The sequence below is a fragment of the Blennius ocellaris genome (assembly GCF_963422515.1).
Source record: "Blennius ocellaris genome assembly, chromosome: 7".
NCBI classification, from domain to species: Eukaryota; Metazoa; Chordata; class Actinopteri; order Blenniiformes; family Blenniidae; genus Blennius; species Blennius ocellaris.
Genome location: NC_137656.1, coordinates 25219886 through 25291974, shown reverse-complemented (window position 1 = coordinate 25291974; position 72089 = coordinate 25219886). Strand labels below are relative to the sequence as shown.

Below are 72089 nucleotides of genomic sequence, written 5' to 3'. Positions count from 1 at the left end.
GTTACAGAGCAGAAGGCCGAGTGTTTGAAGCTGGGGGCCCCGGCCCCCCCCGGCCCCCCCCGGCCCCCCCTGCCTCATGTTGTAACACACGAGCTCCCATGCTGCTCATTGACTCACCCAGATATTATTAGAGACAGTAAACTGGGGAAAAAAACAACACTTTTCTATTTTCGTTGGGGCTTCCACCACAACGCCCCTTCACCTTCTGGGCAAATGTCATTTTTGTGGAAAGACATCTGCATTTAGCATGAAAAATGTTTATTGACAATTCAAAGAAAATAATAAAACTCAATAGCAGTCATTGTGTATTTGATTTTTCTCATGTTTTTAATCGGCAATAAAAATCAGACGATAAAGAGACTAAGAGCTCATCAGTACCTCGACTAAACCCACGCCCCTCTGCCCGCTGTGCTTAACCTTGTTTGACAAATACATCCCAGGTCAGGCTGCAGGGCCTGTGTGTCGAGCTAAAACCCGCTAGAATAACAACGAGGGATTAAATAGCTGCTCAGGTGCGCCGTATACCACAGATTCACGACCGCTGAAGCAAATCTCCCATCAGATAAGTCAACACATTCACAGAGCCGCACCGCGCATTGAATTTGGTTTCAGCAAACATTGGGGCTGAAAAGAGTAAGCCGGGGCCTAATGAGCTATTTGAAAGCGTTCAGGTGGTCTGAGAGCAGAAACACTGTGTCTGCACAGCTGATATTTTATATTTAGGAAAAGAGCACACATCTTGATCACGTTATCTTATCTTTACATTTATTGTCTTTACATCAGTCAGTCAGGAAAACCTCCAAGACCCAGGATGAGTCAGTTCCTGTCCGAGCTTCTCCTCCTCCCACACTGCACATACTGGATTTAATGGCTTTCACATTATAAGATAATATTGTTAATAGCTGTTGGAATCCAAAGGCAAGGAAAAGCACAACTCTTATAGTTTCTGGTAAATCCATTATTTCAATTTGTATCTGTTACGCTTGCAATGAAATCGTGTGTTATTAAACAGTTAATGGTTTCACCCTTCAGCTATCTGTTGTCATTCCTCCTCCCTGACCCACCAGATTTATTCCCGTAGACTCACCCCACACTTCTGCTCCAGGAGAAAGAAATGCTGACAGGATAAAGTGTCGCGCACCAAAGTGGTGGAGTGGTTTGTACCGTCGTCACAACACAACAGTTTAAAACTACCACGCGTGCTTGTAAAGTAATCCTTTTGTGGACTAGTTACTTATCCAGGGTGAAACCTGCTCCAACGTGACCTTCAGTTCAATAAACTAGTTCCGAAGATGAATGGATGGAAAATAAAACTAATCATACTATATGAATCCCGTTGGGGAAATTCCTTTTCCAGCATTTGTGACATGTGGGCGCTCCGGGGGTCAGGGGTCACGCTCAGGGTGGTGACCTGACCACACCTGCAAACTTCTCATCCCTGCTTCTGTAGCCTCAAAGCAACACGCACTTCAAATGAGTAAATCCCACAGTGGTGAATCATGTTTTATTTTATTTTACAAAAGATGTTTATTGCAGAAGTCCTTGGACCAACGGCGATGTCCTCCGTCCTCCGGGTGGCTCAGACGCCGTCGGCCCCGTCGCTGTATATCGACCACAGGCTGATCCGCTGGTCCTTGGATCCCGCCGCCAGCAGCCGTCGTCGGGGATCCTGGTGGTCGGAGAAGGCCGCGCTGAGCACCATGTCGGTGTGGTACTGAAGCACGGCCAGCGGACGGAGCCTCTTCCAGCCGAACACTCGCACCCGGTGGTCCCAGCCCGCCGACGCCAGGAGCTTTCCGTCCTCCCTGACGCACAGCTGAGACACCCCGGGGTTGACCAGCGTCACGCAGTCCCGCAACTGTGCAGATTCACAGAGAAGACAATCATGGCAGGTGTTGGCGTGCGTCAAATGACAGATTTACATGTATTACCACGGCGACGCTAATTATCACCGCAGATGTAAATGTATGAAAACACGTGGTGAGTAAAATGATTGCACTTGTAGGGAAAAATAAAAGTCAGACATATTAATTAGGTCAGTAAGACAATTAATCACTGCCGTCTAGGAAAATGTGGCCAATGTTGACGGAGTGAGGCTATCAGCTGACGATTGAGGTCCAAGTGTGAGGCTGAAGGTCTGTTGAACACGGCCGCAGACTCCTGGGACTCAATCATCGACCATAAAACATTACGGCACGAGGGCCACAAGTAAATCTCTCCGCGTCCCACTCTTTGGTCTGGCGTTAGGGAGGCGCTGCTCCGCGAACACGACAAGGCTTTGAGTTACCTGTGTCTCGGTTTGTTAAAGCCGGAGTGAGACGGTGTCGCTGAAATGCAGTTTTTGCCGAGACCTTGTTGCTTTAGGCGCATCTGGTGAATTCTACTCACACTGAAAGGTCCGATCAGTGAGCGAAGAGCTCCGGTAGATACGCCGCTGCTGCAACGTCTGCCTGCTAAAGATTAGCCACAGCCCCCCCTCCCCCCCCCCCCCCCCGTGATCTACAGCGTCCCAAGGACTGTATCAATCTTTTTAAAGGGGCAACATTCTGACATATTATAACGAATGGCGGCTAAGATCACTATCTAAAAGCTCTGCCGTGGTGGGCATTCCTGGGGAGCGAACGTGCTCTTCCTGCAACCCGGGGATCTCCGCAGAACCGCGGGACGGGACGCAAACATCTGGAGAGTGGAGCCCAAATCAAACCGGACAGCGTAAAATTGACTTCATAAGTTGTGTCTGGGGAGACTAATGATCCTGGATGGGAGGAGATGCGGGGAGAATTTATCTGTGCGCTCCTGTTCCGGGCAGGAGCCGTCCACAAGCTGCATGTGGAAGATATAAGCCAGGTACTCGTGGCCCAAGTGGATAAAGTGGAATGTAAGAGGGAGGAATGTCATTGATCTTAATGATTTCACAAAAAAAAAATAGTTCAGAGTGATGTCATTTCAACCTTTTCTTTCATTTATTTATTTATTTATTGGTAAATCAAACCATCATCAGTGGCAACAGGGGTGTGAAACAGTGTGTGGCTGCTTAAGCCAAACAAGGCTGATACGCAAGGCAAACCAGGGGGGTGAAAGATTGTTTGGAGGTTTGTTATTACCTCAAGTATGTGGTATGCCCCTACCGCTCCCCATCTGGTTTGCATTAGAGCCCTGATAATGATGGGTTTAAGTGTCTGTTTTTGTTTGTTTTGCTTCCCATAGTTTGTGTCAGGAAAAGGCATTTGTTTCATTAAAGGGTCAGTAGTAAGCAGTAAATTGGTGGAGAGGCAGTAATGGTCACTCAGCAAGGCCGCCTATCGTTTTTATGTTGTCTGAGAAAGTAGGGAGAGAGGGGCTATAAATTAAAATGACCAATGCTCGCGTGGACGCGTAGGACTCAGCGGCCTTGTTTATTCTGCGTTTCCACGTGACAGACTGAAACAATTAGCTGATTAAATGGTCGGGTGATGAACAGCAATGTTACAGTGCACCACTGGAAGTTAACTCGACAGTTTCAGGTGATATATCTGAAGAAAAAAAACCAAAACAACAACTTTCGTTTCAGTGTAATATCACATGGACACTCTGTAGAAAAGAAAATATATAACATTCTTTTCGCTTTTTTGAGATAATAGACCAATAAAGAAAGAAAATAGGAGCCAACGGCAATATCATTTTTGGTCACACACAATGTTTGTGCTACTTTATAAAATACACACACACACACACACACACACACACACACACACACACACACACACACACACACACACACACACACACACACACACACACACACACACACACACACACACACACACACACACACACACACACACACACACACACACACACTTTTCTTTTGGACATGGATTTAGTTATCGTTTCATTTGACGCATGTTAAAATGTCCATTATATTCTTACAAATAAAATTATCTTGTTGAATCATATTTTTAAGTGACGTGCAATTTTTTAATTTTGTTCTATCAAGTTTATCCAAGGATTATATTGGATATTGGAGAATAAAAACTATTTGGATACGTAATTTCAGTCTATGTGAATTTGGGATAAAAACTGCTTAATATTTACTGGATATTTACTGCTGATGCAATGGAACAAATCTTTACACAAAAGACTGAAAAATAAGTTTTTTGAAAAGCTAATTATTGCTGGTCATCACAATAACAATAACAGTAATTTGATTATTGATCTGGGATTACTGATTGAAAATGATACCCTAGATTGTCTAAAAACGGCATTGAAAAAAGAAAAAGATAAATGACTTGTAGTCTCTGCTTCCATAAAGCAGGATCCAATCCATAATGAATCCATTAGCTCAAAATGGGGAGTCTTGGCTCGTATATTTTACGCCCCATTTTTCCTTCATTACCATCTCATCACAGACAGAATCCATCTTTGAGCTCCGTCATGTTTTATTGTTCTAGCACTCCTTCCTGGCCTGTGTTACAGCACGCACGCAGACACACACACACCAGGTTTGCTGTCCAAACGTCAGTTTTCCCAGCTGTCAGGACTCCACCAGCTCTGCTCTGCAGCTGCGACCACAAGACTTTCTGCAGGTCTGTGACACATCCAACACAAACTCACACTTCAGGATCCTTCTTCTGGAGCATCTCCCCGCCGCGGCCCACGTTCAAAGGCGAGCGTCGGCTTGGCGAGGTTCACTCATTGCTCGCCCCGCTTTTTTTTTTTCCTTGTCTCCAACCTCAGACTTGGCACCGATCTCGGTGTTCACGCCGATCTACTGAAACGTCCCATCATCGCTCACTCACTCGAGCCTAGCGGCCGGGAAGGCCTTTCACAGGTATTTCTGACACGCCCCGTCCCTGGATCACACGGCGCGGCGGGGAGATTACAGCCTTTTGTCACCTTGTCTGCTGGAGCTCTGCTCCGGCTGACAGGAGACGGACGCGTCAGACAGGTGAGCGATTCCATTCAGGAAACAGACGCGGGGGAATGAGGGGCGACTGCTCAATGAAAAAGTCAGAATTCCTATTGGAGCTGCTCAGACGTACATCAGTCCGAGGCTGAGCTGATGTGACACGAGTGGCGGGTCGGAGCAGGACGAGCTGCCAGAGCTGGAGCTCCAGGAAGGAGGCCGTGCAGGCCACTAATGCAGGGAGGCAGTGTGGAAGTCGCTCCACTGCAGTGAGGATGAGGAGCAGGACTTCCACCTGTAGAGAGCTGTCAGCGGCCTCAGTCAGAACTAGCCATGCTTGATTTACTCTGCTAATCTTCGTCTGTCTGTACGCGTTTTCTCTTTCTCCTGTCCGTGACCTCTGTGTCTTCAGTCCTGCCGGAGAAACCCCATCAGCGAGCGACCGCCTCACTATATGTCCGCTTGGCTTCGCAGCTGGTGGAACCCTCACGCCGACGCCCTCGCGCTCTCACCCCGACACATTCCCCAAAAATGCACGCTCAAAGGACGATGCCCCCACTGATCCATCGATCTTCCGCAAACGCGTTATCTGACTGGAGCTGATCCCAGCCGACGGTGAGGAAAGACAGGCGCCTACAGGCAGTTTAGACAATTAACCTCATATTTATGATTTTGTGGAGAAAAAAACCCAGAGGGGGAACATGAAAACTCTGCACAGTACGGCCCGGGCTCAAACCGGGACTACATTTCTTCCTGTGAGGCAAAACTACCAACCACTACACGCCTGCGCGGTCGGATGCGTCTTTACTCTGAGGCCAGTTCGGTCAAAGAGAAGATAAAAGCTTCTGGGAGCCATGTGTATTACATTAACCTCCGTTCATGAGGCTATCTGTCTTTATCTGGCCTTGATAAGCTCACTTCACGGCCGTTCAGCTCCACGGAATCATAACTGCACTGGGTTGTGTCACATTCAGTCTCCCCCATTTCCACACACACCTAAAAAAAAAAAAAAAAAAGAAGAAGAAGAAGAAGGTCTATATCTGCGATGCCAGTCGGGTCCAGCACTCTGGACTGTATCGCAGGGTTCATTTGTGGGAAGAGGGATGCTGTGGCACTTACAGCCTCCTCAGCCTTTATTGCAGCCTCCCACTGTGAACTACTGTTCCCTTTACAGCAGATGTGTTTTTTGTTTGGTTAGGGGGCCTCCAAGGTTTTGATATTTTTATTACCTCTCACGGGTCGTCCGTCAGGACCCGGGACCCGGGTCCGCCACCCGGCAGGTCCCCCCCCTCCCCCCCCCTTCCTTGCAGCCCCCTTCACTCCGGCCACACAAAAATACTTTTGTGGGAAGAACTGAGGATAGCTGTCTGGACGTCACACTGAGCTGCACTTCAGAATAATTTAAAAGCCCCTGTTGGATCCTTTCCCTCTCCTTGTGCTTTTTCCCTGTCATCCTCATCCTGGATTACATGCTGAATCAATATTTTGTTGCTTGAGCAAAATAAACCAAATAACCACTCTCCTCCTGTTTTTGGTATATTGAATCAAATCCTTTGCAGTGTTTTTCTAGACGCATATTTTGGGGTGAAAAAAAACAAAAGCGGGGCTTTGCAAATATTTCTAATTCAAGCATTCATTTGTAAAAAGCTTTGGAAAGAATAATACCCCTTCAACGTGCAGGAGTGTACTATATCGGCCTCAGGTTCCCCTCAGCCCTGATTCATGGGCGCTGGCTGAAAAATGGGAGCGTTCCCTTTAGCTCATGAAATCAAGAGAAAATATAGCTTCAAATGAGGCGTCAAGTCTCTGAAGCGTTGGCTGTTATGTTAAATGAATTACAGCGTAAAGCTGGTGTGATCTCCGCTGGCGTGGCTTTAGATGCTGGGCCGTGGGCTTCAGTGCAGAACGTGGAAAACTTCCAAACAATGTGTGAAATGTGCGTTAAGATCCGTCTGAGAAGAGGGAGGATGTTCTGTTTGTTTTTGTTTTGAATAGTTGAATCATTTCTTTTTTTCTTCTTACTGGAAAATAACAAGTTAAACACCATGCTTTTCCAGAACTATAATCATCGGTATTTTAAACATATATCCAGGCCTAATGTGCGACTATGTGTCGGTGTGTGTGTGTGTGTGTGTGTGGGTGGTTAGACTCTGGAGTGACAGCCCCGGCCCGGCCCTCGGCCCCTCACCCTGCCAACGCTGTGTAACCAGCAGCTGATTTATGGCCCCTGGAGCCCCGCTGAGCCTCTTCCTCTTTGGCCCCTTAATGTTTTCCAAGCGAGCCTGGAGAAAGGCTCCCATCTTCTCCATTACCTTTGTTTTTCGTGATATTTTACGGGATTTTCGCGGACTCTCTTGTGTGGCAATTAGTTAACAGATTAGTAGAGGGGCCACACTACCAAACAGCACCGACACAAGATACTTCCAACATTTTTAAATGAGCCCTTTTATAATTCATTTTTTTTGCAAAAAGAATTATGAATACTTGAAATCTTAAAATTTGGAAGTCTGAACTGTTTCATAATATTGTTAATAAAATACAGACTCATCAACACCACGTCCCACCGTAGTTACAGATTAGAATTACATTACATCACATTGATCAGTTATTATGAACATTTACTGTAATTAACATTATTAATGCCTTATTTATTTAGTATGATACATCATAGATTTTCTATTTGGCTTGAACCAAAGTTATAGGGCAACACTGTGCTGTTAATATAATACTTTGCTTTCTTTATAAATGAAATACAAACCAAGTTGTACAGAAAACAAGAAACAATGCGAGTTAGAATGTTTCTCCTGAACATTACAAGCAAAAACAAGTGAGTAGTGAAGTCAATATTAGTGAATAAATACTTGAAATAATCATTATTGTCCATGACTGAAAATTTAGAGAGCTGTATATTATATTGCAAATTACGGTAATCGCTATCGCAATATTATCTTTATAATGCAAAAAATTACTAAACTGGTATAAATTCAGTTTTCTTGCACTGTGCAAATTAAATACAGTAACATTTTATTAAAAATAAAAAAGTGCCATTTATCAGGATTCATTTACAAAAGTTGTGTGATTAACTAATTAAAAAGTGCAATTGCCATAATTATTTCACACCTGGTGGAAACAGTGAGGACGTCCAGAGCACAAAAATCCACAAAAAATATTAAACACAATAAAGTCAAAAAACTGGTTCGCTCTTGAAATATCAATGTATTTAAATGTTTGATTTAACTGTTTGTATTTATGTGAAATCCTGCCTACTCCATGTTTACCTCATTTTATCAATGGTTTGAATTAAATAAGATGGAAAAATGGGTGAACATGTTGTAAAATGCATTGAAAGTTTCTAAAAAGGGTATAAATGTAACGTCTGTGATGGTCTGTCCAGCGATGGACCAGTGACCAGTACCAGGTGGAGCCGGCGGGGTTCAGCTCCAGCAGCGTGCCGCTCCCAGTTGGATGATCAGTACAGAAGACGGATGGACGGAATAAGTTGTTGAAAGTACAGATAAGTGAGAAAGTCGAAACAGGACTGCAGATAACAGGACCCTGGCGATATGATGGCTTCTGCATGACTGATAAGAACCGCCTTCTGTGAGAGATATTGATTATTAAATTAACTCAATTAGACCGTGGACAACATGATTTGTGTGTTTAACCTGGCAACGGCGACTCACATTGTAATCCTTCACCACAGCTTTCTGATTTTGACAAACGAAACACACAGTTTTACCTTTAGCTTCAGTAAATAAACATTTAGAAGTCCATGCCTTGTTAACAACTCTGCATTCTGTATTAAGCTTATTTCAATGTCAGCTGACATATTTAATAGCAAACCTCTTGAAAGCTTGTCCAAGACATTCGTGGACATATTTGAGTGAAGATGAGTAAGAGGATTAACACATAAAACAAAACAGCTGCGCTAAAGATAAAAGAAATGTCCTTGTATGTCATGCTGTGTAAAAAATATCACATTCACTTTTGACTTCTAATCGACTCAAGCAGGCCAGTTGGAGATACTACAATGTTTTTTATCCTGGTAACGACCCAGTTTCTTACAGATGTCCCTCCGTATACTCTATACTGTAAATCAAGGTCGACGTTTCAATGAAAACTTCAGCAAGTCAGTCTTAACTTTGAATGTCTGTGGAAATAAAATATGAGAACAGCCCACGGAGCCTCAGAGGGGACGCTGACGAATGAACAGAAACGACATACAAAGTGTATTTAGAACATAAAGAAAACTGGAGACGAGGCGTCTGACAGAAAACAGACGACAGCCTCGGCCCCAGAAAGCAGCGCTGCCTCTATCTGCGTGTCCTCTGCTGACCTGAAAGTTGCTCTGCTCATCCAGCATCCACGAGGACAGCTCCTTCTCAGAGGATCCCGATATGCCCCTCAGACGCCTGGGGTCAAAGGTCAGGCACATGACGGGCTCTGGGTGGGCTTTGACTCGGCTCAGGCTGGACCTCTGCGTTACGTCCCACAGCAGCAAGGACCCGTCCTCGTATCCAGCCAACAGGAGGGGCCCGGGACCGGAGTCTGGCTGCGAGAGAGGGAGGGCGATAAGAGGGGGGGGGGGAACGACAGCAGAAGTTAAGACGTGAGAGGAGAGCTGTGCAGTGGAAACCGCAGAGACCGCTGTGCAGCGCTGGAGGCTGCGAGGAGCAGAGGTTATCGTCCTGGAAGCTCCCGCTGACACTCAGAGAGATGCTGTGGGCTCCATTCGTCAGCCCGCTGCACTCCATTCCCTTCCATTCCATTCCCTTCCCTTCCCTTCCCTTCCCTTCCCAGCACTCCATTACAGCACTCCTCACTTTGCTCCTCATCCATATTGCTGCGCCGCAGAGCTCGCAGCCAGCATGGATAAATATCGTGACGGAAGCGCGCTGGGCTTCTTCAAGTGGAAATGACATTTTTCAAACATATCATTCAACATATAATGGATTTATCATTTTTTTCACATATAGGCTGCCTGTTTATGCTCAACGCAAGAAAAGGCAACTTTTATGAAATGCTGCTCCTGTGAATGCACGTCACATTTGCAGTAAATAGTTCTTCTGCACATGCACGCAGATGGACAATAAGAACAATGTTTCCTCGGTGGTGTCATGACTCCCAGTCCATATTCTGATGGACCTTGGTACTTTTATAGTTGACAGACACCGGAGCAGCAATCTGCCTTAATGATCTGGCCAATTGAAAGTCTGTGTTCTCACCATTGTTAATGTTTATCGCATATTGTTCTCTGTGCATGTGTGTGTGGTTTCACTACAAAAACTAACAACACTTACTAGTGGCCTGATATGTGAACTTCATCGTTTTCAGCATTTCTGCCATTTCGTGTAAACGGACATCGTTTTCACAATGTTGCCATGTAAACGTGAAACTTTTCTGAGTTTGCATGTGTTTCCTGTCTTTACAAAGCCTTGTTTCCACCGTGTAATACCTTCCAGTACGTTATGGTACAGGCTTTAGTGCATTTCCACTGACAAAAGTTGTGGATGATACTGAAAATACTGCAGCCAACCGTTACCATGAGGAGGAGCTGCAACGCAACCGTCTGCTGATTGGTAGTGACGATAGTTACTCTCGACAAGCAGCAATGTTTAAATACTACTCGGACGCTTGAGCTGCAACGCAACAAGTGTGTTCCATTCAAGCAGTCAACTTCTGACTTATGTGCGAGTGTCTGGAAGTGTGTTTGGACCGCTGAACTGGACAGGCACCAGCCCTCAAAACCCAACTTGCATAGAACCGAAATATATATGACAAATTGATCAAATGAAATGATGGAATTAAAATATAAAATATGAACACTGTAAATAATATTAAATCTAGTCATTGATGGTCGTCTATTCAGCTGCTTCCACCATACTAGCCCACTTTAACGGGCACCCATCCTTGGAAAATCCTTGGAAATGTAAAATATTAGCTTTAGAGTGGAATTTACAGTTTATTTTAGTTTGAATGAAAAGAATATATACATATTTCATATTTAATAGCTTAAAATATGTCTGCATGTATGCACATCATGACAGTTTAATGAGTTCATTGCATAAAAATGACCCTGAATACGATGGACGCATGAGGATATTAAAAATGGACACTCTGTAATGTCCAAGTATCCTGTCACAATTGTTTTTGTGTGTGTGTTGTGAGAGGTGTAAAGCACAAGTGCATTGTGAACATTTTGCAAATTTGAAAAATTTGCTGTGAGCTAATTCCACTTTTTTTTTTTGCACACAAACATGTATTCTGTGACCCTCATCAATTTACAACTCCTATTTCGGAAAGAAATGTAGAAGTGATGGTTCCTTGGTAAGGACACTGGGTGAACAATCAAGTGGAAGAATTAGCAAACGTACATTTTCTGTGGCAATCCTGAACGTTCCATTTCTAATAGAGGCTTCAACAGCCAACTCATGCGCAGGAAAACAAAACAAAAACCAAACTATTTAATCCTGCTTCATCCCCATTTCACCTCTGAACATATACAACTGGTGAATGCATCACAGTAAATCTTTCAAATCACATGAAATGAAATGAAACCACGTGCACAAACAGGCACGGACACAAAATGTCTGTTAAACACATACGGAGGGGAACCTGCACCGAGCACACGCTCTGGACGTGTGTGCTTTTAGAGGGAAACGTCAAGAGTGTAACATTTTAAGGGTGATAAAGTGATGCCTTTGCACTGTTGGGTAACACAGATAACCTCTCGGTGTAAGCCGGCTTCCTCTACATGAGTGTGTGTATGATGAACCGTGCACAGAGGCTGTGTGGAGCCGAGGTTGTAAATCACTTCTATGAATCAGAACATAAAGGTGAGCTGATAAAAATTAGAGGCTTCATATATCACGGCACTGCTGGAGGGGGAAGAGGGGAAGGCCAGAGGAAGGAGGGGAAAGTAAAGAGGAGGTGGAGAGAAGACCGAAGGAACAGCCGACACAAAATTGACCTTTGACAGTCTTCTTGTTAAATAATGTGCATGAAATATCTCAACTCTTCATCGGGCGCGGATAAAAATACTTGAACATTTTCTCGCTTAAAAAATATTTGTTTATTGTTATAATTTAGTTTTTTTTTTACAAATGGTAGTAAGCTATATAGATAGTAGATGCAAATAATCCGTTAGACATCTCGGCTTTGCGCACCAGCATTATTCATCATTAAGTACACAAGTTGGTTTTCTTGTAAATATATTCTCAAATTAATGGCCAAAACACAAACATGTTGGTTTTTATGAGGAATATAATCCTAAAAATGTCATAATTGTACAAGTTATAGAAGTCATATATTCTGTGACTCTCATCAATTAAACATGAAAGTTTATGAACACAGTCACTCGGCCAATAAAACACATTTTAATCTACAAATCCTCAGAGTGATATTCAAACAAGATTTAGATTCTTTTTAAACTTAGCAGGAGCTCACAGATGCCTGTGGAAGGACACAATGCATTTCATGCCGTCTCATATCCACCACCCATATAAATGGAGTCATGCCATAGTTTTAAAATACCTGCAGAAATAACACGGTGCCATGCAGAAGCTCCAAGGAGGAGAAATGTATTCCATATGTGCACGTCGGAGGCCACGTTGGCCATTTTTCACCAATGTTGGAGTCCTCTTCTCACTTATCGCTCGATATTTCTCCTTTTCCAGCTTGAAACAAATTATAGACAAAGTGGTGTATCCCTTCCAAACACATCAGCGGGGACGAACACCGAGGGATTATGAAAACAAATAAAAACAAGTGAAAATCAGTGGCCCCTGCTTGCCGGCAGGGACCAGGCTAAGCGTTCCAGGCTTGGGGCCCACCGCTTCACTTAAGTGTAGGACCTCCTTGATTGATGATGTCATGGGTCAGAGGTCGGGGAACCCTGGGTAGACACCTAATTCATTATATCCTCCACAGGCCTTTCTACAAGAGGGCTCTCTGCTGGAGTGGGGCTGGGGCTCTGGAGGAGATTCATCACTGGAGGACAGCTGGAAAGACAGAGGCATGGCGAGGCGGTTGGGAACGGGAGAGGGGCTGTGAAGGAAACTGTGGCTGCAAATTAGTTTTGACTCCAACTGTTCGGAGTCACGTGACTCTCTGCAGCGTTTTCATAGCTGTATTTACGCAGCACATCAGGGCTCAACGACCATCCTAGTACTAGTTTAGCATTTTATAGAGTTAATACCGACACCGTTGAGGAGAATTTTGAACAACATGAACCTCCTGGTTGCACTTATCTGCACGTGGTTGGTTTGATCTCAATCATCAGTTCAGATGAAGCAACACTGAGTTTTCAGCCTTTCAGTTTTGTGGTGTTCTTCACTGTTCCTTTAAAGAAAACTAATTTAGCATCAATATAAAAACAAAAAAAAAAGATTCCATGCTACTCAGGCAGTTTGAAGTGCATATTTAAAATCTGCAGACATGAAAACTGCAGAGAACATTTGTTAGAGCAATAAACTTTCAATACACTATGACTTCATAAGTTTCCAATCTTAAAATACATCCACTACACATGTTAACATACTAATGTTAAAACTAAATATATTCATCACTAGTTTCTATCCATTAATAAACTTTTTTTCTGCATGAAGGTAAGAAAAATCAAATAAATGTCACTTGATTCCAAAAATGTGGAACAAAAATCGGACTATGAGTTTCAACGACAATCAAAATCAAAAGTTATGCAACAATCAACAAGTGAATTATTGTACCGAGCATCGTGCTCGTTACAATAATAGGTACTTTCATGACCATGAAAATTACATTTAGATTAAAATTATAGTGAGTTTTTAAATTTTTTAAGACTTTTCTCTCCCACCATGCTTACCCAAGCATCTTTATTATGGAATTATTTAATATTTATTCATATAGCAAATGTCATACACAAAGTGCAGCTTTTTTTTTTGTTAAATTTTCTTTTTTTTATTATAGTGTCTAAGAAAGATGTTTCCCTTATATGAGCTGACAATGATGAAAAATAAAGATACATTATTCTAAAAGAGAACAACTACTGTGCAGTATTATTGTACTGTAAAACATGTTGTCCAGTGAGTGGAGAGGCTGCTATAGCAACGGAAAGAAGCAAACAATCATAAAAAAGAGATTATCCAAACTCAACCAAGCCAAGTGCTTTTCACATGCTATGTAGCGCATCAAGAACTTCTTTCACAGTTATTTCTATGTTCTGTAAGGCTTTAATTAAATCAGGGTAGATCATTATAACATGATAGATACGTTATTGTCCCAAAACAGGACAAATAAACATCAAACTAAGGTACATACTGTCATAATTAGTACATAAATGTACATCCTGGGTCATTTTAGCCTCCCGAAATACCAAACATCTTGATGTTGTATTTCAGATTATAAGAATTTACTCAGAACACAATGAAACATGGACAACAGAATAAAATGGTAAATGCAGTTTCATTAAACAAATACATTTTTGGAATTATTTAATGCATTACATTTAATGTGTGTTGCAAACACCTCATATTTTCAGAGCAGGTTCATTTGATAAAAAAACATGTTGGATAATTCAGGGTGTATTTAATCTACTGAATAGGCAGTAAGTCATGCTTGAGTTTAGTGTTTTGTTTCCACAGAGATGCTCGACACCAACTGAGAGGAATGGGCTATATTTTTACATTTCTTTAAATTTGACTTACTTACTCGCACGGAATCACCTTATTTTGTACCCTGATGTTCAATACTCATTGATAAATTAGTAATCAGGGCACCATCTGCTAAAGCAGGCTTGATTCTTAGTTCAGTCGATAGTCTTGACATGTACATTTTATTCTGATGATTTGCACATTAACTCTGAAATAAAATCTTTATTTTCCTATTGAGTTTGTGCATTAAGCTACATTCAAACACTTGTTCATCATCTTCTGCAGGACTGGAACATAACTGAACTTACTGATGTAAGTCTTCCTAATAATATCACAAACTTACTATATATTAATGTAGAACAAAATGTCTTGCAATGGGAGGGGATGATTGCACACCTCCTCTCTGGGTAGTTTCATTTTCACCCTCAAAAATAATTGTTAAATATGTTTTGCACGAATGATATATTCATATATGACTTGCCCTGGATATATAAATAATTGTCCTATATTTCGGTAATAACCTCTGCAAAGGCAGATTTCGATAAATGAACCTTGAACACTACATATTAACTTTTCTATTCAATACACTGTGTGATTCTCGATCGTGTGTGTATCGACAGAGTAATATGACTCTTCAGTCAAATTTCGAGTTCTGAGGATAGAAAACGTGTGAATGTCATCATGAATATATTAAATATTCTGTCATTTTCTCGCAGAGTCATTCTGGCTAAAATCCTGAACCACCCCGAGCCGCAGTCTGATCTGCTGATGTTGAGGCGGCTGCAGGCCTTCGGGCTGCCGCCGCCTCAACATCAGGAACCAATCGCTTGCTTGGGTTTCGGTCCCCCTCCCTCCATGATGTCATGGCCACGAGGCAGCAAGGTGATGAGCTGAGAGTGATGGATATCTGTATCGGAACATTTCCTTTCCTCTGCCAGCCCCTGTTCACATTAAAAAGAACTGCACATCATGCATCACCACCGTCCCCCTGGTCAAAGCCCAACATCCAAAGCACGAGTCAAAAGCCCCACATGAGGACCTGCTTTCCTCCTCTATTGTTTACCGCCTCACAACCAGTCGGATAAATCAGATAACAAAGCTACGTCACCTGTTAGGCAAGGCCTGGCGTCGGAACCGAGAGCTGGCTGGGATGTGGAGGGCGGAATTGAGAAGAAAGTTTGGTTTAACGCTGCGTTTAATGGTTTCTATAAACTCCAGCGGAGAGGTCTTAAAGGCCGACCATAAATCCGTTGGTGAGTCTGTCTCAGAAATAAAGAAGGATAATCACTTCTCGTCTCAACGGTGGGAAGGAAAAGAAACGGGGAGCGGTGGAGAGTGGAAAGACAGAGAGGAGAGACAATCATCAGTGGCTTCGTCAGGGTGAAGCTGTGACCCCCCCAGTTTGTCCGCACTGGGACAAACACAATGTGTGGTTTCTGACTTGTCTGTGTGTGACAGTGAGTGAAGGAAGGAAGGGTTTATACGCCAATGTACACACAGGCTGGGTTTTCAGACTGGTTCCTCGTGCTTGGACCACTCCACTCCGTCAGTCCCCGGAACAGATGAACATCGCCGCAGCGTTGAAAGGAATCGGCCCGAAATGATTTATAATCACCTGCGTCTCTCGGCTTTGAAGTCAGACGGCTGCCTGTGCTGCATTACAATGACATTATATAACATATAATGACATAATTGATCATTATGTTTCCTGGCACTCAACGCTGAGCCAGCATTGCTTCATAAATCACATGATGAAAGGTGGGTGCAAAACGGAGGAATCAAAGGGAAACAAAGAAAAACACAAACGCTGTGTCAAGCGCGCACCGGGACTCAAACGTTTGTCTGTAATATCGCAAACATAAAGTCACTTTTATGGCTTCTCCTCACTTATAAAAATAACCCTGATGCGTATGGCAGGAATGCAGGATGGAATACGCACAGGAGAGCCTCCTCGCGGCAAGCGGCGCTCTCATTTCTGTTTCCTGTAACTGCACATCCCATAAAATGTATCCAAACCCATCCGAAGGCTCGCATGAGTCTAAAACCTCCATTCACCGACTCCCCGAAGCCAAAACCAAACGAGTTAACAATTAACTATAAAAATAATTACAGGGTCTCATTAATGGGAGGAAAATAAAACTTTCAACAGGATTTAGAAAGCAGAAAGCTAACTTTTTACCCGGATCAGACTGCATGTACAGCTGCAGGCTGATATATGGCTGTGAACCCCCGGCCCTTCCAAACACTCTAATTACAGTCTTGGGATTCGCTGCCAGCTGAGAAGAAATGCTTGGAAAAATGGTCCAGAATGAGTTGTTGGGCTGTAAATCATGTGTTGCTTCTCGCATGCAGATTTTGTTCGGGCCAACTTTTCTACTATTGTGTCTTGTTGTTGGCTTACTCCGAACAAAGCAGGTGAGCAAAACGAAACATTTTAAAGCAGCAGGAAAGAAAGAAGTATTTATAGCCCGCTGGCTGTCAAAGTCAACTTTTTGAACTTGAAGTGCACATTGGCAGACACGCTGGTTTAAAAACACATCCACAGTGACTGTTAGAATGACACTGGAGGCTTACCTGCCAGAGTTTTATGCACATGACCATTCCCAGCTTCTCCTCTGGCAACAGGGAGCAGACCGGAGCCTTACTGGGCAGCTCCATAACCCGGATCTGTGGAGAACAGGACAATTGGGGGAAAATTGGATCTGAAAGCTTGTAATGTCAAGTTAACTTTCCTCTATTGACCGTTTCCTTTTGCCATGTCAGACTTCAATCCTCACCGCAAAAGCCCAGGAGGGATCCTGAATACCTCCTACGCTGCTGAACGTGCATATGCCAACATGCATCGTCTTTCGTTTTTTGGGTTTTTTTTTTAAAGTGGCAACCTAAATGTGTGCAGAACGACTGCAGATGAGGGAGAATCCGATTACCAGTACAGTACCATCTATCAGTGCAGAGCCGCCGCCTTTGTGTCTATAATAAATCCTCCTCAGCCCGACCCTGCGACGTGAGCGGTGTTTTCCTGCACACATTGCAACTGATTTGGATAAAAACACACTCTGGCTAATGAAGCCAGTGATAAAGTGGGTATGTATGTGTACCCACAGCTCATTCCTTTCACTTCCTCTGTACTGATGATTCGCATATTCATCCTCATTAGGGCTCAGATTAAACAGCCCTTTAAGGGAGCCATCCGTATTTTAGCGCGAGGCCACATCTGTCCTGCATGTTTCCCTCGGCGTGTCTGAGAGAGGAAGAGGGCCTTTCTCTGCGCCTCAGGTGATCACTGTTCTTGTGTGGTGTCACACTGCCCATAAATAAAACACCCGCACGGTTAATTAATGCTTCTGTTGGCACAAGTCTCCCTGTGAGCTCCCTGCCAAAACGTACAGAAGGGAGAAGTTGACTCTTTTCTTAGTTACATATCAAAATAGTGACCTGTGCTCTGCCTGCAGTTTTAACTCATACTGCTGTGCGTGCTCGGTGCTATGCGTCCATGTATTGTTTCTCGCAGGATTTAATTGACGTGGGTGTTTCACTCCTATGATAAGCATCCGTCTGTGGAATGGGGCGGAGAGGCCACATGACAGAATCGTCTGCAGCCTGTTTTGGTTCTGGCTTTTAATGGGCGTGTAGGTGTGTTTCTATCTGTGTCTGTAGGGACAATGGCATTATTGAGGTGCTGGGAGTCACAGGCGCCCTGATGCCTGGCCCGCCGGGCCGGGGTTAGCTGAGGCACGTTTGACTGGATCAGGTGACTGCGCTGTCCCTTTCAAGTGTGCCTCCTCCGGAGTGGAGCACGTAACATGAATCTGGAGGCAATAAAAGATGGCTGAATAGTTGGCTGCCCTCTCCCCATCCCACCTCAAACACTGGCTCCACACAAAACCGTGCAGGCTTGCATCAACTACGACACAGACAGGCCGACCATTTCATTTCTATGCACAATTAAAAGTGAGATTTCTCATTTTGCCCCAACAGACAACGACGAGAAGTATAAACACTCACTTCCATTTACTACCTGTAACTGTATAGAGAAGCAGGTGCATGCTTGTCGGTTGCCTACCAAAAAGTAATCAAACTTGTTTACATTGTCAACAAACACATTCACATTCCCACATGTTTTTAACTGGATCTAAAATTAACTGACATTTCACCAGTCATTGCTATTAATTCCTGTTATTGCATGCTGACTCTTGATGCGAAGGCTGACCTATGAAGAATAGCATTCATATTGTTGTTTGACAGTTTATGACTGCAGAATACTTTCTTAAAGATCATGTTTATACTCAACTGATTTCCTGATGCTACTTGACTGGATTTGTTTTCTGATGTCATGGTGGGAAAAGTTGCCAGGACTTTGATAGGAGAAAACCAAGCCTCAAACACACAGACAGCAATGAAAGCCACAAATATGTGTGATTGCCCAAAGTCACTGTTTGCTAAATAACAACAGTATGTGTTGTCAGGCTCTTACAGGTTGTCTATTCTAAATAAAGCCATTTAACCAATTAGCGAGCCCAGCTACTGTAGATGCAACAGCATGTGTCAGTGGATATTTTGATCAGGAGAGGACGAGGTTCATTTTCTGCAATTAAAATGGAATTATATTTTGCAACTGCAATGGCTCAACAGTCATATTTTTATTTAAAATAGCCAAGAAACACAGCTGCTGCTATACTCGTCCTCTAAGTTACCGGTACTTAAATAAATAAATACATAAATGTTCTCTGAATTAAACTTTTTCACATTTTTGCAACTTCCTGACAAACTCTGACGAGTGAAGATATTATTATTAAAAACCTGTCGAGCATGTACCCTGGCATTTGCCAACAGTTGGCTGGGCTTCCTGTAGCCATAACTTGGATCAAGACAGGTAGAGAAGATGGATGGGAAGATTATTAATAAGACATCAATCTCCACATTGAGTCAAATTCCTGAGGAATGACTCAAATCTTACAATTTAGACAACCTTAGAAAATACTGTTCGACATTCATTTCTTTTCCGTACGAGGATATCCTGGTGGAGATGGAGGACTCTCAGAGTCACTGACCTCTTCTGTCTGTTGCCCTGGAAATGCCAGCAGGTAGTTTTTCGGGCTCGTCTCCAGCACGGAGCACTGACAGAATCCAACGCTGCCCGTCCACACGGTGTCCACCAGCTCACTGCGCCCTTCGCTCAGATCCCACAGACACACCTGCATGTCTCGTCCCTGACTGCCCAACAAGAAGAAAAAAAACAAAACATACCATATTGGACCATACTGAAGTCACTCTGAAAGCTGTGGCAGGCCTTGCCATTGAAATGTCAATAATACTAGAAAAAAAGCTTGATGCAGCCCAGTCAGTCTTGTAATACCACATTGTACCAAAAGTTGGTGTTGTGAGTCGTCACACCATCTCCCCGTCTTCAATACACAAATTACCAAAATAGCCGATTCGGCACTAAAATAGACGGGAAATATGTCCAAGGGTGGAGATTTTTGTCACAGCTAACAGCATAAACTCTGTGAAGACGGACTCGTTGCTGCCACCCAGAATGCAAAAGTAGTATTACCTAAATCAGGGATGTCAAACACATTTCAGTGCAGAGGCCACTTAAACCTTGTTTCCATCGCACAGAATCCCACCACCGAGAGCCTGCTTAACATGTAGGCAGGGTTGTAAACAACACAGGTATGTGACGTCATTATGCAACAGGAATCTTCTGACCAGAAAAACGCGGTAAAAAAAAAAGTTAACAAAACAACCAGTGTGCACAAAGTGGAGCTTGTAAACAACAACAGAGGATTCATAGAGCTGATGAGATACTTAAATATTGCAGGCTTGTCGAGAGTGATATAAATCACTGACCAATCAGCAGACGGCTGCGTTTTGCTTCTCCTTATCGGATCTGTTCTGTAATGCTGGGGAACCCAATGGAAGGGTGAGGAAAAATCCTAACCCTTGGGTGCCATTCTTTCGGTACCATCCACAACTTTTGCAGAGGGGAGGCAGGAAAGCCTGAACTGTACCATAGTGTCACAGTCTGTTCAGTGGAAACGAGGCCATACAGCCTAATCCCACCTTGAGTGTCCCAGACTGATGGAATAGTGCCAAAATAACCTTTAAATTTAAACTTTTATTTGTTGTGGCACAGAGTATACATGGTGAAAATGTCTATGTTTGAGCAAAAACCACAGATTTGCACCACAAAATGACTAAAATCTCAACATAAAGCCATTTTAATAATAACTTCCGGTGCAAAATACAGTGAAATGCCCCCCCCCCCCCCCCCCCCCCCCCTCCAGAATTTAATGGTTTTCCGGCCATATTGGAGCTACTTGTGGGCCAGTTTTGGTCCACGGGCCTTATGTTTGACACCCCTGACATTTTAAACATCCAAATACAAACATGTGGCATATACCTGATGAGGTTATCTTTGGACTGCAGTGCGCTGACCCACATCACCGAGCTTCCAGAATGACCTTCAATGACCTTCTCAGCCCTCCTGCTGTTCAGGTTCCATATATGGATGGCACCTTTGCCCGACCTGCAAAACCAAAAATGCTGTTTAAAAACAGTGTTTCATGGCTCCTACAGAATAACGTAGCAGTTAAAATAGTCAAATGTATTCAAGGCTCTTAAGGTGTGTGATTTATATAAGGAAATTAATGGAAAAAAACTTCAGAAGTGATAACACTACTGTCTGAGAAATATTAAAGGTGACTCACCCAGAAAATAAAAGAGGGGTGCCTTCACTGTGACAGCTAAAGTGGAGGCTGTTAAGAGGGCCACCAGCACCCCTCAGGGTGTAAATGGGGGATGGAGCGGGGCGAGACATCCCTCGGCGATGCAGTCAGTGCGGGGACCCAAGGGGGCTGGAAGCTGGCATCATTACAGTCACTGAAGAAGACGATCCTGTGGAATAGAACAGGTGAGTGGGAATTGTTAGAATTCAGTGGTGTAATTCAGGTTGAGAGTCTCAGTGTGAAAGAATACAGGTTGGGAAAAGCTCACAGTGAGGAGTCGGCTGCAGAAAGAATGTTCCCATCACAGAGTGTCAGTGAGACTGCACACTTTCTGCAGAAGTGAAGGGAAAAAAAAAGTCCAATCAAAACAGGTCATTTCAGTCTTACAGAAGAATATAATAGAAGGCAAATGTTTAGACGGGCCAAATCACCGAAACCCTTGTAATTTCTTTTTTTCCCCTACTCAAAACACTAAACAGAGGCAATCATAGAATAGCTTCATTATGCCTTCAAGCCTTTCTCTTCCACAGTACAGATGGTTGTGTGCATTTTCTCTATTGCCAGTAGTGACAAACCCTATGGCAGGCTCTCTCTCTCTCTCCCTCTCTCTCTCCAGTCTACCTTATAACACCTCACTTAGCCAACACGTCATAAATCAAAGCCACTGACAGCTTAATTACAGTAAACACTCAGAGATTCAGGCTTCTCCCGTCTCTTGTAATCAACAGCCACTGTCCCAGAGGCAGAGGGAAGAGCTCGGGCTTTTAAGTCGTTTGTAGGCTGGGCAGGTGAGGAAACCCAAGCGACCACAGGTATGCTGCGAGGAAATGATGCTTTCACATCAAATTGCAGTAACAATGACATGCGAATGCTGCTCAATGATTCACCGCATATATCACTTGATCTATTAGCTACACGCCACAGAGGTATAACTCCAAATACTGCTGACATCTAGAAAACTCAAAAAGCTTCTCGAGAGAGTTCTGCAGCACAACCTTGCATCACAATGAAGATTCCTCAGTGCGTCACTCGTTTGTCACATGAGATTCTCAAACACATACATATTGAAGAAGTGAAAGGTATTGAAAGTTGGAGGGATTTTGGAAAAAGCAGTCGGAACTCAACATGCATAAAATCCAAATAAGACTTTAAAATTGCAGGTGGCATGAATTATTTATAAAAGTATCAGTGTGTTGCACTGAAAATGCTCCCCGTCAGGCTGAAAATACATTCAGTAGTTGTTGATGCTGAAACATGAGAACATTTCACCAAGATTTTGTATTAATAGGGACACCAATAGACCACAACCATTATAAGGGGCAAAGGCTCTCGTCCATGGTGTCACACATAAGGCCTGTGGTCCAAATCCAAGCTTCAATTCGACCAAACCACCAAACAAATTGTGAACATTTCATAGAAAACGGATTTATTTTTCAACACATTTCCTAAGAATAGAGGACACAAGACAACACTGTGACACGAGCTGAGATATCAGAGCCATGCTGTCCGGGTGAGATTGGGAAAACATGCATCAGCTAGAAACATTTTGTGATATTTCTGCATCAGAAGGTTCCACTAAAATTGGACACGTTGAGATAATAGTCATTTTCCGGTGGAAATCATGGAATATACCGTATACATTTTCATTGCATATACTCTGCGCTGCAACAAATAAAAACATTAATGTTTAAATCTAAAGGTTGTCATGGGACTATTATACCGATCCGGCCCACTCAAGCTGCATGTGATATTACCAAGAAGCCTTAGACTCAGACTCAAAATGTTTTTGCTTCAAGACATAAAACACATGCAAAAAAAAATATCTTTGCCCAAAGGAAGTTCTAATTTGATCTCCTTGATATTGATTTAGGAATCAATAAAGAAAGAGGAGATTGAGAAAGGCAGAATTCAGCCAAAGACAGCAGAAACACTGGTGGGATTGATGCTTATGTCCATATGTCTGATGTGCACAGTGGAGGAATCCCTGCACATGTTTTCACACTATTAGATGTTTTATAAACCAACTATGAGCTCTATGGTGATAATAGTGCAACCGCAGTAATCCAGGACGCGTTGTGTTACATTTCGCCGTTCAGTATGGATTTTGTTTGCACTATTTAATCCAAAGGAAGAATTGGCACAGTGAGTGCAAACAAACTGAGCTACAATGCAAATGCTTTTTTTTTTTTTTTGGGGGGGGGGGGGAACCGCACTTGGAAAACAGAATGCCTGAACATGGAAAATCATGTACACAACATATTGACCCGATTTCAGTTTGATGTTGATTCACGGATACAAACTGTCTGGCAAAATGCTTTGTAAAGCAATACTTACATCTACTGTTTGGAAGCGGCCAATTAGTCTCATGAGTCACCGCCGGAAATCAAAGTTGGTTAAATTAGAGGTTCCATCGAGTGGGAAGCTTCTAACACGTTGTGCAGCCGCCCACCACTAGTTGGGGGAACAGAGCATGGTGAGAGAGATGCACATACATTCGCATAACGGTCATCGAGAAAATTAAATCAAGGTTTCAGAAAAAAAAAAGAACATCTTCGCTCAAATGGAGTAATGCAGAACCAAATCAACTGTAGAAACCAGCACTGGACTGATGGCAGCAGCTGCGAGCACCGCTAACTAAATTTGTTATTCTTTACCCCGAGACACAGTAATTCTGTTTTATGAAATGTTTTCTCTTTTTTCCACGAGTTGAGCAGGTTTCATAACAATGGTCAATTAGTCACCAGAGATGAGAGTCACAAGGCACGCCTCTACTGACCTCCATTTACCCAAAACATTTGCATAGATCTGCCTCAAGAGCAACACATTTCTTATAGGAAAATGAATCGTGTTGTTTGTAACCAAAAATATTTTAAAATCTCACCCATCAATACACAAAACAGATAAAAGTAGCCTGTTAATGAATACAGATCACCCAGAGACCCAGTCGGAATGTGTTTATGCATCGGTTAATAAAGCAACCTTCCCCAGTCTGCCCCTCCTCCCGATACTTTTACTTATCATAACCCCTTGCTCTTTGCAATCAGCAGACACTGAAACTGGAGCCCAAGGCATTCAGGAGCTGCTCATTTCAGGAGGTTAGTGGTTAAATTGTCCATGTGATCCTGTGAAGCGGAGAGACAGATACCCCTGACCAGCCTGCCTAATTAAGCACACAGTGCTGCAGTCTGACAGTCTCACACGGACACGGCCAACCCCCGAGCTTTACAGTCAATCCACCGTTGACCAAGGATGCACAAGACCTGTTGCACAATGGCACTGCGAGAGAAGACAGGATCCCTTAAAATATGCAAAATGACAATCTGACAAATGACTGTTAGGGATTTTGACCATGAAGAATGGTGCCTATCTCTGAGCTGAAGCAACAGAAAAGCCTCCAGCCATCGACTGTACTAACTTGTTTTTGTGTGGTATGAGGAAAATGGCGAAAAAAAACGTCAACAGTGTTTTTGTGAGGGTCTATCAGTTAAGCTGCACCTCCTGTGAATGGGTGGGTAAGGCTGCATTCCTGAACCACAGTCCTGAGCCTGTATGAGTGTGACAGGGGGAGGCTCACCCTGATAACAGGTGGATTAAGCGTCCCTCATTGTCCTCGCGCTACAGGCCCGTATGGGGCTGTGAGTCACAGAACCAGACAGCCTGAAACTGGCGAAGTTCATTGTCTAAAGATGAGCTCGCTGTCAATCAAAACTAACAACCAAGGACAGCTTTGCAGACTTTACTATGCAGCACTAATAGTTCACTTGTGGAAATTACAAAGATGGGTGGAATAGCAACTTTCCCCCACTGCTGCTTCCTTCGAGAGTTCCTTCTGTTTTCCAGACGTCAGCGCTCCCAGTGACTGGACTGGCCCCAACAATGGGACTGTTGTCGTGGCTGAAAGTGAGTCACCCACAAAACCCAAACACAAACATGTAGGCAGCTCAGGAAGCGAGGGACAGACACTGTAAACAAACAACACCACAGCAGGATGTCACTCAAATCTATTTCCAAGTACCTTTAAATGTGTTCCATTCGAACCGAGAGTGGTGGCCAAACAACCAATCAAGCCCGTCGTTTGTCACCAAAGCATTTTCCCTTCAAAACGCACCACAAGCTAACGCCACTGGTCAGTGTCCAGCTGAAGATGCTGGGAGATGATGTCTTCTTGTCAAAGTTACTCAAGGACAAGATACTTGTTCACTCCATGATTTATTGCGTGAGTTTTAATAAATGTCAGAAGGCTTCATGACATGATTGGACAACAGATAACAAAGGGCCCGGCAGGTCAGTAAATTGCTTCAGGTGCCCAGTCTCCTTATTAAACATGTCAATGTTAAGAACCAAAAAATCTCTGAATTGTCCAGCAACCAACTAACGGGCTGAGCATAATTAAACCTGCGCGTTGTGGACGTGCCATAATAAATCAGGCTGACTGACTAATATAACTGGATGTCGGGGGGCAGTGGGAAGAGGCAGGAGATGATGACCGAGGCTCCCGCTGGCCCTGTAACAGATAAGACAGCTCGGGGTAATCCGACTCTAAGTCCATGGATAAAGGCAGTTTGTCTCTTCTTGGGCTGTCTGTCCACACCTACGGGGTAATTAGGCCTAATTATGAGAGAAAGGTCCGCTTCCCCTTCATGTTATTAAATAAGAGCCAGCCTCGTCCGCCAGGGATCTCTCAACACCGGCAAGGGGCTGGCGACCTTCAGATCAAACACAGCCACTATCTGTGCCCCCCACTCCCCGCCCCCCTCCACTGCAACAGCCGTTCCCCTCCTCAGCATTGCTGCGCATATGAGGCTGGAAGAAGGAGAGTATTCGTTATGATAGGGGGCATCAAAGTTTTTGGTTCCACGAGTAGAGGTGAGGCGGGGGGAGTGCTGTCCACATTCTTCACTTCGTGCCGGTATCATGTGATCGGCAGCAACCCACCTGAGCTGCCCCCTTGTCAAATTCTGCCATTCATAAATAAGAGCAGGGAGGGGGGGGGATATAGTGATCACAGGGGTTTATTATAGAAGCTTTATAATGCCCCCAGCTTCACAGGAGCCATTATGGAGGCATGGGATCCCAAGATCCTGTGGTCTGATATCAACCTCATCAAATATGAGATCTGAGCTGCATGATGAAAACCCAAAGTAGATTACGCATAACTCAAAAGCTTCATTCTAGATATGCCTTCCAATGGAAAACAACGCATTCAGTCTACAGAGCATCTTTGCATATAAAAAGGATCTGAAATCCGTGTATAGCCACCACATTGTGCCGCCGCTATTCACCATCCTGCTGTTTATCAAAGACAATGGCCTTATCTGCTGTTCTCCTGCTATTCGATGTCTAGCAATGAAGGCATTTCCACCTTGCCGGCTGGTCAGTGGGTGGTGAACTGGCTCTGCAACCATTAGTCAGCCTTTCTGTCCTCCCCCTCCCCCAAATAATACAGGTCCTTCTGAGGAGGAAACCAACGTGCCAAACGGGGAGCGCGGTCCATTATAAAAGTCCAGTTAGAAAAACAGCTCGGGAAGTGGCAAGGAAGACACACGCCCTTTATTGTGTCTCAGTGGGGGTATCTGGGCTGGATAAACAGCTCAGCGTCAGATAGAGGCTGAAGTCAGACACAAGTGCACCAACACCCACTGTCAGTCACAGATCCACTGAGCGGGAAGAGGTAGCATTGTTCGAGTGAATGGCGTGAATGCTAAGCAGGGGCCACTGCAGATAAGGGCTTAATGCCTTGTGGGTGTCATTGAGGCAGGCACTGATGGAGCACTGTGTCAGAGGGTCCTGATATAGGAGGTTCTGACTGTGGTCAACAGGTACCAGGAGCCTTATCTGTTTGCATTATCACCCATTTCCTCCATAAGGTCATTTACCCGGGCACTACAGCACAAAAGGACACAAGAGGGTCGACAGCTCTGGTGTCATCACCACACATCACCACACATTCTGGGCGTGCTGGCCTTCGGAGAGGTGTGGGGATTTTGCTGTCACTATAGAACAGATATGAAAACGAGTAAATGTTTATTGTTCTGTAATCCCGATGAGGCATCACGCAACAGTGAAGAAAACAGCACAGGAAACAGGAGGAAGCTCCATGTTGTCAAACAGCACATCCCCTGATGCTTAAGCTGTCAGTCATCTTCAGGGGTGTGATGAGTGACTGTATCCACACTAAGTAATGAGCAGTGACAAGCCTGACAGAGTGACAACTGTTCGTACACGGGAGGTCAAACACAACACTGATAGCAAAAGTTTTAAAAAACACTTTTTACAACACTTGTCTCAGGTGTGCCTCTGCATGTTACGACGGGTAATCTGGGTATGGGATACCCGAAGATCACTTTCATGTTTCAAGTAAAACGATCTGTCAAATTGGTTATGATAGAATATGATGAATACCACACTATCAATGGCGACAAACAGAATGTTATGAACTTAAAAAAATGTGTGGAACTACAAAAAACTCATCAGATCTTCACACACTACTATTTGCTTTGATGTAATTCCTGATCTTAATCGCTCAGGATTAAGATTAGTAACATTAACAGATTATTAACATTACATTGAATACATGTTTTTCCCAGTATTAACAGCCCAGAATCCTTAAGTAACCATAAGAGTTCATTTTAAACTTATTTTATTTGTTTGTAGCTTTCAGAGCTGCCTGGTAACTCAGGTCAGCTGATCAGCTGCTCCTGGTGGAACCAAGTCAAAGCTGAATTCCTGCCTGTAAAATATGGAACAATATGCTTTTACATATAAGACATGCCTCTTAATTGTCCACTTTTTAAAACCCATCTGAAAATATAATTTAACTGACTGGCTTTTAAACCAGCATGAAATATTGATATGATTTTATTTGTTTAATCGTATTTGGGTTTTTCATTGTATTCCTGTTTGAGTTGTATTTTATATGTATTTCTCAATTAGTTTTATGTCTTATGATTTATGTTTTAACTAGCACTGCTCAAGTACAGCACTTTGTTTCAACCTTGGTTGCATGAAGTAACTTTATAAATAAAGCCGGTATAATAAGTAGGCATGAAAGAGGAGTAACTGGATGGATGCTTACTTGACTCATGTATTAAAACTAAAGATAATTGTCCCTGCAATAATGTCTAATAAGAAAAAGGATGTTACAGAGCCATTTAAGATATTTTTTGAGGTAGCTCTCCAAAGTTATACGAAACTTTACTCAAATTGTAAAATAAATTCGTAACTAACCAACTAATCAGTAAAAGAAAATTATGTATACGTTTGTGCATTTGATCGGGCATTTCTAATGATATAATGTAGGAGCACTGGTTATTTTAGTGCAATAGGCGAACATTAACAAGCAAGTTATGTGTTTAGTGTATTTCAGATGTGTAAATAAGAAAGACGGCCGCTTGTGACAGAAGATATGTCCGGATAGCCAAAACGATATTAAAAGATCCTGGAGGTGGTTTTTAAATACCCGGTAAGTGTCGGTAAACAGTGTGAATTAAAAGATTCTGAGAGGTTATTGATAAACAGCATGAAGCGGCAAGCTAGCACATGTAGAAAAACAATATATGTCTCTTTAGGACATGACAGGCGGAAGCGCAGGTTATTTTGAGCGATCGAGAGAGGAAAAAAGAATAGGACGCGTGAGCAAAGCTGAACAGAATACCATGTAGGAGAGACAGCGGTGTTTTTCACAGTTTTCAAAGAGGAAGAAAAGGTGAAGAAGAGGAAAACGAACCGTGCGCTCTACCGGGAGAAGGACCTCTGTTTACAGCGCAGGAGCTGGCCAGGGCAGTGCCTGAACAAAAAGGTCCTTAAACTCTCTCTCTCTCGCTCTCGCTCGCTCTCTCTCTCTCTTAAAATGTATTTATTAATGTATTACATTTTACACAACAACAACAACAACAACAATAATAATAATAATAATAACAATAACAATAATAATAATAAATAGTTTGAACAGCTCATCCTCATATATTCAGGAAATTTGTTCCACAGGCAAGGAGCATAGGAACTTAAAAACTACTACACCTTGTTGACTCTGAGGTCCCCCAGGGGTCTAGATGTTTCATATTGTACAAATAAATCTGAGATGTATTCAAGCCCCAGACCAGTCATATATTTATGGCCAAGAAACAATATTTTGAAGGGATCCTTTAAGACACGGGCAACCAGTGCAAAGATTGAAGCACAGGTATAATGTGTTCCACCCTCTTTGGAGAAAGACCAAACCGCAGCTGCCACGGGGGGCCACAGTATAGCTGCCAGTGCTACTTTCTGCACTTGGCCCTTCTGCCTCTTTGTGTTAGAGATGACTCTACAGAACAGAACAGAAAGAACAGAATAGACTTTCCCTACGACCCTGAACTGTCTGAGAAAGAAGATGGATGGAAAATAGACTTCTTTAATCCTAGTTGGGATTTCTTCTTACAGTGTTGCTCTATGCAGATTAGAATATAAATAAATAGATTTAGAATGTTAAAATATGGAACAAATAAGAATAACTTATTGAATAACATAATAAATATGTAAATATTATTTTGTATAAGGCTTAACTGGGACAAATATAAGCATGGAAGAATGGCTTGAAAATAAAAAGACAACAAAAACAAAACAGGAAGTGAAGAAGTGAATCATTTCTATGGCTGGACGTCAGCTTGGACCAGACCCTCCTCTGAGAGATTACATATACAGAGTCCAGCTCCATCCCCACCATGTCACCAGCCTTTCTGATGAGCTTGTCGAGCCTGTTGGTGTCGCTCACCATCAGCCATGCTGTCCCAGCATGCAACAGCATAGAGGATAGAGCTCGCCACCACAGCTCACAGAAGACCTTCAGCATAAATCAACATCTGCTCCACTTATGCTGAAGGACATCAGCGCCTCAAAAAATAGAGGTGGCTTTAGCCCTTCCTGTAAAGGGCTTTGGCATTCCCCACCCAGTCCAACTTGTTGTCTATGACCACCATTGGTTATTTGCAGTCCTTCACAATGTCCACCTGGATGGAAATGATGGACAAAGTTGTCCACAGTCCAGCTACACTCACCACTGATGCGTCCAACGACTGCAGAGTTGTATGCGTTGGTTACCAGAGAACTTCTGGAGATGATAGATCTCCGTGCAGTAGAGCTGAAGTCCATGGAGGGTGAAGAGGAAGGGAGAGAGGACGTACTGCACCCTGCCAGTCAGGCAGTCAACAATCTCTCAGGTGAATGATTTAGATACAGGTATGGTTTTCTTCACTGTTTTCTTCAAAATCGTTGTTCTTCAGAGTGCAAACAAGAAAAAGTTTAGTTTCCCTCATCCTAAACATGGTGGAATGACGAGTTGAGCTTTGATTGAGGGCTAAAGATTTCTACTGTTTAAATAAGTAGTCCAATTGATCTACTGTCAATAATAGTTTTGAAAAATCCAGGTATGAAGAAATATGTAATTGATCTTAAAATCTATAAAAACCATGAATGTATAATTTCAATATTCAAGTTGTAGATTTTCCAAAGAATATTTTTCTTTTGATGTGGAGACAAACTTTTCTCTTCACAAATGTAATATCGCAGATGTTCTATATTATTATTTTCTACAGCTTTTTTTCAGAATTCTAGATGGCAGGCCTCAAACACACACACACACACACACACACACACACACACACACACACACACACACACACACACACACACACACACACACACACACACACACACACACACACACACACACACACACACACACACACACACACACACACACACAAGTGAGCATAATAGAACTTGCACAATCTTACAATACTGCACAAACAGGGCAGTCTTTATTTTTTTTCCCTCCTCGTCCTTTCCAGTCTAATTGAGAAAGAGAGACAGAGAAAACACAGGGCTCTAATCCACAGAGCACACAGACCCCTTTCATGGGAGCACTGGGAGAGACCTTTATTTGTCCATTCCTATCATGGAGAAAGCGGGTTTCAAGCTCAGCTAGGTCTGAGCTGGAAGATTAGATGAAACCAGAGTGTTTTAAACCTCTTCTGTGAGCGTGGATTAGAGTCAGCCAATCCCCCTTGCACTCTCAAATGAAACAATGCAGAGTACAGGTGGCTCGGTGGGAGAGGGTGCAAAGCATGTGGCACAGAGCAGGTTTGAAATCTAAACAATCCACCAGTCACTGCAACAGAAAAACTCAAAATAGTCAGAAGACCATGTTTACTCAGTAATTCCCAGCTGAAATAATTCTCTGCATTGGAATTTCCTCGGGAAAGTCAGTGGATGAATATTGTAGAGGCACTTAAAGCATTTGCGGTGGTAAAACCATACATATATTATCACCTCAGAGATACATCACACTCGAATTATGCTAAAAGAGTCACACAATGTTTTAGATTCAGAGTGGAGAAAGATTACCTCTGTATCTAATCCACTAATGAGACAGATCAAATACAGGAGCACTTAACGACAAATGTGAAAAGGGGTGAGTCTCAGCTGTAGCGTGGCTGAGGGCTTGAACCAATTAGTGCAAATGGAGGTGGCAGGACAGTAACCCCTCAGCAGGAGGTGGGAGTAAAGACTCTTCTGCCTGGCCTGCACCGATACCATGGCCTACAGTGTCATCAATTATTCCTGGCATCTCAGCTTACCCAGTGCGAGCTGGGTGTGAGGGACAATGCCCACGGTGCCCTTGGGAGAAAGTGCCTTGGTCTCCCCGCTGAGGAGCAGGAGAGGGTGACAGGGTTGGGGTGTGTATACGGTGTCTTCCATCCAGCCCAAGAGGCCCGGTAAGGAAATCCCTGGAATCCCACTCCCGTTCCAGTCGGGGCAGGCAGGTCACTTTACAGCTCATCACCAAATTAGAAAGGCTGCGGTTCAGCCAGAGCAGCAGGCAGACCACAGAGATCCAAATAGATGGGAGCAGCAAGCTATGATTCACTCTGCTGGTGCTCTCTCACCAGGTTCCTCTCTCTCGTGGTGGAGAGGTGGAGGGGTGGACTGCACACTGCAGAGGGCAAAACTCTGAGCTGTCCGCTCACATCTTGCAGAAATGGAGGAACAGTTTGTGCGCAGAAAGCCACCGTATTGAGACGTGGATGAGCTGGACATTTTTACTGTGGGAGGAAATGAAAGAAATATGCACACGTACAGTCCAGTAAAAAAAAAAAAAAGGTTTCACAGACTGCCATTGTGAATGTCTTGCCACTACAGATAACCTGAGATTCTAATCTAACAGAGCTACAGCTGGTTGCAATCAAAAGGAATGCAGCAGAAAGTGTTGCAACAATCAGCATAACACTGACTATAGTTTGCACATTCCCAAAGAGGTAAAACACTGGACAACATACACATTCGACCTTTGTATCCAGATTCTCACCAGCACACAAACACTCAGCAACAATGCCTTGGCTCTTGGTTCGATTCCTTTATCCATCTTCTTACCGTACCAAGCCTCATATCCAGAAGTCGTTCAGGATGTTGCTATTCTTACATATTGACTTACTTTGCTGCAGTTGTTGCTTCAGTTCAGTGGAAGTTCAAACTCGGTTGTGATCAAGGTCATTAATCTATTTTACACAGTGAAGCTGGTAATAAACTTATGAAATGGCTGAAATATTACATCCTCCTGTGATCCCACTCTGAATAAAGTCGATCTAGATGCTAGAAAGTGGATTGATGCATATTGACTCAACTGGTGAATCTAAAATGAGAAGGGCTGACCCATTGCTTCATCACTTGCTATGCTCATTTGCATTAAACCAGGGGTGTCAAAGTGATTTCAGTTGAGGGGCCACATCAACCTGATCTGACCTCTGGAGGGCCAACAAGTCAAACAGAACATATTAAACTGCAGATATGGACAAATGCAAAGTCTTTCCTTCTTTTGATCCTTTTGTAACTGCAAAAATTGGTAAAAGTCATTTTTCCTCCAGTTGCACGCAGACCAGAGTTCTTGTCTACGTGTCAGCGGAGGAGTTCACATTAAGTTATCAGGACAGCAGAAGAAGATACAGAGAGAAGGGAGTGTGTGTTGGACGTGCAGGTATCATATAAAGCCATGGTGAGGCCTCCCTCGGTTCATGTTTTCCTTGGGCATCTTTGCAAGTGTGAGTGGAGGAATCTCAGGGAGGGCGAGGATGGAGCGGCTTGCCTGTCCAACAAAATGCAACTTTAATGCCACTATCAGCAGCACCGAGCCGTCCTCCCTTGGAACAGTGAAGAAGGGGAGGCAACTCAGTGTCTAAACTTATTATTCTTATCAATTCTTTTTGAAACTCCCCTTTAATGATGAATAGGTTTCTCATGGCCTCGATGAAGAAAAACCATCTTCTCTGACCTCTTGGGTAACTGTAAATGTGGTCGTGTGACAAGTTAGTGCGTCTCACATACACAGTTTCAACTCAATCAATAAAGTAAACACTTGGCCTTTTTCAATGTAGTGCTAATTAATAAATATGATGTACACAAATAAACAACATAAAAAAATTTACATCTTATTGTCTTTTTCATGATTTGACAAACTCAACTCAACTTTTCCTTTTAAAATGTGCCACATTTGTAAGGAATGTACATTTGTGGGATGAGCAGTTGTGTGTTATGAAGAGTTTACCAATGCCAAACAGCCATAAGTCCTGAAAGTGCTTTGAAAAAGGTGTAGCTATTAACAAGAATCCTGGTATGCTATCAAAAATGTGGTTCAAAATTATTTAAAAGCTCAAATATGGGGATTTTAAACTGATGCGATTAAAGATAGAAGTTGTTCTTACACAGCAACACTGGAGATGTTTGAAGGGCTGTAGAGGGCTGCTCTTTTTACCATTTGTGGTACTTCTAAAAAATGTTTTCCCTTTTTTACAATTTCTAAGTAAAATGTGAATTATTTGGATGTTCTACTGTCAAGTCTTGGTGGGATGTGTTGTGCCAGCTCTTATTGTAGGTATTACCAATTCATTTCTATTGTGATTACTAGCAGCCTGTCAAATGTGTCCTGCCTGTTGTTGGGTTTCTCTCTGTAAAAAGCACTTAGAACTGACTATGACGTACTTGGTGCTATATAAATAAAGTTGAATTGAACTGCCTTTCACACAGTAGCATTTAAAAACAGGGTCCAGCTGACAACAATAAAAAAGCGGGTAGAAAAAGAGTTGAAATCATTCTTATTTAGTAGAAAAGACCTGCTAAATTGCAGGTTAACATCAATTAGGGAAGAGATTTGTGGTTTTCATTTCCTCAATTTAACAACAGCTCATCACTTTTAAGTAAAGAGTTGCGTCTAGTGTTGAACTACGAGAGGCAACCAAGCGAGAAGAGCAAAAACAAAGACTGAAGTGGCTCCGGAGAGACAGAACCCAGATCAGTAAGTTGAGACTTACAGTAATGAGCAGTCTTGTCGTTGCTCCTGCTGCTTCATTAGTCATTCAGGATGACATCAAGGCCAAGGGTTGCCCTGCGAAGGCTGATTACTGAGCTTGAACTGGCTGATTATACGCTGGTCTCGGTGTTGCAGAGTTTCCCTGTGATGCTGGCACTCCCGTTTTAGAACGGTCTGAAAATGTTGAATTTGTTTTGGAAACACAAGCGCAGCGGGACGTGTCTCCACTGCTTTTTGAGGGGAATCTCCTTCGTGATGAGTGCAGGCCGGGCAGATCACACCCAAACACAGACTTTACTCATGAGCGCTCCCACGCTTCCAACATGCACGCCAACTCGGGACACGCACGATACACAGCAGTGTCTCTCATCAGATGGGAGACAAACAAATAAACAGTCGGGCATAACTCCGAGTCCCTGAAGCAAAGCTAACGCACACACTGTGCATCCAGAATGCGTCGTGTGTAAGAGAGAGAGAGAGCGAGAGAGAAAGAGAGAGAGACAGAGAGAGAGAGAGAGAGGCTTGTCCCTCCACACAGACCGTTTATTAGCTAGACAGGAAAGACAGAATCAATCAGACAGGTATCGACAGCAGCCAGAGGGCGAGCACAGCGTAGAGTCTGTCTGCAAACCCGTAACTGTAGCTCACCCTGCGTGTCTGTCTGGGTGTGTGTGTGTGTGTGTGTGTTCTTCTCACATGCATGCTTACAAACACGGATATCAGCAATACTTGCAATCTGCAGCAGTTGCACACAAGCCAAGGTCAGGCCCGGGCAGTCCCTTCAAGTCTCCCGCCAGATGTGTTGGCTGCAGACTGGGAAGTCTTCATGCCACTGGAAGGCATGAGGTTGATTTATGTGACGTGACTCAGACTGATAACACCAGAGCCTCGGAGCAGACGCATTCAGAAGGAAACTGTCGACTCAGTGTTGACACTGATGGCTTCTCTGCTTCACCAGTGTTTGCGGAAAAGCTTTAGGGAAGTGAACTGAAGCAATTTGTTATGCACAAGCTTGTTCAGTTGATTATCACCGAAGGCTGTGCCATTTCTGTCCCAGTACTAACACGTTGTAAACAATAAAGAAGAATCTGTTCAATTTAGTCAATATGAGGTATCTGTGCATTAGACTTTGAATAAAAGCTGAGTTAAAAGGTTATATAATCACAAAAACTACTCAGTAATTCATCTGCATGTCGAGTGTTTGATGAGGGGATAAAAGATGGAGCTGATCATGGTTGACAGTGATTCCTGTGAGTACAGTTTGCCAGACAAGTCTTGTTCAGATCCAATGAGGAGAGCACGAGTTATCAGTTTACCAATGTAGTGGCTCCAACTGAACACAGTCTGGCATGCATTCACATAAACACAAACATTTTCTCTTTGTTGTACACCACCACCGAGCATCAGATTCATAAATCCTTCTGTATCTTCCTGTGTGGCAAGAAACCCGACTAAATGGTTTCAGACTTGAGGTTGTTGAATGTAATTGTTGTCTTAATGGTATCAGAGGATCTGCACCACAAGCCATGACACCGAACACACCCTTTTTTTCCCCCTTCTTACTGCTGGCCGTGGGTGCAGACTGTGGTGTGTCAGACTGTTCCTGATAGGCCAAGTCTAACCACACCGCTACAGCTCGCTCCTTTTCAAACACTCACATCCCTTCTGATAAAGGCCACTGCAGCAGCCATGTGTATTGAATTTAGAGCGTTCCTCGGGGTATCCTGTTCTTATCAGGGGTCAGATAAGCTCATTTCACAGGCCCTCACCTCTTCGGGGCGACCAAATGGACCTCCGCTCCGACATGAGCCGACTAAATGTTCCACCGGTTGTCTTTTAGTTGAGTTTGGGGGGGATAGAGAAAATAAAGCCACCGACTGAAACATTTGTAGCAAAATCAAACGCGGATCCCTAAGATGTGTGAGACGGCCGAGATAACCTTGACATTCCTCGTGGGGAGGATTCAAAGCAGCCAACTCAAAGCGATGAAGATTAAAATGACTTCCTTTGATGATCTTCACGGAACAGAGTCATTCTAAACAGTGTAACTTCTTCTCAACTGATCCCACTGTTATTGTGGTTCTATCATTACGGCCACAGCTTGGCTTCCGAGGACGATTGTCTTGAACTCCGGAGGCTGCAAACTCCCTCTTCAGCTATCGAGCTCGAGTCCCACGCACCGTCACTGTTAACCACCGCGTCTCATCAAGACGACCTGTTTCCCAGCCACTGCCATGCATCCGGGCCCTGCAGGCACCTCAGGCTGACAGCTCTGCAGTCAGATACTGGCAATACAACACAGCAGTCATAATTGGCCCCTATTCATTTCTCAGAGATAATCCTCACCCAGGTTGAGACTTTTCTGTTCCAAGCGTCATTTTTTTTTTGTTGCAGATGTTTACACAAGGCATGTATCGTTTTCTCCTCCTCCTCCTGAAGTCTGGGGCTGCTCACCCACCAAGTGTGTTATAACATGCGTACCAGGGCTCTGCACTTGCAGGAGCTGCCGGAGCTCAAAACCTGAATTGACAAAGGCTCCGTGAATGTCTGACTCACAGACAACTGTCAGTGTTCAATGGGCCGGATTAAGACGAAGCGTAGAACCGAGCGCACCTTGACATGTTGACATGTTCTACTAAGTGCATTTCAAGGTGGATTTAGCTTGTTTGCTCCATTGTGGAGCAGCAGAAGAGACACAATTGCTAAATGGGGGCCGGCTACTCTCAAGACGGTGGTTGAACTTTAGTCCCAGTGTCTGGGCAAAGCGACTGACACCGACTTCATTCTCAGGGTGAGCGAGGCTGCTGCGGATCCTGAGGAGGTTCAGGGGTTTCAGAGAGCTCTGTCCTTAACCAAACAAACACGGTGGAATTTCTGCCATTGTTGGTGCTGAGGGTTGAGTGACAGGGCTGCATAGCGCAGCTGCCTGTCAGCGGAGACAACTCGGGGTCAGAGTGTGACCATCCCTTGTGACACTGCATATCAACTCATTTTCAAATCATCCTGTACGAGTTCATAAAGGGAGATTTATTATAATTTTTTTTACATTAACATGGTAAGTAGCTCCTCAGATTTGTGTGACTGAAATTCAGATGAAATAATTCTTGATTTGTTTTTGTATTTTCCTTCCTATGTATCAATTACCTTCTCATACTTCATTTTGAAGAATTAAGTATGAATTATAGCTGCACTTGGTCTGAATGAATTTACCCAGAAGAGGCAATAAAGTATATTTTATATTTATATATATATAAAAAAAAACAACAACCTTTCTGCAGTTCAAGTACAGCACACAACAATCAATCAGTTGCCATCATTACTTTAATGGTGACGCTGTGCATGTGTTATTACTTCACGTATAAATAATTGACGACAAAAGCTTTAATGGAAAATTACACTTCTCTATTTACATGTACTAAAGTTTGCAGCCAGGTGACATCAGGCCTGCACTCCCCAGTTTTGGGTTTGAGAGCAGGTCATCATTAGCTGGCTGACCTGAAAGGTGAACCCTGACCCCCCCATGAGGCACAGCTGAGGCAAAAAAACTGGTCAAATCTGAACCCAGGAGATCAATGCTGAATGGATCTTATGGATAAAAGTCAATTATTACAACCTCAGCTTGAGCGTCGTGCTGGGGTGAAAACAAAACGGAGGGAATGGCACGAAGCGGGAGGGAGGCGGAGGGTATAAAGCAAACAGACATTACAGTTACACTGATGGCCTCGATAGCTTCCCTCCCGCCGCCTCCGCTCCACCCTGGGGCCTCTGAAGTGGCTCGTTAAGCACAGAGACATGGACTCCATTACCCCGGCACCGCTCGGGGTTGCTAGCGGGTCGGTTGGTTCTGTCAGTCCGGGGGCCGGTCCGACCCACCCCGGAGAGCCCCCGCCGCGCGGCGCAGCAGCATGTGAGCCCTCTGTGCTCCAGGTGATGGAGTCAAGCTGTTCCTGCTGAGCGGAGGTCAGGGTCCTTCAGTCAGCACCTCAGCCCTGAACTGAGCACACAGGAATCCCCCCCCACCCCCACCACCACCCCGCCCACCCTTTCCCTCCCTAACCTGGGCTGGAACTCGGCTTTCTCCCCTGCAGCCCGGGTCCAAATAAACCTGGTAGCTCTTTCTCCTTTTCCTCTCTCCATCTCCTGGCACGCTGTCACTCCCCTCACCAGAATCATTAATCAGAAGGGGCAGATTAGCCTTTAAATAAAAATAAACTACACCCAGCAGCCTCCGCTTAGGGCCAACAATTTTTGTGGCGGGCCTACTTATTGACAGCCCTCCTCCTCCCTCCTCATCTCCCTAATAAAGCCAAGATGTCCGGTGCAGGCAGCAGGTTGAACAGTGGAGTGTTTCTGGCTGATGTGGGGGTCCATTACTGCTTTATTGATATAAACAACTCGCCTTATCTTCAAGGGTGATGACTCTTGAGGGCTAACCTGCCATCCATGGAAGTACACAGAAGATAACCCTTATCAGTTTGGCACCAACAAAGTCAGCCCGACTTCCAGCTTCATCCAATAGCACATATATCTTTTATAAGGATTAAAGGGATTAAAGGTGCAACCTGAATATATTCAGACTTATGTTTCATCCAGTGACTACTTTATCCTGTCTGCCACCCTGGACTCAGAAAACATTGGCAAACTAGAAGACAACAGTGCCACCTTTGGGTGAGGCTGAGTAGTGCAGCTGGGAGAACGACGCCAGTGCGATGGATTGAGTTGTCTTTACCTGGGATGTGGCACCCGTACTGCCTCTGACAGCCCATATTGAAAGCCGCTGTATTCTTTCCACGCATGTGGATGGAGAGGGAGGAAAAGGAAAGGGTCTGCTGGACTCTGCAGAGCCCAAAACAAGCTGGGGCTCCTGGGCCCGGGTCTCTGCTGGCTGAGTGACAGGCGCCCCGCTGACTATTTGTGTGTGTCCATGGGAAATGAAGCAGTGTCGCTGCAGCGACGGCCCCGGAGCCATCCATCAGTGTCATGCTGGGGGTGGTGGTGGGGGGGGTGTATGGTATGTGTCACCTCCAAGACTAATGGACAGGAAGTACAGCCAGAGAAACAACAATATTTGCAGAAAATATATTCTGAAGAGCGTTCGGGCCCGTTTCTGGTGTGGTTTCAACAAAATCCTGAACGTGGACCCTAATCCTGATGGATGAGTGTGTTTATTTAAAAGACGCTCGCTCTGCGGCGCAGCGCTCACTAACCTGATCCATAGCTCTGTGCTTTCAAAAACATGCACCGGTACATGTCAGTGTTACCAAGTCGGGCATCAAGTGACGACCTGCATCACACACAGGAAGTGAGACAGAAATATCCATGTAAAGACATTCAAACTGGGAGATTCTCAGGCCACAGAGAAGGAGAGGTGTATGGAGAAGGAGCACGTTAAGCTCTATTTGTTTCTGCTAAGACCCAGAGACCCTGTGTGCTCGTGGTGTGCTCAGAGGCCGAGGTGCTTAACCTCAGCAGCCCGTGACTGTGGCGTCCAAACCGGAGCGTTTGGTGATGCTGACCTTGACCACCTCCTCTGCACATGTGGGGTGGATTCCCACCGTCTCCAGGAGGTGAGAGTACGTCGCTCCGCACCTGAGAAGAACAGGCGAAAACAGGCCCTTTGTGCTCATTTCAGTCCTGCTGGTTATCTTTAAAGTATCTTTCACTTTCTTTAAAAAAAACTAAAAAAAACCAACATTATTGATAGTAGGGCTGAAACATTAGCAGAATTCATGAGAACCAAAAAGAACATTTTGGCTATGACTTTACATCTTATTTCACATGGGGAAGCCATGTTCTTAAAATTGTAAAGTGACGCATTACTTTTTACTCGGAATAGACTAAATAATTTATTTGCATCTAAACAAATGAATAGAGAAATCCCCGTAGAAATCCACGAATAGTATAAATCATCTTTTTAAACAGGGTAGCGTCACACACCAGAATTACCTGGAAAGTTGTTTTATGTAAAAACAAATCAGCAGATTATTCAGATTTGGTGAATCAATAAAAGTCATTTATATTTCATAATTGGACCTTCAGACTGATGAAACTTAATTGTATTGCTGTACTGGTAAATATTTTATAGGGTTACATTATAATTAAAATAAAGATTGGGACAGGTCAGTTAATAATGGATATACTTACTGCATGCCCATAGAGAATCCCTGTGTGACCTCTCCAGCATTTGGACCAGTGAAATGCAGACCCAGAATTTTCTGGTCGCCGCCTCGCTCACAAATCACCTGAGGAGGCAAAAACTATCATTTAGGAAGATGTTACCTTCACTGTGTTCACAGGGAGAAGGAACCAAAGGTTACAGCAACTTTGGTGTTTAATTTCTTCACTCAATTCCTCACAAATATATCTTTCAGGCTACAATGAGTCAAGTTTGACGTATTTCCTTTTTAAAACAAAGCACACAATAGGCTGCAACGAAACCTTACCTTTATGTAACACTGGCTGGCATCACGCTCTGCGACAGTGAATTCGAGAGGCTTGTAGAAAGCATGAAAGACCTACACAGATGTAAACAGATATCAACAAATAGATATAAAATGAAGTATAAAGTATTATTGTGTTGTTGTGCATTCAGCTCAGAACCAATCAGAAGCTCACGGGGAGTTTCACATATTCTTTGGTGGATATTTGCTTCCATCAGCAGAGCTTACTTATGTCTAAACAAAAACACTGAGGGAATTTCCAGCAGGGATCTTCTCCCGTGTCGTTTTTGTGCAGAGTTACATTTACTCGGTGCAACGGCGGAATAAATAGGCAAGTAAATACAAAAAGATTGTTTTCAACGTCAACTGTGCAGGAAAACAAAATCTGAGAGAACCGATTCATGGACTTGGTGACCGAGCAGGACAATAGATTTGTTTTTGTTTCAGGGTTCATAGAAAAACTAAAATAGGACCTCAGCTTGATACAGTTTTCGTGCTGCTCTTTATATTTCAATCGACCAAAACTGTAGCGGCAGACTCTCGTCAGCGCCGACTCTTGCAGAGTTGTAATCGTCCGATTGGGTTGCAGAGTCCTTACTGAGACGTGCGTGCTGCCGTGTTAATTCTACGGGCGAACGTGCCGACACAAGTTGCGAGGGCCACGCAGCTGTCCGGGGGCCGGCGGCGCGGCGCGGCGCGGCTCCCCGTCAGATGTCGGCGCGCCTGTCATCGCCCCGTACACGCCTCAATCAGGCCTCCTGCTCGCCTGTCACTCGCAGCCCGGGAGCCGCGGCTCGCTCGCTAAACCATTTATCGGCCGTCTCGCACAGGTGTTGGCGAGCATCTGGCATCGCATGCACGTACGCAAGCCGGAAGAACATCGAGACACTTGTGATTACATTGGAGACGTGTGTGTGTCAATGTTTGCTTAGGTGTTACAGCGTATTGTGTGTGTGCACGCCGCAAACACTGCCGGTTGTCGCTTTTTTTTGAGAGCGTGCGGCACGCAGCCATTAAAATACTGTCAGGACAGATAATGTATCAACAATACATCAAATACCACCTTCATAGCTTCCCCTACACCTAATAACAGTGACGAGAAAGTAAAAGAAAACTATTCCACAGCGCGTGTTGCATTTTGAGGTCTTCTTTATTTAATGTGTGTCATCATAAAGCTATAGGTTAGGGTTAGTTGCTGTGTTTTAGGTGAAAGCTTTCAGGACTTTTGAGCAGAATAAAAACAAACTTTGAATTTCAAATAAATTACCCCAACAAAATTATACATAATGCATCATTTTTTACTGTTTTTACAAGACAACTGACATGGAGAAAACCATAAAGTCTCAGGTGACATTCTAGCTTGAAAGTCAGCCCTCACCTCGATACCGTCTTTCCCGTGCCTCTTCTCAGCCGCCTCCTCAGACAGACCGACGCAGCCGTACTCCAGAGGGGTGAAGACTGCGGTGGCAACCTGTCACACATCAGTAATTAAGTGAAAAATGTATTTATATCAGGTTATATTACCTGAATAACAAGGAGGAAACAGGCAATATATGATAAATGCATATTATACAGTCATTTATTTTGTAGCTGCCTTTTATTATTCCCTTACAGGATAGTAACCCAAACGGCTCCACTAAAACTTTATTAAGACCCGCGAAAAGGCGATGAAGAATGATATTTTGGAAAACCTTGTAATATTGGACTATGAATCATCTGAGGACAGGGAAATGGGTGGGTGGTAGGTTTGAGGGAAATAACTCACTTTGGCTATAAAACACCAGAAACGGGTATCATTTTTCTCAATTGAGGCATAAAACAATAAGCACAAAAGACCATAAGTCGTGGAGAATGTGTGTGTGTACGTGTGGGTGTGTGTGTGTACGTGTGGGTGTGTGTGTGTGTATCCGTGTGTGTGTCTCACATTGTCATAGTTCATGAGCTCAGCGCTGTGTCCGACCAGCCTGCGGGCGAGCAGCTTCCCTGCTTTAATGGCCGTTGGAGTCAATTCAGGACGACCCTAAAACATAGAAAATATAAATTTGGAATCATTTTCCTGTCATTAAACCATGAAATCATTTAATTTTGTTTAACACAGGTCCTTTTGAAACGTTCAAATGTGAGATATTTTTCAGATGTGAACCCAAAACTCTGTAAGGAAGTTTTACTATTTTGGTAAAGCAGTGCACAAAGACCATTGAAAATTGGATCCAAACAGCAAAATATGCTAAATACTGAGAATAAATAATTCAGTTCGAACTTATGAGGTGATATAAAACAAAGCATGAGACGGGGAGGATGAGGTGTGTGATGTGGTTTACCGGTACACGTAACAGTCAATAATGTAATAATAGCCACCAATGTAATAACTGCCTGGTACATAATTGGCCATTTTGAAAGTATCAAAGCCAATAACAAAATCACTCACAACCACAATTGAGAGAGTACTGCTTAGTATGTATCCTCAAAGAACAAATATCAGTACTATCCCTTCAACTATAGTTATTTTTCATTAGAAGACTGAACAAAACCTGCAAATAATGATTCTATTTCCAAGAAATGTATTTATTACAATATAGGCTGTAACACAATATTCTATTTGGAAATAATTCATTTTAATATGCTTGTAAAAAATAACTTCTAATCCTTCTGAGTGTGCACATCAGGTGAGACGCATGAGGCATTTAAACCATTCAGCTCGCTTACAAAAGTTTGGCCTTCATTGTTGTGGACGTCTGCCAAAGCAGACAAGCGTTTAGCCATGGATACGTCCACACAGACACATACAACCGGGCCGTGCAGGAAACAGTAAGGCTGCGGGGCAATTCTGAAGGCATGACTTCAACCTGTTAAATTACCTCCACACATCCTGTTGTCCAAAAAAAAAAAAAACCCTCCTACACCTTCTGCATGTCTGTGGACAAGGGCTCTGGTATTCCAGTAGCTGTTTTCACACCAGACAGCACGTGTCACCATAATGCATTTCTTGGCACCTTTTTTCCAAGATGAAAAAAAAAAAAAAAAGACACCAAAGGGTTGGACAAATTGAGAAGGATATCAAGTCTCCTGCTTTTAAATGAAGAGTGGGAAAAAAAAAAAGAAAAAAGAAAAACCCTCTCTGCTGATGCAGTAAGCTGACAGACGGATTCGACTCATCAAAGCAAGCTGTCAATCATTGCTGCCGAGCGTGTGTGTGTGTGTGTGTGTGTGTGTGTGTGTGTGTGTGTGTGTGTGTGTGTGTGTGTGTGTGTGTGTGTGTGTGTGTGTGTGTGTCATGAGGCCTGGGAGGCAGGAAGGAAACACACAGCTGGCTGTGGTGACGTGACGTGCAGCAGGTCTAACTCGTATTAACACGGTCGGGTCGGTTTGTAACGCCGCCAGCCGCAGTGATTCTCACAGATTCAACAAATAATCAATAACCTGCAAACTGGAAATACTCACACATTGATTCACAGATATGTTTTTTTGCTTGATTTTTTTTCATTTGGGGGATTGTAAAATGTGATATTGTACATAGAGGCGGATACATTTGAACTCATACTTTATATGTGTAATATGAATGGAGTATGATGATGTGTTGAAAATATGTATTCTTTACATAATCTTATAAACAAATAATGTGCATAAATATGTATGGTGTGTATATATGGTGAAATTGGTTTATTATCATAGTATTGAAGTTTATTGGTGATTAGAAAAATAATGGATTGAATGCATTTATAGTTGTCAAAATGTGACATGTCTTGATATTAAGAAGGTCAATATACCAGAGTTATCTCCAGATTGAGAATAAAATGAGATTTAGTCCTTCAGATGATGGTTCGCTCACGTAGAAATGTTTTCCCTTCATCACACATTGTCAAGCTTTTGGAAAACCTTACTTTCCAGTATGGATCTTTGTTTATATTTAACCTGAACCGAGCCCAATGACTACTTCGAAGTCAAATTAGTAACACCTTCACTAAAAGAGAAAGACAGTGTACTTTTAATTTTCTCAACTGCGAAGCTGAAATTTTGAAGAATTACACAAAAAGCGGAAAACATTTCAGTTTATGTGAAATACGTTTAAAATTTACTGAACTTCAACTTAATACATTTTAGAAAAAGAGATATTTTCCTTTGTATTCAAACATTGTGGCTTGATTTCATGTAGATTGGCTCTATTTATTTTGACTGTTCACAGTGTGCTTATGCATAACTGTGTAAATGTATGTTTTTAACTGCTTCGGTGATGAACATATGATTGTATTAGTCCTTAAAGTGGTGAAAAATTGAAAATGTCTAAAACAGCTAAAAATGGCAACAAAAGCTAAAACTGCAAACTGAAGTCACGAAATGTCACGAATGTAAGTTTAGCAAAATGACAAATAACTTTATACACGGTGCGATCTTTCATGATTAAACATGTTCTGGGGCTCTAGGAGAATTTTGTTTGGTGGAAAGGGAAAAGTTGCAGTCCCCTGATCTCAATGTACATAAAGGAAGTACCAGGCAAATTCTAATCGACATCATCAATAATAAGAAATGTTAAAACCATCTATTTGCTCTCCGTTTCACAGCTCCGAGGAAGCATTGCAGTGCCTGGGAGCGGTGTGGACCTGGAACATTTTTCACATAGTGTTGATCTTTGAAGTCTAATATCAGACTAATAACCGTGTAGCAGACTTTTCCACTCACGACTGTTATGGAGGCAGTTATCCGCTGACGGTGTTTACCTCACTGATGTCCCCGAAAGCGTAGATGTTTGGCACCGAGGTGGCTTCGTCTGCGCCGACAACTATTTTCCCCGTCGCGTTGTTGAGTTGCACGTTGAGCTTGTCGAGGCCCAGAGCTTTGGTCTCCGGAGTTCGGCCTGAGGAGAGCAGCACAAAGCCACGCAAAGACGTTACGGTTCAAAAGTAGTGGAAATCTGTGGGTTTCCGCTGATAAGCGCAACGTAGGACAAAACAGCTTCAGAATTAGTTTTTCGATCTACAATGAACTGCTTTTTAGAGAGAAACAATACAAATTCTTTTAAAAACATGTATTTAAAGAAGATACAGCAGTCTTAGTTCATACATAGATTATTGGCATAAGTGCATCTTACTGGATTTGGTACATGTGGATTATGTGTTTTGTAAGCAGGGTGCACTTTCTGGTAAAAGAGGGGCAATTGGAAAATATGAAGCTTTACAAATGCATTTTAGGTGAAAACAAAAAAACAAATCTATGTAATGATGTAAAGCAGACAAAATCAAAGGTGAAACCATAATAAATGTTTCAGAGACTAAGTCTCAAAGTAGCATCAGACTATTAGGTTTGTTTTTGTCATTTCTTTCTTATGGATCAACCGATGAAAAGCAATACATTTTATTATAAAGGTGCTGGAGATCGATAATTCGACCAAACTCTTGGGAGTTAATGAAAACAGTTTCACTACTCCATTTTACTCCGATTTTCAAAATGTGTTTTGTTCAGTTTGCTGGTTAAGCAGTTTTAATTACTACACAGGTGAGTTACATTTTTACAATGGAAAACAAATAGTGAAAAACACAGAAGCAAATCATCCAGAGGAGAGAAGGGCACAATCTTTCTTGCATAACTGTGTGGCTCAATAAGTCCAGCTAGTCCAAGAATCCAAACGTTTGCTTACAACCACTGTGTAAAACACTGCGCCTGATACTACTACTACTACTACTACTACTACTAATAACAATAATAATAATAATGGAAAAATAGAAGAAAGGTATGAAGAACACATAACAAGCAGAGATCAGCAGATCAGATCAGATTTTTGAGCAGACTGGGTGATTTTCCAGTCACACTGTTGATTTGATCTCTTGCACATCGTCAAGACTGCGAGTACATGAACGGGTGAATGGAACCAACGGTGTACATCATGTTAAGCACTCAGAAACAGTACAGCCTGAAGTTACCGGCTTTGGGAAGCCATTTCCTCCCGTGACTTTTCGTGGAATCGCGAGTGTACACATTTCAAAGCCCAATCATAAATAGACTGTCTGGTTACTGTACGAAATGATAAAAGCAGTGAATAAACTCCAGCTAATCAGATTTATGTTCTGGATCAGAATTCAAGTTCAACAGAAATTCATCCGCCAACCGTTGTGACATTTCTGTTTGAAGGAACAGGGCAGCTGACCCACGACAGCAACTTGAACTGCCAAACATCCCCACAATGTTTACTTGTAGATCTTTCTAAAATGTCAAAACATGTTGGGGTTTTTTCTGTTTTCTCTTTCCAATCATATTTCTATTGTTGGGGAGAATCTGAGACGAGGTTTTATATATAGGAGACGATACTAGTTTGAAGAAGTAACCTAAATGGTAAATGGGTGTCACATATATAGTGCGACATACAACCAGTAGTAGTTTGCTCATTTTATACTCGTCCAGCCAGGTTTCTGCAAGAATACCAGAGTAAATAAAGAAATAGTGTCTATTATGTACAAGTTCCCTATTATCTGCAGTAAAATCTTCTCGATCAAAGAGGAGAGCGCTTGGAGACTTGTTATTGAAGAACATCAGTGAGGCTTCAGCACCGGGAAAATAATACTCTGAAAACCCAATCTGACAACAATCTGTTGTTTTGGGTTATGGCTGGATTATAATCAATGGTTTTAAGTGTTAAAACAGAAGAGTCACTCAGGACAGAACACCACTGAAGCTAAAACCCACATTTGGAGCTCTTGTGTTATTAAACAACAACGTTGGGGTTGCTGGGGGCTGGAGGAGGAGAAGCTGGGAATAGTATCCCACTGACCCTGTGGGACACCCATGGTGCAAATTCTGACACTTCCTGGGGGACGGCTGACTGATGCTGTCGACGCCGAGTCTCGTCGGCGAGGGAGCGTGAACCACGCGCTCTCCCCCGTCCACAACACGGCTCCTCACAACCTGGCTGGGCAGCATAATAAACAGCCAGCCCTGAGGTACCCGTGTAGATGCTATCGGACGGCAAGAATAACAAACCCCAGAGACCCATTTTCCTGGCTGGAGCCGGAGAACAACGTCCTTCCCCCTCTTCACAGACTGGGGGGGGGGGGGGGTCTGTCTCCTGCTCCACAGTGTGTGTGGCGGATAGAGAGGCAGGAGGAGGAGGAGGAGGAGGAGGAAGAGGAGACAGGGGAAGTTGGGCAGTACAGCCCGAGTTGTAGAAACTCGCCCGTGTTATTAAATACATATAATGGAAAGCAAGTCACTATCGTAGATCAGATTTCAAGTCAATTGTTTGAAATTCTGTATTTTACTTTGTTTAAAAGTAGTGTGTTTTCATAATGACTTCAATACTAAGTATTTAACCACACGCTTCAGAGGATTTATCTGATTGTAGTTCGCAGCCAGAAGTGTCTTTTCAGCTGCTTTTCCAGGAGTCGACACAGACAATCATTGCATCTTGAACCATAGATTTGACTTTTTTTTTTTTGACATTTCCTGATGCAACCGGGACTCAAACCACTGCCAAAATACATGACCTCATGCACTGATGTGAAGAAATGTATGCATTCATGTTTAATTCAGTTTTAATACTGAGCGATAAAGCAGAGTTTGCCTAACTAAATTATGGGGCCAATTGGGAAAACTACAAACCAAAGCAGAATGCAACTAATTGCACGTATTCACATCATGACATGAATGTTAATGAAATATGATGAAGGCTGTGACAGGGACAATAAAAGGAAAAGACTGGAAAAGTAATCCAATAATACACAGGTGGAAAAAACAATCCGTCAAAAATGCACTTGTGAAAAGCTTTGAATATACAATTGAAAAGACTCATTAAGTGGTAATTCAAAGAATTTGCAGAAATTGAGGGACGGGACTAAAGATGTGAGTTGACCCTCAACAGCTAGAATCAGACCTGGTTCTTCAATGAAAATGACTTCAAGAACAAATCCAGACACCATTAGAGAACAGAACAGCTAAAATAAAATTCACTGTTCAATCCACGACTGCACATTCAAGCTGTGTGACGCAGAAGAAGAACCCAGTTGTGAGTGTAAATAAAACGCGCTGCCGTCCTCTCGAAGCAAAGCTCACTCAAAATAGGCCAAGCAGGATTAAAGAGTTTATCAACACACAGTTCAAAAGTCTGCATCTCAGATGGCAGAAAGTCACATTACTGTCGATGATAATGGAGGTTTACACATTTGGAACGGCGCCTTTGCACTGTTTCAGGGTTTAACGTAGCAACATGTAGACAGCTTCACTTTCAGGGAAAGTCTGCATATTTCATCATTTGTCTCCAAGAACTGCAGTAGCTGGTCGCCTCACTTCCACTGACTGTTGTTACAAGAGGAGAGGATGCTACGTAATGCTTCATACAACAATACATCTAAAAAAAACAAAAACTGGGACAAAGTAATGTTTTCTGAAATAGGAAATGGTGTCGATTACAACATCTATTTTAGCACAGTCAGAAAAATACAAGTGAACTACTTAGAATACTAAATTACGGGCTAAAACATTTTGCACAGCTGTACACCCTCTATGAAATCGGCATTGTAAAAACAACGATGGGAAATGTATTTACCATTTATGAATCAAGGTATATAGATTTTTTTTACTTTAATCAGACAGAACTCCAGCAAACTGAAGACTGAACTTTAATTGCTGAAGACAGCAATTAAAGTTTGTAGGTCAGGACGTTGCAATGTATTTAAACACTCTTGAGGCTTCATAGCAAGATATTACACATTATGGCAACTTAATTACCGTACCTCTCCAATGCAGAGCTGGTTTGATGGATTTCTGTACCCTATGTCAATGGTTTATAATGTCAACACCATTTTTTTTTTACTGAAGTATCGTCTCTATGCAAGAGGGAACACTGGCAATACCTGCTACAATTAAACTGTACAATACTGAAAAGTGTGGATATTGTATGTTTTGTACACAACGTTAGGAAAACCCCTTCCTTATGTCTTTTAGGTTTGGATGAATAATGTCTCATCTGCTGCTAAAACGATGAATCTATAATTTTCACTTTCAAATGGCTAAACCACAGCACTGCTAATTCCCAAAATATCACTAATAGCCTTGAACAGCCCATATCGATGAATCAAAGTGATAAGTAAAGACTTTCTTCCTGTCTGCGGCTGCATTGACTACATTCAGCTCCATTGTACAGCGAGGACACAACAACGGCGGGCCGGCTGATAAGAGGCTTCGTTTGAGCCCGAGACACGCTCGCACATTATGCTGTAACGAGTGGGCCGACCTGAACAAAAGCCTGTTGTGACATTAAGAGGAAGCTTCCAGACTGCTTGTCTAATTAGCCACAACAAACCTCCGCAAGTTGAAATGGGAGCCGGCAGCTTATCTGATCAATCAAATGAACAAAGACAAAAGCGAGAGCATTGTGACGGGAGATTGTTGTTCTTGGGGGAAATAAATCATACCAAATGCCAGAAACTGATTATGCGTTTCATTTCTAGCCAAAAACGGTTTTAAGATGCACGCTGATAAACGGCCGGCCGGCTACAGAAAAAAGTGCAACTTCCATGTAACTTCCATGCCCCCATTGCAACTCAAACTTTGAATTTGTTTTAATACTTTTAATTCTCCCTGGTTTGAGTCCAGATTGGGCTTGTGGGGCTGCGCTGTGTGCAGTCTGCATGTTCTCCCTGTGCCTGAATGACTTCTCTCCCACAGTCCAAACACACACGTATGTTTGAGGTTAATTGGCTACTTTAAATATCCTGAAAGTGTGTATGTGTGTGTAGCGATTACACCTTTCTCTACCTACAATGCAAAGCGCGCATGACGACATCACATTCATTCTCACGATAATTAACACCGCTGTGCTGCGGTGGGGGGAGGGAGGGGGGGGGGGGGGGGGGCGTCAAAAAGCTGCAAATGGACAGATTCCAACCGGAAAATTTAGTCACAGAAGTCAACATCCGCAGCAGGCTTGGAAAGTCATCATGGCAGAAGAAATCGCATTAACAGTTTGCAGTTATAACACATGTGGGATTGTGTGTGTGTGTGTGTGTGTGTGTGTGTGTGTGTGTGTGTGTGTGTGTGTGTGTCTCTAAAGCCCGGTGACACTGAGGTAGAAAAGACGGTTTAGAACAGGGGTGTCAAATGTTTTATGCCTCTGAAGATGTCAATATTGTTAAAATTGTTGTTCTTTCATTCAAATTTCAGGTGTGTAATGTGTTGCATAATGAGAGTTTAATGTGAATTTGTTCATGATGTCTCAATACTTTTTTGCACGGAAACAAAGACAGAGATGAATATTTCTCGTTATTGAAACATCTCAGTGCCAGTATGCACCGGGAAAGCCCACTTCTGATCAGATTGCGCTGCATGTGGCCCCTGAAGTAACGTGGAGTTTGACACCCCTTGCTTGGAAGAAAGAGAAGATTTTGGAAAATGTTCAAAACAAAGAGCTCATGAAGCAAACACTGGAGTCTGAACCATTGAATGGAAAAACTAAACCCCAACCACCTCATCTTTCCTCAATATTTCTATAAAAGGTGGAAATGAAGAGGTGACCTGGAAGTGAGTCTTTAAAAAGAAATGATGATGAATAGCTGAAGACAACCAGCCTCTTCCTTTGCAGTGATCACTTTACCCCGGTGCTTTTCCTGACTTTCATCATACATGTCAGGACTTTTGAGTTCATGGTTATTATTACTAAATAGAGCTGAAATGACATAACACAGTGACATGCACCTTTGATTACAGTGAGGGCCATGGAGGGTCTATCCTCTCTACCTCAGTGCAAAATAGTAAGACACTATGTCATAATATATGAGAATTCAACTACTGAAAGCTGTAAATCAATGTTATTAAATAAACATACAAATGTGATCATTTCCACCTTAAATAATTCACTTTTAGAATATTTAGTGAGTTTTGCAAATGTCATTGGCTTCAAATGTTGTTTATTGCTGCTGCTCTTTGTGTCACCTTTAGGTTGGAGGTTATCTTGTGAGATAGGAAGATGCTGGACAAGGGAATCACGACACCAGTTGCACATATCTAATCTGCCATCATTGCAACTTCTGGAACTGCTTACTTTAGAGATTCCAGTCAAAATGACTTCTTTATTTCCCAAACTGGTATCACCAACTTGTATTGTCATGCTTGTTCAGTAATTTGAAAAACTATTCACAGAGCCTCCACAGACTAATGCAGACACACCTACCACCTATTGAAACAGAGAGACAAATCCCCTTAAAGAAATACGAGGAAGTGCTTTTAAATGACATCCTTGAGCACAGTAGAAGACAGTGAGGAGGAAGACTAATGTCACCACTATGTGTGCCGACAGGACGTGTGAAAATGTTCTGTTTCCTGATGTGTTTCTGTGCGTACACCTGGACAGGGGAGCGGCCGCGGGGCCAGGAAGGAGCAGGGGGAAAGGTGGAGGGAGGCAGGGCCACAGAGAAGGATGTGGTAGACAGTGGTGATACTGTCCCCCCCGTCCCCTCTGGCCTTTAATAACTCCACAGAGGCCTGGGACTCCGCCTGGCCCCTAGTGTAAGGCCACAGCAAAGGGAAGTGGCCTTGTACTCATAACTCCTGCATCCACACATCAAAGAGCGGAGGCCACGTCCTCTCAGGTTCTCACCGGACCGTATGGGAACCAAAGCGATTTACGGATATACGTGTTGCAGGCTTAAGTCCTCTCAAGGTTTTCGCTGGTGGCACAAACACAAAGGAAGCTGCTCTTTTCACAACTTGTGGAAACTCTGTTTTATGTTCCCTGCACACACTTGTTTTGTTTTGAGTTTTACAGCAAAACGTGCAAAATGTGATGTAAAAGGTGATAAAATCAAACCGGACTTGGTTCACAAAGATTCGGAATCTAAAACCAGTCTGAAGGAAATTTCTGCAGCCGAGTTCCACAAGAAACATTTGACAATAAATATCTACTTATGCTTGCACTAAATCTGTGTCTTCCCCTTACGCTCAGGCTGTGACGATGTGGGAATTCTGCCACCGGAGGGAAAGAACAAACGTCATGTGGGCTGCGGGGTCACGCACATCCTCGTAGCCGTCACACGCACTGGGCGAAGGGACCCCTCTTTCTGTCACGCACACACTTTCAAGCAAAGAAAGATTTTTCTACTCAGATTTTCGGATGTGAAGCAGATCCTTTGAAAGAGTCCAGCACAAATAAACCCGTGGCTGCCACCCTGACGGATCTTCCTTCCATTGTTACTCGTGCTGCGGGCGGAATGAGAAAATGATGGAATCGAGACCAGAGAGATGAGAAAGAGGAGGAGGAGGGCGGCGAGTAATGGCCGACAGAAGGCTGCGGGCAGGGATGGCAGTGACGGATGCTCGGTTGGCTTCCGCAGGGCTGGCATGGGCAGGAAGGCCCGGTGAAGGAGAACAAAGAGGAATGTGGTGACCCTGTGCCTGGGTGCATCCTGCCCTTCTTCTACCAGAGAGCCACGGAGCCAGCGATGGGTGATTAGCACTTCCTGCAGCCATTCCCATCACTCAGGCTTTATTACTTTGTTTTCACCCTTGATTCTTCTGCTATCTGCTGACACTGCACTCATTTGGGGGAGGACAATGAAAAACGTGGTGTATGCCAAGGATAAAACGATGATATCAGAAGGAAGCGATATGGGTGGTGCGTGTAATCCCTTGAAAAGCTGTAAATTTGGAGGATAAGGAGCTAATTACTGCAGTGATGTGCACTGTGACGTGCATCCATGGTCATAATTCTGGCATTTTAATATCTTGTTTACACAAGAAAACTGTTGTAGTGGTTAAGATGATTTCATAATTATAATTTACCAAACTAAATAATTTATGTTCCGCATCCCAGCCTTGTTAAGGCTTTTAGAGGAAGTGATATTATAGGCTTAAGTAAATCAAAACAAGTTAGAGGAAGGATCTAAATGTTTTCATTGCAAAGGTAATAGTTTTATCTTGAAGGTGTGAGGTTGTGCAAAAAAACAAAATTCCTGAAAAAGACCCGCCAGTTCATGTTAGGCTATTCATGACTATAAAGGATGTCCAGAAGTCAAAGAAACTTACCAACTGCCCACAAAACCGAGTCAAATGTGTCTTTGTCCTCGCTGCCTGTCTGGGTGTTGACCCACGTCACCTGAAGGACTCCGGATGACAGTTTCTCCACTTTCTTCGGAATGGATTTCCACATAAACCTGGTCCCATAAGCCTCCATGTAGTCCGTCACGAGACCTGCCAGTTGCTACATACAGTACACACAGAGAATAGAAACCTTCATATGAGATAAAAAAAAAAAAAAAAAAAAAAGATTGTCATGCCCAAAGTTGCCTGAAATGAAGAAGGAGCCGAATGTAAAGCTTCTTCTTTTGTGGAATTTGCATGTTTCTCTTGTGGTGTGTGTGAAGTTTCGGAGTATTCCCGCTGAACTGCCTTTCAGTGACTGTATGTATGAATGTGTATCAGCCCATGTGACCCTATCCTGATGTACGGGCATTTATCACTGCATGTGGGTGTCTGAGAGTGACCTAATGACCAATTCTGAGAAGGGAAGAGTGAGTGAGAGGGTGTGACAGTAGTAGTATAGTTGAGGACAAATACCTGATCAAAGCCCCGCAGGGCGATGCTGCGGACCATCACTGTGGCGTCCAAGCCGATGCCTGTGAGGAAGCCTGCACATTCTAAAGCCACATCTGAGAAATACATAGCTGAGGATTTCATGTTTTACTTGCCAGCACATCATGTGAGGACCTCATATCACTTAATGTTATGAAATTAAACTAATCTGGAAGACTCGTAGTTCAGGAAGACGGTGTAATCATTGGAACCATACTGTCCACATGAACAGTCAGTAACTGCAAATAAGGTAGAGTTGAAAATAAAAAGACGTCTCTGTTCTGACAATAACTTTACAGTACATTCACTTGTTTTCAATGACATGAGTTCAGTTGACGTGCAGCTTTAAGCTTTCTCCTACGGAGAGGATACAGCTCGCTCCAACCACAAGTCTGCAAAACACAAAGAAAGAGAAGCTCTTAGTAGAACAAACACTACAATAAGATACATTTCATTATTTGCGCAGCTCAGTTTGGCTAAATAAATCAAAGAAAAGTCAAAGCTAAAAGCTGAAAATGTTTTCTTTAAATCCCAGATTTAGAAAGGTGATGAATTGTAAAACTTTATAACCTCAGAGGTGAGGAGGTGTGAGGAAAATGTCGAAAACAACTGTAAAAATCCCGGCGGCGTACGTGTGTGGTCCAGGTGAATCACATTTGTAATCCAGCCAGAAGATGTGTGCTGTTGAAGAAGGGCTAATTGCGAGTGTTTAGGCTAATCCCTGCGGATGGGGTGTGCCATGTTCAGGGCTCAAGTCCACACATTAGCCCGCTGAGTGAAGCTCGTCACCCACCAGAGGTGAGGTGCTTTTCGCTCTTGTTTTTGCCGCCCCAAACCAAACCCGCCTCGCTTTCGGTCTGCCCGACCTGACAGCTCCGGCTGCCTGCGGCACATTCTGCCCTCGTCTACGTGCGCAGCGACCGCTAAAAGCCCCTCGTCCCCGGGTCTGGGTAATGCACAGCTGCACTTAGCAGGTATTGTGAGCTGGCTTAAAGAAGATTAGGAGAAGAGCTTCAGTTTGATTCGACACTTTCATCGCTGACAAACTGTCTCCTTACCTCCCCTCCCCCCACCCTTCTTCTTCTCCTTTGTGTCCGACTGTGTCTCATGATGCCCGACAGAGCTTTAACACAATATTTTTTATTTCGCTAAAATGTTAGAATCACTGAAACATTTACAACTGTGGATGGAAATGAGTGGCTGTTCGATGAAACACGTCTGTCATAGTTCTCTTTGCTCACTGGCCAAAACAACACGGGTTAAAGAAAAAGAATTGGAAAACTATTGGACTAAAATGGTAAATGTTTCAGGATGCACAGTGGTGTAGTGGTTTGCCACGCTGGTGATGCCCGTCTCTCCCTCTCTCCATCGTCATATTTCCTCATTACATGTGGTCTGTTTTCCCTCTGTACCGTCCTGCAGGATCTACACCGGAAGAACTCGAAGTTTGTAAACTGAGCCTTTGTGTTGGCAACAAATCTGTTAACTTCCCCTCTTGCGAGTTCTCTCTGTCCTGTTCTTTTTTATCCTTCTGTTCTCCAACGAGAACAGCAGAAAGGCTCCACCTCTGAGCCTGGTTCTGCAGAGGTTCCCTTCCTAGTTAGAGGCAGTTTGTCTTTTTCATCTCTGTGGAATAGTTGGGTCTTTCTCAGTAAAAGTACTTTGCCATGACTGTGTTGTTATTGTTATTATACAAAATCTAATTGAACTGAGGTGTTATCTCAGTGTCCAAAAACATGTGTTTCATGTTCATTATTTAACGTGTGTGTGTGCGTGTGCGTGTGTGTGTGTGCGTGTGCGTGTGTGTAAAGTCCCAATCATATAAAACACTGATAAATGGCATTTTAAATCCACCTGGGTATGACAATTAAGGTTTATTTCAAGAGAAAATTAACCTATAAATATTATTTCATGTTTTCATGAGCATGTGTGATTGTTTTTATGTAATTTCCTTGTGATGAAGTGGCCTTTGCCTAATCATCAGCTGGGTTGTGCTCCTGCACCCACTGACCCGAGATGAATTGTCAGACGGTGGATTTTCATACAAAAAAAAAAAAAAAAAAGAGTCCTCCTTTGCAAAGTAGTTTCCAATAGAGTCACCCAAAAAGCTAAACTATAGACCTCTGGTGGCTGCAAACAGTCAGCAGGTGGTGACAAGCTAAGACCTTGTTGGGTCTGCAGCTGCGACGGCCTGTTAACCTTGGCCATCTCCACATAAAGGTAAACACTGATTACTGTTCTATTTCTGTCTTTTGCAGAGGTGTAATATACTGGTGCTGAAGAAACACTATCACTTGCATGTTTTAAATGTTTGTTGGCTCCAGAAAATCTGGTTGTGATTAGTGACTTGGGATCAGTCTTACCAAGGGGCTAAATGATGTCACATTCATTTGATGGAGGTTTGTTGGAGTCAGGTGTCTGAAACATCCAGGGCTGTGACTCTGCAGGGAGAGATTGCTCTCTGGTCTGTTGCTAACTGTATCTTATTATTACTGTCATCAAACCCTTAACAGCAACCGTCATTTTTGTAGGCATGCAGTTTATGCGTTCTGAAATTGAAACAATAAATTGATCAAATCGAGACAGACATTATTAAAACAATTCATTCCCTCACAGATTTGTTGGGTCACAAAAACTGAGTCAAACACTAATGTCAAAGAGCCACCGTAAGTTTGTATATACAATGGAGTAATAAATTAAAAAGGCCGATGAAAGGAAACTTCAGGAGCTTTGCAAAATTCATATGACGACTCTGGAGCACCTTGTCATTGACGATCAAGGATGCTCAACTGCACAGTTATTTCAATACACTATGTGCAAGGAACCCGAACATCAGTCATTCATATAGACCAGGGGTCGGCGACCCGCGGCTCCGGAGCCACATGTGGCTCTTTGGTCCCTCCACTGCGACTCCTTGAGCCTCTGTCCCACTGCAGTCCATCCTGGAGGGACGTAAGGATGGACCCAGAGCGCAGTCCCGCTACAAAGAGTGGTAAAATGTAGGCGGGTCGTGAACGACGCAGCGACGTGACGTCATTACAACAATAATGACATGAAGATCGTAGAATTGCGGCTGCAGGTCATGACAGCGGCTCAACTGGTGTCTGAAGCTGGGAGCTTCCTGTACCTTTCAGAGTAAAACCACTGCACTGCGGAGCGCCGACAATTCCGGGAGGTTCATTGCGGACTTGTTGAGAGTGACGGCAAATAATAGTGAATTACACAACAACTACAGGACATTAAAGCCACAACACTCACACTCATGGTTCTAACAATCCAGATCTCCCACATTTATCTTCCATTTTAATAATGTGTAGCAATAAAGGAGCTGAGAGCTGCAATGCATTATGGGAGTTTCTGTTTGACGTGTTTTAAATGTAATTATTGGGGGTTATGGTACGTTTGTAGTGTCGGTAATAATTGTGTTGTGTTGTGTTGTTGTTGCTTAGTTCATGTAGTTTAGTTTATTAGTTGTAAGTTGTCAACCAGCAGTGAAGAAGGTTTTGTGCGTCGTGTCCTCCTGGCATGGTCTGCCGGTGGGACTGTCAAAATAAAATGTGTGCGGCTCTCTGAGTGTTGTGTTCAGTGGAAAACGGGACCAAATGGCTCTTTGAGCATTAAAGGTTGCCGACCCCTGATATAGACTGATTTAATTGGAGGTGAAGTAGCAGCATGGTCGCCATCTTGGATGAGGGCCTGTTTCACCTTCAGTGCATTCACTTTGACTGAGAATGAAGGCGTTCCCTGATTAAAATAATCATCATTCTGTCCATTTCCAACCCATTTTTATGCAACTGCATTTCTTATAAATGACTTGCATGCAGATGTACTGCAGGAAACTGTTGTACATGTTTTCAGACCATCTTTCTCAAAAGAGGGAAATACATTCAGAGTGGGGACCCATCCAAGATGGAGACCGTCACCTCCAACAGCAAGCGGATGTTTGGAAACTGTTTTCCTCTGTCAATGAAAATGTTATATTTCCCAAGAAAGGGGTCATTATTCAATGTGTAAGTATTAAATGTATTTAATAAGTTAGCAATTGAAAAAATTATGTAAAATTTCATTGGTGATTAAAATAACTGTTAGTTGTTCAAACCCTACATGGAAGGCCAAAACAAAACAAAACACTTTGTTATGTTTGGGATTGATTCCACAGACACAGAGAGCAAGTATACGGATTTTGCACGACTATTTTTATGTTTATTTACTGCTACTGCTCTAAACAAATGTGTCTTGGCTTGAGCATGCTTCACTCTCGTTTTGATTTCAGGGCTGTTTCTTCCAAAATACGTGCGCGGCTTTATTTTATCCTGAAAGCAGGGAAGTTGTGCTGATCTTACTCATGTGTGGCCCGTGGCCACGATACGACACGAGAAACTGATAAATCCCCTGGACTGAAAAGTGTAGCAGGAGTTACAGGGCTCCATAGGACTTATGAAAACTCGTCCATGCAGTTATCCTCGGCTGAGTGGACTTTGTCGTTGACATCGTCTTCACTGCAGCTGCTGGAGTCCTCAAGCACCACAAAAGCCGACCACATCAGTTAACTTCCCCGGACTCCGAGAAGTGGCATCAAAATATCGCTGCCGGTTCAAACAGAACTACGAATTGTTTATTCCTAAAAATACATTTCTGATCATCTGGGTTAAATCTGCTTTCTGTCAAAAGCATTTAGTCTTTGAGCACCACATACTTTGAACAAGCTCCCAGTGAACCTTAGCCCATATTTTTCTTTTTGCGAGGCCACTGTCTTTGAATACTTTTCACTGTTCTATTGTTCATTTGTGTGTCAAGAATCTGTTTTATGTAGATTTAGCTTTTGTGAGGCTGCTACTTTGACCATGTCAAATGTATGTCTCATCTCAATGGGACTTCCTATTTCCTACACTTCACACATTTGTTTTTGTTATTTCCAGCCTGTTTTTAACTATTGGTGTCATGATTTTACCTCCTTGTTGCTGCAATTCTGCATTAATTATGACTTTCATGTTTGTTTCGAATAAAGCTTCCCCGCCCTGCCTAGAAAAACCAACATGCGTGTCATCTCTATGCATTTGCCTCTCTAAGACCAGTATCTGAGTTATGCTGGCACGTGCGGAGTATTTTCTCCAGATAGTTAAGTGACGGAGGACCACTCTGGACTTCGGGCCCTGAAGGCGAATCTGTCATTTAGTTGTGTGCGTTTGTTCCAAGGTTCATTAGCCACCTATCACTCGCTCCTAACCCCCCCCCCCCCCCCACCACCGCCTCCGCTCCATCTTGGACATCACCTGCACAGCTGACAGGCCTGACACCACAACATTTCCAGCTCAGGCAGCAGTGTGTGGTACAGCCCCCCCCCCAATAGAGGAAGAAAATGCTTAGCCCCTGCTCTTGCCTGTCTGCCCACGGGGAGGAAAAACACTTCTCTCGCCATCACACGCTTACATCAAAGGACTTCCTGAGCTCAAGAAGACTCTCAGAGGAGATCATACAGACTTATATACAAGTGTTTGTTCTTGACTGGGTAAATACTACAGGTAATACTTCAAGAATTACTTTCATACGAGCATTGATTAAGTGATTAATGATTTTGCATTGCCACCAAGTGGTCGTGCAGCTCAATAGCACACCTTGAATTTTATGTTGCATTAACTGTATAAACATTACTGTAACGGAATCACACCAATAAATCTTTTTTTAATCTTCTTTATCCGACTTTGGTTGTATTAATACGGGTAATTCAGAAGAAGATAAAGTAACAAACTGGAGATCTATTAGAAAAAAATATTTACATCATTGACACAGTTGAGAACTCAATGTCTCAGTGCAAATAACCCATATGTACGTTAAATATTGAAATAATTACTTTCCCGTTTCTATCACCGTGAAGCAAACAACCGCCGCAGCTCAGGTACACCACAACCACTAGTCACCATCTGCACAGTGTGCCAAGAGGAAACATCAGGGAAAGACCAATTAACCAGGTGATGACAGGAGCTAAATGGCTGGATTAAAGGGCTTGTTCCATAAAGGTCAGGATGCACGCCGCTAATCTGAATCACGAGGCGAGGACAGGCTGACAGGAAGGGAGAAAAACAAACTGCATGTCACCGATGAATGATTACAGTGCGTGACAGTGGGATGTGCCGTGTCAGCACTGGAGGTAGAGCGGCGGTTTGAGCTTGGTATTAATACTGCGGAGGTCGGAGGTTCTATTTCCATTGTAGCAACGCCGACAGTCCTACAGGATAGGGTGAAGGTAAACTATATTATTGGTGCACAGACTGCATTAATTAAGCCCCAGAGTTTTCCAAATATCCCAAGACAAACGGTGTTTGGAGGCAGGTGGGATGATGGTTTGGGGGAGAAAAAAATAACAAGATCCTTACGTTTTTCCAGGCGACTTTTTCAGCCAGAATATGTCATCACTGGTGATGCCATGCTCCATCGCTCCAGGGATCTGTAATAACAGTTGAGGCTGTGACCAAGACTTTGAATGCATCAGTCAACGGACCTATCTATAATGTTCAACACAAAGACGGAGCGGTCTCCACTCTAAAATCTGATGTTTTCAGTGTGTTAAGGCGTGGACCGTGGAACAGTTTCATGCTCACAAGCTGCCTTCAGCTTGATTTTAGTGTTGGCTAATTGACCGATCACACCGCACACACTGACAGACAAAGAGAGGAACACGTTGACACGGAAGATATTTACGTTTGTCGGGTACTTCGGTCGTCCACCTGTGGCGATCACTATATTCTTGGCAGTCAAGACTGTCTGTGGAGGAGGGAGAGAAAAGCGGCTTAATCACTTCATCAAAAACGAGAAAACTTCAACCGATTGCATGCAGCTTTCCTTAAATCTTTAACTTTTTGTTCAAACTTTTAGAAGAGGAACTTCTAAAAGGTGCTTTTTACTGAAAACTTTGAGAGTCACTCATTTAAAAATGGTTTCAGGTTCATTTTGAAGAGCATGAATTAAGTTGAAGGAGTCAATATAAACCACAACACTCCGTGTTTAGTTCAAATGGATCTGGGTCTGGGAAAAACTCTGTGTGTAGTTTAAATGGATCACGTGAAATACAATGAACTGCTGTACACTGCGTTTATCTGGGTGAGTTACACAGTCCCAAGTGTAGTTTTAAGAGTCCGGGTTTTCTTTAAATAACACGTGTCCAGTTTTCAAATCAGCCAGGTCGCTTTTGTCCATGTCAAGTCGAAAACATCCAGGTTTAGTTCCAACACTCGTCCAGGAGGAGAATCTAGGTCCCCTATAGAGTCAAGGTGTATTTTAAACACTAAAAGGTCTATCCTCAGGAGTCCAGGCCTGGATTAAAGAAACAAAGGGTTATTTAAAGAATCGACGATAAAACATGTTGTGCAAAATACACGTCTGTTTAGCCAGCACTAATAAAAGTACAATCAGTTGAGACACAAAATGTGTTGGTGTGAATCAGAAGCCAACCTCTTTCCCTGCTTTACTTAGTCCTCTAACAGTGTGTTCATCCACCAGACTCCCTTTGAGGTTCAGATATTTGACCTTCCTGCAGAATGAGAAACAAACCGGTTGTTAAAGCCGTAATCAAGTAGTAAAAAATAATTAAGTCATTTCTGTCACTAACTACCTACAAACTCACTCCCCACACTATATGTATCTATCATTTTGATTTCTACAGGTAAAAATAATGTGTTGAGATTAAAACACCATTTCCAAACATCAACTGCCGAAGACAGCAGGACTAAAAACAGTTACAATACGGCACAAAGACAAAAAACAGCGAATGTCACTGTAGAAGGACAAAAGTAACATCACAAGAGTCACGAGGAATAAATGTCTTCCTTTTAGAATTGTGCTGAATTTCTCAAAGGTTATGAGTTATCATAGTTTAAGATCTTTCGGAACCTGATTTCACTCAAACATATTTATTGGATTTTTGCTTTCAAAAACACAAGACAGAACAGAACAAAACAAACGGAACAAAGCCTTCCGGCTCAGTTTCGACAGGTGGGATAGTCAAACACAGAAAAGTTTTCATTTGCAGTTAAGCAGTTATGCAGTTAAGCACACCATAGGAGCCGACTTAGAGGTTCATACTGCACCTCTATAATAAAAGATGGAAATGTCCATACCAATGTACGACATAAAAGGGTCCCACATTTTGTGAAACACACCATCTTTACCAATTTGCAAGTTAAGTAGTCCAGGGACACATATTCTAGTATTGTCCGATGACACACATTTTTGCACGGTGCTTTATCCCAAATCCAGTTCAGAAGGACACATTTCCTCACACAAAATGTAAGCATTCTATAAAGTCTCCTTTCATATTTTCCAGCGATAGTGACAGCAGTTATTCCAAGTAACATGGTGAATGGATGATACTCTGTCGTAGCAGAAAGTGAAAATATTTTCCCCGAGTTCACATTTTACGACACACCAAAAATATTTTATTTGTGTACAGGCCCAATAACAATGTGTAAGAGTGTCCACTTCAATCTTACACTTGAGGCATGATGGAGAAAGGCCAGAATTAAATTTATGATGTAGGGAGGGAGCAATATGAACACGATGTAAAATTTTAAGTTGTAGAGCTTTTACCCAATTACAGACCCTTGGGGAGTTAGCATTACTCCATGCATTGTCCCAATCCTCATTACTGATTTCCACTGAACCGAATTTCAAGCAGAGCAGAAAATGCAAAAAGCCTTTTTAGTCTCTGGACCTGCATACATAATGATAATTAGGGGAGAAGTTAAGGCCAATTTCACGATACATTGTATAATGACAATCAAATGATTCCGACTCTGATCGGGAGAGCACAGTCTGAGTTTTCAACATCTGAATACACACAAATGTGCAAGAAGCTTCGTGGGCGGAGATCCAATGTTGAGCTGTTTCTCTTTGGATCATATTTGTTATCTGACTTTAGAGAGGAGAGGTGGATTAACCTGCCGTAATGACTTCAGCAGTTTTTGTCGACAATACAGTCCTTTATATACCTTTATATTCATTGACTTCAATTAGAACTCTTTCACATTCAAAGTATAGTTAGTGTTGATTCAACCACTGCAATAAAAAAAACCACTATAGTGTACAAATACTCTTTTGAATTGGAGTGCAAGCAGGACCAATGGATATTATGACTTGAAGAAAAATGAAACTTACAGAGCAGAACATTTTAATAGTTTTCAAACTTTTTTTTTTGCAGCAGAAATACTTCTGTGCCTTTCCATTCCACTCCACAGCACAGCCTTGGTTACTTATTCTTAAAAAATGCATCAACTAATAGAACCAGTGCAAACTTTTTGGGCTGATGCAAATGATCACGTTGAATGGAATGAACATTGTAGAGTAATCTTGAGCTCATTCACACTGAGGTTAACACCTGTTTGCCCTCTAGCCACCTGCTCTATCAACATGTGGCTGCTGACGATCAATCCTTCTTTGTAAGGGGTGTTGCAGAAATAAACAGCCTACAGCAAAAGCATAGCGTGGGGAAAGAAAAGAGTCGAGGAGAAAACAGGCTGATGCATAAATATTTATGAGTATTTTTCTGCTTTTCCAAATGTCTCCCAATAACAAAACATGGATGAAATGCACAAAACACAGGGATTAGAAATGACACACAAAAGTGGATGAGATATGATTAACATCGAGTACACAATCTGAATATATACAGATTCCTAAAGCATGTTATCAAAGCCTTCTCAAAATAAACTGTTACTAAGGGGAACAGCTTGGATTCAGCTAAACAAAATCACATATTCAATGGCGGGGGTTCTTCACTTAGTCATTCCTCTGTCACAATATGTGATTTAACTATTAAAAGAAAGAAATAACTGGGGAAATGAGTAAGAATGCAGATCTGCAGTCACTCACTTGTCCTGAAGCTGAACTCTGTGGCCCCAGTTCAGGGATCTGACGTGGTTTTGAACGGCCTCTGCCATGGTGGCCCTGAGAAACAAACCAAAAGAAGGTCAAACTAGGACCAGGCACCATGTACCGTGAAGAGACGCAATATGTCTTAATCCTCTTTCTAGTTAAATGACCCAGGAATGAGTGTATAAGAAATTCATCTTTTCCTTTTCACGTCAAAGCTCCTTCCAGCTGAAATCAGATTTTATCGCTACGAATGAGTGCAAATTGTAAATCATAGGCTGACAAAGCATTCTTGACAAAAAGTGAAAAGTGTACTGAGGTGGTTAAATGCCTTAGACCCACAGTGGTGACGCAGCAGCAGTGGAATTCCACGCTGCGAGGTTCTGGTTACAAGTTTGCTGCCTTCAGGCCGCATCATACAAAACAGTGAACTTTCCAAGCTCCAGTCACGACATTGCTATACAGCTATTACACCACTAGATGGTGCTGTCCAGACGCTACTCCTGACCCTCAGTGTGCACTTACCAGTCATGGCAGACTGGACCTGGAATCTGCCAGCCATACTTCTTCGCATCTTTGACTGCAGTTCCAAGTAAAGCCGCCTGATGCATGAGCTTCTTGGGAATGCAGCCGACATTGACACACGTGCCACCGAGACCCCACTTAGTCCCTGTTTGAAAAGCAGTTTTCAATAGGTTTCCATATTTTTGCCATACATTTGTGTTTCATGCAGAGAAACTATGTTAAAAAAGAGAGACTCTTTCATCAAATTAATTTTACCTTTAGCAGAAGGTTCCACAAAATCTAAGACGGCAACTCTCTGTCCCAACTGGGCCGCTGTGAAGAGCCAATATATGGTTATCATACTAGGTCGGAATTAAAGTGGGAAGCAGAAAACCAGAGGACATTTGAAAGTGTCTTACCTTCTTTGGAACAAGCAAGGCCTCCAGAACCACCACCAATAACAACCAAGTCATAGTCGTACTTCCCTATGTGGAAAAATTGGATAATGACACATGGTAAATGTGATGTTGGGATCTGGATAGATGAGAATCTCTCAAAGTAACATGTAACAAATCAAGTGCATCAAATCCTAAAGCAGCTGCTTGGAGAGAGAGAAATGTCAATGTAACGTTTAAATCGACACACATGTCTGGAAAAAATAGATTTAACAAAGAGTGAATGAAGATATATTATATATGATGTATAATAAGTTAAACTAGACATCGAATCAGATAAAAATTATCATCAGGTTCATTCGTTACTCGAGAGCTGCTGATGTAAGCTAACTTTGAGCTATCGGAGACCTTTCAAGCGGCTCACTTCAGCAGGTTTAGATACCTGAGCCTCTATACATAGATATAAATAAGTTGTCATTACCCGTGAGGTTTCTTGTAAACACACGAAAGCAATTATTTCTTTTCCATCTGTGTCTGCCTCTACAGAAGGCTGCCATGTTGTTGTTATGAAAGGACCCCAGACGACACGCGAGTGGCCAGAAAACTGCCTGAAGACAAACACGAGCTCACGCTAAAATTAAACTGAAACCGGTTGTTTCAAAAATATGTTGTCAAACTGATGTAATCAATACAATTAATGAAGTGACAGAATAAACTCTAAAATTCAAATTTTTTGAAGGATTCAATAAGTTATTTTTAAGGCATTAATTGGCGCCCCCTGGGAGTTGTGCGTTTTGTAAACAACCTCAAGGGGAAAGGGGAGAGCGAGGGAATTGCGTTTACGGAGGCCAACCCACAGTAAGTTACGTTAAGACCGAACATGCAGGACGTACGTAGACGTACGTAGAACACTTGGGAAGTGACGGAGCGGGACCCAACCGCCGGAAATGACGAAAGACAGAAGTCTTACGCGGAAAAGAGGCACATTTATCGTTTCTTTTTACCGTCTTTCGTTTCTCAGCAGTGGAGGATTGTCTTCTCATTAGATAAAGATTTGCCTTGTTGACTATATAGAAACGATCATCCTGCTCTAATAAGAAGCAGTAGTTTATCAGTGTTAATGAGAGTAGGAGTAGTTTTGTGGTTAAGTTAGGAGCAATGAAAGTTTAAGTTGCTCTTTCTATCCTCGTTCCTTGTTTTGCTGTATTAAGTGTCATTTCTTGCCTTGTGAAAACTTTCTCCAGTAACTTTTGGTGTGTTAAGAGACGAATGTGCCAACATTGAACTGCACTCAGAAATCATATTATACTGTATTAATGGATGTATACAACGTGCTTGCTGCTGTGTTTTTTGTGTTTGTGTTTTATTATTTGTTTTAATTATTAAAGGTTATGAGAGAAATTTTTTTAAATCAAATGTATAACATAATGCAAAGAATCACTTAGATGTTTGTCAATAAAGTTAAATGTCTATGTCTGTGTGTGCCACACAGAGAACTGAAATCACATTTCTCTTCACACCTGCATTTAAAAAAGAATTTCACACACTAAAAATAGAAATAATTGAGGTAACATAAATGCGCTATGAATATAATAAGTTAAGAGAAGTATATAAAGTTAAATAATGTAAACACTGCAGTGAAACCAACAGAGTAAAGTGATCCTTCTTCTAACCTATAAAGCTCTTAACAACCAGGCCCCATCATGTCTTAAGGATCTATTAGTCCCATATCTCCCCAGAAGAACACTTGGTTCTCAGAGTGCTGCTTACTGGAGGTTCCTAGGTTTACTAAAAGTAGAATGGAGGCGGAGCCTTCAGGTTCCTCTTATGTGGAACCAGATCCCAGTTTCAGTTATGGGGGCTGAAACAGTCTCTATTTTTAAGGTTAGGATGAAGACTTTTCTATTTAATAAAGTTTACAGTGAGAGCTGCTTCAGGACAGCCTGGACCATTTTGTAGTAAAGCTGCCAGAAGTTAACACTGCTGGAGGACCTGAACTGAGCTTCTTTACTACTTCTTTACCACTATTACATGTAATAACATTTACTACTTCTTTACCACTATTACATGTAATAACATTTACTACTTCTTTACCACTATTACATGTAATAACATTTACTACTTCTTTACCACTATTACATGTAATAACATTTACTACTTCTTTACCACTATTACATGTCACTAACATTTGCCTCTCTCTCTCCTGTAGTCTGTCTCTCAACCTCCCTGCTGGATGTCTGACAATGGAGCTGAAGGTGGTTTGAAGCCTCCTGTCCTGATCGATCTTCACAGAGTGGATCTCTCTTATCTATCTATCTGTCTGTCCTCTCTTCTGTCCTCTCACCCCAACCGCTCAGCAGAAAAGACGCCACCTCTGACTCTGGTTTCTGAAAAGGTTTCTTCCTGTTAGAGGGACTTTTCCTTTCCACACTTGCTCTTATGAGTTTTCTCTATCAAAATCACCTGTGCTTGTGTTTAAAATAAAGAACAATGACATGATTCATGGATGGTTTGATTCTTTTAAAGTTGTCAAGAGGTCTTTTTTGAAGATCTGTCATGGACATTTACTCCTTTTCTGCTGAAGTAACTACAGTTACTCTCCATTCTTGTAGCTTGTTTTGCTTAATGCACCACACATTGTCACTGCATGAATGAAGCAGGCAGATCAGTTTAGTAGCTGAACTCTACAGATGTGGTTCCAGCTGCAGTGTCTTGCTGAAATAGGTTCAGAGAGAGTTGGACAACTTGGTCAATCATGTCCACAGCAAGTGTATACAGAATAAACGTTTGCGCCATGGCTCAGCAACAATCTGGCCCCAGCCGCCAAGGCCTGGACCTGCACCCCCCTCATATCAGGACCTTCGACCGAAACTTTTCATTCATTTCAATGCAGTTTGTAAACAAATTCCAAGCACAAAGTAACTAACGACATGCTAAACTAATGGTATAACAGCTGTTTTTCTTCAACTTCTGTCTTAAGAAAAACAAACAAAACAAAAGAAAAGTAACCATCCAGACTCGTCACTCCGCCTTTCTCTGCGTAGCCGGGACCAGACCCACACGCCCGCGGCTCTGCCCTCCTCCACCTGGGTGCTGCCTCACATCTCTGCCACTGTGAAAAATTCATGTTATTTGTGTCGTGAGGAGAGTCGACGGTCACGAAGTCGGTGCAGGTGCGTTTTTCCGGTGAAAACCCATCGGCATGTTTAGAGTCGTCGGAGTCAGAGTGATGTCTTTTGCTGCCACTTCATCTTTCTTGTTTCAGAGGCTCCCTCTGAATTGGCTCCAGGCCTTCAAGAAGGAGGAAGACAGAAAACATGGTGGTCACTCATGAGTCACAGATTCAGATGAGATTGAAAAACCGGTCCATGAAGCTTCGAGACTTGAACATGGCTATATTTCCCCGACAGAGCAGATCTGCTCAAACAGACACCAGTTCTGACTCTTTTACTGACTGAAGGCACCTGTTTTACTCCCTTTACCATGAGCAAAAACTCTCGACTGTAATGACTCCTCCCACAATTAGGCAGCTCTGCTCTGGCACATGGCATCATGAGAGGAAGTTCTTCCTCCTCTTCCCAAGACGGGCATGTGTGGGCGGAGCCAGTCCATCTCACACAGACACAGCAGATTCTGAATGCAGCTCCTATTATCCAATATTAAAAAGGATGAAAATCAAGAAAAAAAACAGAAACCTTGAATACAAGGTTTCTGTACTAAAGTGAAAGCATTGAACAGCTTGAGAACAGCAGATCTTTAAATATTCAGTGAAATTGCACCAGACAAGACACCTTTTCCCTAATTGTTGCGCCACAAGCTTGCGTTTTGTACTTGGCTTGTTTGAATGAGACAGTTGGTCATCTTCGGGTTTCGCATTCAACTTTGAAGATCCTGAGGGATGAGAAGCTGGAATTTGTTTTTCTTCGCAAACGTCAACACACTCTGTTTGAGGTTTCAGCTTTGAGTTAGCTTTGTTGAACGGTCATCTTCATACTCACTTCTCTCAACTCTACTCAAACCTGCCCTGTAAGTTGCTTTAATTGTGGCTTTACTATTTTGAGCTCTTTCATTTTAATTTTATTTAGCAGTTTCAATTTTATGTAAAAGAAACTCATCACTACTTCTCTCACTACATTCTTATTTCTGTTCTGATGTCATCATTTGACAAGCCTGTCATAATGGATTGAGAACACTGGCTATAAACTAGTTATTTGTGCCTGCCTCTTTAAGAGGCATCTTTCGGCCATTGATATTTCAGAGCTTAACTAGTCCCGCACCATTTGGAGGAGGTACACAAAAAGCACATCAAAACGTGTGGAAAAGTCGGGAATAGTGTGCTTCTATTCAGATAAGGGACAACACTAATTATTTCCGAAGAAAAAAACTTTCAAAAGAGCTAAATATTTCCCATTCAAAGTGGATGGGAACCGAGGAAAATCCCCCCCAAAAAAATCCTTTTTCAACTCCACATTACGTCGCCATATTTTTAGCTACAATATTGATTTAACTTTTAAAATGTTGCTGCTCTTGTCATCTATTTAGATATGTAAATTTTTCTATCTATCACCAATTTTAAACTGTGAGCCTTCAAGTTTGATACAGTTTTCACACGTTTTTCCAGTTCAACATGGGTGTGTATTGGAAACTCTAGAGTGGAGAGATTTTCATTAGCATGGCAAAAGCTGCCGGATTACAAAAAAAACAAAACACATCTCTCTCATCGCCACGGCCACATTTCTTCATCTTTCTCATAATATTATACATCAAAACATTTCTACAGGCCTTGTGCGTCTTATGAGGGGACTTTTGTCTGGGAAAGACATGGTTCTCCCACAAAAACACTTAATTGGTAGCAAGCGCAAGATTTCCTCCCATCCGCTCCAATGTATTTTGAGGAGCCATTTCCTCCCTCACACCAAAAAGTTGAGACATTTGTCACACACGGACATGCACACCCACACCCACACCCACACACACACACACACACACACACACACACACACACAGTATCCCAGGTAGCATGCATTTTAATGCTGACGCTAATGCTCGGCTCGTTAGCTTAGCAGGTGAGCATGTGAGATAAGACCAGATTCTGGGTCAGGGACACCTCGGGAGTAAACTGTGTGATTTTCAGGTAGATTGCAGGCGTTAGCAAAGCACTTTTGACCCCACCCTAGGCTCAGGGTTATGGAACCAATCCCATAGTACCCTATAGCAGGGGTATTCAATTAAAAGTCACCGAGGTCCAGTTATTAGAATTTCCTCCAAGTAAAAGGTCTGAACCAAGGTCCAGCTTGTGTCTTATAGCTTTCCCCCATGTCCACATTTTCATATGGTTCGTTTAAAAAATGTTTATTGTCAGTTTTAAATGCAGGAAAAGTTTAACTGAGTGCATAGCGAGCTCTTTTACCATCAATAAATGTTGTACCAGGCAAATAAATGTAAAGCTTTTATTTCAGATGAAAGAGAATGGGAACCTTAGAATAAAATACATTAAAAAAAGTGCAAACAGAGCCAAATAAGCCATCTTTCTTTTAAATTAAACAAGTCCTCGCCTAAAAAAAATGAAGGCCAACTTTTCAAGTAAAAAAAATTACAGCTTCAGAAAACAATAAATAAAAAGAGGCTCTTTAAGGGAAAAAAAAACAAAAACAAACTCACTATTGAACAACATCTTTTCTCATTTAATTATTCTGTTTAGCTTAATGAGAGAAATGGGAATGTGGCTGCCCTGCCAGGAACTTAAATCTTGGTTGGAATGGAGTCAGTGCCATTCTCATGCAGATATGAAGATGTTCATTGGTGAGCCTAGAACGGTGTTTGTTTTTGATCATGTTCATTGTGGAAAAAGCTGCCTCACAGCTGTATGTTGATCCAAACATAGCGAAGGTGTGCATTGCTACTTTGGTCAGACCAGGAAACACTCTCAGACACAATCTGTAGCCAAAAAGTAGCAGGGTCAGTTGCCTCAAAATTCTCTCTTAATGCAGCATTTGCTTGCAGATCAATGAGCTCAAGCTGTAGAGATCCTGCATGTGCCCACTTGAATGTCTGTGTCACCTCCTTTGAAAATCCTCTGACTTCTCTGATGAGGAAAGGATTCTGGATTAGCAGGAGGAGCTGCTGCCCAAGACTGAAGCTGTCGAACCTTTGACTGAAGTTTCCAATCAGCTTGTTTATGAAGGCAACATAGAGAGAAACGTCTCCCCCACCCTGAATCTGTTCTCTATAGGGCCTATAGGAACCGGGGGCACTGTTCAGCAGCAGGTGTTCCAGGCACAATACAATTTCCTGTGGGAATTTTCTAGTTCTTTGTTATATTTCGGGCCAGAATGAGCATGTTCAGATGTAAACAGGACCTTTTGCGCAGATCTAGAACTCGTACGAGAAAGAAAGTCAAGGCCACTTTCACCAGTCCCCTGTACAGCTTTGGTCAGTTGTTGGTACAGTACAGTTGCATCTTTTTCTGCATAGTGGGCTCCTAAGATTTACACTCTACATAACTTTTCAGTGTCAAGCAAGGGTTGACAGCATGAACTACAGCCTCCATGATGTGCTACTTTTCTGCATTTGTGTTGCAGATTTACACATAAACTCAGTGACGATTTCTGAAAACTCCAGCCACAGTGGAGATCTGGATCAAATCTGTGTCTCTGCTTGCATGTAAAGAGCGGTAGGTGGAGATTTATGTCACAATTCATGATGTGGAGGTTTTTTTTCAGGATTTTGATTGGCTATCATGGCTTCATGCTTCTCG

The 72089-nt window shown here is 42.8% G+C and overlaps 2 protein-coding genes across 3 annotated transcripts; both read right to left on the bottom strand.

Annotated features, from left to right (window-relative positions):
• Window positions 1–1579: 1579 nt before the first annotated feature.
• Window positions 1580–21569, bottom strand: gnb1l (guanine nucleotide binding protein (G protein), beta polypeptide 1-like; the record flags this gene model as incomplete). Its single annotated transcript, XM_080499218.1, has 7 exons — window positions 21511–21569; window positions 21225–21411; window positions 20918–21043; window positions 19566–19728; window positions 17089–17181; window positions 9222–9437; window positions 1580–1858 (listed from the first exon to the last, which is right to left on the bottom strand). The coding sequence occupies exons 2-7, from the start codon at window positions 21332–21334 to the stop codon at window positions 1580–1582; spliced, it is 987 nt and encodes a 328-aa protein (XP_080355344.1). The 5' UTR covers window positions 21335–21411; window positions 21511–21569.
• Window positions 21570–38655: 17086 nt separating this feature from the next.
• txnrd2.2 (thioredoxin reductase 2, tandem duplicate 2) lies at window positions 38656–65889 on the bottom strand (the record flags this gene model as incomplete). Of its 2 annotated transcripts, XM_080499843.1 has the most annotated exons (17): window positions 38656–40170; window positions 40726–40823; window positions 41025–41096; window positions 42400–42492; window positions 42946–43041; window positions 45737–45873; window positions 54024–54198; window positions 54555–54646; window positions 54942–54961; window positions 60944–61014; window positions 61269–61331; window positions 62019–62097; window positions 64434–64508; window positions 64959–65103; window positions 65214–65270; window positions 65357–65422; window positions 65814–65889. In XM_080499843.1, the coding sequence occupies 17 exons, from the start codon at window positions 65887–65889 to the stop codon at window positions 40047–40049; spliced, it is 1539 nt and encodes a 512-aa protein (XP_080355969.1). In that variant the 3' UTR covers window positions 38656–40046. The 2 variants fall into 2 exon arrangements, with proteins under 2 accessions (XP_080355969.1, XP_080355970.1); XM_080499844.1 differs by lacking the exons at window positions 42946–43041; window positions 65814–65889 and having other exon boundaries at window positions 65357–65410.
• Window positions 65890–72089: the final 6200 nt, after the last annotated feature.